Source organism: Physcomitrium patens, chromosome 6 (assembly GCF_059467195.1).
Source record: "Physcomitrium patens ecotype Gransden chromosome 6, ASM5946719v1, whole genome shotgun sequence".
NCBI classification, from domain to species: Eukaryota; Viridiplantae; Streptophyta; class Bryopsida; order Funariales; family Funariaceae; genus Physcomitrium; species Physcomitrium patens.
The window spans coordinates 18,293,251-18,365,339 of record NC_143415.1 but is presented as its reverse complement, the minus strand read 5'-3'; the positions used below and the strand labels follow the sequence as shown (position 1 = coordinate 18,365,339).

General features: G+C 32.6%; 2 protein-coding genes and 2 long non-coding RNA genes across 42 annotated transcripts in view; 3 read left to right on the top strand and 1 right to left on the bottom strand.

Annotated features, from left to right (window-relative positions):
• Nucleotides 1-39,890: 39,890 nt before the first annotated feature.
• LOC149989192 (uncharacterized) lies at nt 39,891-41,185 on the bottom strand. The gene is made up of 2 exons (XR_016503504.1): nt 40,378-41,185; nt 39,891-40,186 (listed from the first exon to the last, which is right to left on the bottom strand). It is a non-coding gene; the product is annotated as an uncharacterized LOC149989192 (long non-coding RNA).
• Nucleotides 41,186-48,563: 7,378 nt separating this feature from the next.
• Nucleotides 48,564-51,996, top strand: LOC112283624 (uncharacterized). 4 transcript variants are annotated; one of them, XR_016503466.1, is made up of 3 exons: nt 48,570-49,468; nt 49,575-49,788; nt 50,350-51,996. It is a non-coding gene; the product is annotated as an uncharacterized LOC112283624 (long non-coding RNA). The 4 variants fall into 4 exon arrangements; XR_012217706.2 differs by having other exon boundaries at nt 48,617-49,468; nt 50,355-51,996; XR_016503465.1 differs by having other exon boundaries at nt 48,564-49,788; nt 50,355-51,996.
• Nucleotides 51,997-56,929: 4,933 nt separating this feature from the next.
• Nucleotides 56,930-64,094, top strand: LOC112283373 (uncharacterized). Of its 32 annotated transcripts, XM_024521973.3 has the most exons (10): nt 56,930-57,404; nt 57,659-57,715; nt 58,489-58,587; nt 58,810-58,984; nt 59,346-59,469; nt 59,713-59,842; nt 60,000-60,184; nt 60,567-60,948; nt 61,261-61,386; nt 61,576-63,272. In XM_024521973.3, the coding sequence occupies exons 3-10, from the start codon at nt 58,513-58,515 to the stop codon at nt 62,266-62,268; spliced, it is 1,890 nt and encodes a 629-aa protein (XP_024377741.1). In that variant the 5' UTR covers nt 56,930-57,404; nt 57,659-57,715; nt 58,489-58,512; the 3' UTR covers nt 62,269-63,272. The 32 variants fall into 32 exon arrangements, 29 of the variants coding, with proteins under 29 accessions (XP_024377741.1, XP_024377740.1, XP_073390652.1 ...); XR_012217643.2 differs by lacking the exon at nt 57,659-57,715 and having other exon boundaries at nt 61,301-61,386; nt 61,586-61,799; XR_012217642.2 differs by lacking the exon at nt 57,659-57,715 and having other exon boundaries at nt 61,301-61,386; nt 61,566-61,799.
• A 6,423-nt stretch (nt 64,095-70,517) lies between these two features.
• The window catches only part of LOC112284110 (vanillin aminotransferase), a 5,403-nt gene continuing 3,831 nt past the window's right edge, over nt 70,518-72,089 (top strand). The window contains exons 1-3 of one of the 5 annotated variants that reach the window (XM_024523681.3): nt 70,518-70,672; nt 71,389-71,587; nt 71,902-71,989. In XM_024523681.3, the coding sequence (XP_024379449.1) occupies nt 70,636-70,672; nt 71,389-71,587; nt 71,902-71,989 (324 nt within the window). In that variant the 5' untranslated portion in view covers nt 70,518-70,635. Of the gene's footprint in view, nt 70,673-70,747; nt 71,082-71,388; nt 71,588-71,901; nt 71,990-72,089 lie in introns of those variants that run through there. The other 4 variants (XM_024523684.3, XM_024523682.3, XM_024523680.3 and 1 more) reach the window with 4 other exon arrangements.

The following is a 72,089-nucleotide window of genomic DNA, read 5'->3' as shown; positions in this document are numbered from 1 at the left end:
AAGAAAAAACTTGCTAGCAATGGTTCCATTGAATATTTTAAAGCATAATAGGTGGCAAAGAATTTTATATAAGTAAAAAATCTTGATTATTAAGAAACTTTTACAACAATTGCTTGTCTTCTAAGAATTTCTATATTTGTTATAATTATTGCTATTCTTAATTAGAATATATTAGAAGATAATCTTTTCAGCTTATTTAAATAGCAAACTTAAAGAAGAGGATATTATATGAAAATTCTAGAAAGTTTGGAAGTTCCATCTAAATATAAAGACAAGGTATTGCGCTTGGAAATGACGTAAGGTATGACATTATATTTGCTTGTCAATACTTTGTTCAATACATGGAACATGCACATGTTTTATATTAGCAAAGAATCAAACAAATATTTTATTACTTGCAAAAAATAAAATATTTGATATTGTAATATGGAAGAAAGAAAGCAAATTTACAACTTATAGGCTATAGTGATACAAATGGAGCAAGTTGTGTGGAGATGCTCCATTCAATAGAAGGTTATGCATTTATATTAGGTGGAATAATTATCACTTAGTCAAGCAAGATGTAATCTTTAGTTTTTGTTTTATCAATGGAAGTAGAGCATACAGCCTTTGCTGCTGCAATAAGGGAGATTTTGTGGCTTTATAAAGTAATTAAGAATTATGACATTCTAAAATAAAAAAAAGATTCTCATTTATGAAGATAAGTAGAATTCCATTGCTATCACTAAGAATCTGATACACCATAGTCATATAAAGCATTGGAATATAGAACATCATTTTATTAGGCAATGTCTTGAAAAACAACAAATTGGTTTGGAATATTGTTCCATGGAACAAATGGCAATAGATATCTTTACAAAACCTCTCTTTAGAAATAAATTTCTAGCTTTTAGAGATATATTAGGTCTTGTTTCACTAGAGAAATAAATCCCACTTTTGGAAGAGGAATGTAGAATATTTCACAGTGTACATGTAGAAAGCTGTGACTTATCCAACTCTTAACTAAGACACCAGAAGTGCCCTTCTCTTTGCTTCCTGTACCTTTTCTTTTGCAACAAACAATGTCCATCCTGCTTTCATCATGTTTGCTTAACACCTTTGCATGAATTGATATTTGGGTTCTCTCTGCCTGATTCCATATAGTTCCAGTTTGGCTTCGACACCGTGAAGAAGTGGTCTATCTTAGGAAGCTTCAGAAAGTATGCATCTACCTGAAGTTCAGTTCAAGTCAACTTTACATATTTTTACTTGTGATGTCAATGCTGCTGATACCACCTTAGCGAAGAAACATTATAAGGGATAACATTGCAAGAGGTAGAGTTACTTGTATGTGGCTACAAGTAACATAGGCCAAGAGTTTGACACCCATCGATAGTTCAGTCTTATTTCACAACAGAACCTTCGTTGCTTAGCAATGAATCCCTACCTTAATAATTGTACTTAACTAATTATAACAAATATACAAATTCTTACAAGATAATTAATTAATTGATTAATTCTACTTAATTATTATCTAAAAGGCATAAAAAACCTCATATCTTTGATTAGCTTTGATATAAGTGAGTGCTTAAGCTTGATATGATTGCTAAATGAATTAAATTATTTTATAACTTTAACTAACTTTAATATAAGTGAATGCTCAAGCTTGACATCATTGCCAAATGAATTAAGCAACTTTACATCTTTGACTACCTTAAATATATGTAAATACTTCAGCTTGATATTATTATCAATTGAATTGGATAATCTCACATCTTTGACTACTTTTTATATAAGTAGGTGTTCTAGCTTGATATCATTGCCAAATGAATTAGATTATTTCACAACTTTTACTAACTTTGATATAAGTATGTGCTTAAGCTCAACATCATTATCAAATGAATTTAGAAACCTTACATCTTTGACTACCTTTTATATAAGTGGATATTTAAGCTTGACATCATTGCTAAATGAATTGGACAACCTCACATCTTTGATTAATTTAGATATAAGTGAATGCTCAAGTTTGACATCATTTCCAAATAAATTAGATAATCTCACATCTTTTACTACCTTATATATAATAAAGTATTCAAGCTTGTCATTTGTGCCAATTGGATTAAGTTCCTATCTCAAAAAAGATATTATAGACTTTAAAGGTTAATATATAGAATTACTAGTGATACTTGATGGTTGGATGATAAATTTGTATTTGAATAGTCTTCATTAGATTATATTATCTCAATAAGATGTACATTAGTTTTTGATAAGATTTTCTTATCTTGTTTAATAATAAGATGGCTTAATACTAGAAAAAAGTTTATAATTAGAATTAATACAATATGATCAAGATTAGATGATGTATCTAGGATTTAAGATAATATGTTTAAGATTTAATTGATATGATTAGAAATTAGATGACAATAAGATCAATAAGATCCATATTTTATGACAAAAAAATTGATCCATAATATTATATGCTTCACAATTCTGACAACTTGCAACTAATATCAAGTAGGATGATGCTACTCTTATTAGCTAATTTTTCTATGGATTATAATATGAGGTAAAGAAATTGATGCTCAAATTATCTAATTCTAAAATATTGAGTCAAGCAATTGATTTTTCTATGAAATGTGATAATCAAATTTTTGAATTTTGATATGAGAGTTAGACAAGTAGGCCTCAATATTACTATAATTTAATAGCAATATCAATGCTTCTTTATCACGTTTATTCAAAAATAGAGGATATATTAATAGGCTATTAATTTATATATATAGCCTATTAATTTATATATATGTAGCTTATTAATTTATATATTTGAAATATAGCCTATTAAGTAAGAAAAACTAAACCTGTTCATAAAGAAGTCATAGATGGTTGTTTGTTGTCTTTTAGAGATGTTACTCATAAAATCCTTCCTATAGAAGTAATAACTAATGGTCATAATAGCTTTGTGGTATTTAATATCATTAGATATCTCTAATTCAATCATTTTAGGCTTATCATGATTAATTAAATTCAACCTTTGAGTAGATTGGATTTCTTATATTCTCAATTTTTTTTAAAATAAAACTAAGAGTATAATTAATCAAGTAAAAAATCACAAGTCTAATAGAATTCAACCTATATTTGTAGGTGCAAGAACTTTCTTGCATGCTGCAAAAGAAGGATCACCTTATGTCATTTATGCCACACCTATTTCTAATGGTGCAAAGACTTCAAGTGGCATTTCAAGCCAATATCAAGAATTTCAAGATGTATTTGAAAAAAAAGAATGTGAATATTCTTCTATAATATTATCCCTATGATTGCTTAATTGACCTTCAAGAAAGAGCACAACTACTATTTGGACCAATCTACAATTTATCACAAATAAATTGGCTAAATTCAAGGAATACATTGAAGAGAATCTAGCCAAGAACTTCATATGCCATTCCAAATCTCTAGCAGAAGCCTCAATTATACTTGTGAAGAAAAAAAGTGGATAATTTCAGATGTGTATTGATTATCAAGGATTCAACAAGATCACCAATAAGAACAGATCATCAAAGTTGAAGCTATTATAATGGAGGCATTAGATATATATACAATGAAAGAACAAGAAGAGGAAAGAAAAGAGATTGGCCAAGTATTTGCTCTTAAATATGATCTTGTGATTAATGATGGCTACAAAAAGAAACAAGAAATTGGCTTACATGAGGTTCAAGAAGTAGAGGTTGAAGAAATAGAAGATTTTTTCAATGGAGAAATAGAAAATGAGGTTTTACAAATGTTTGCTGGAATAAATATGAGTAATAAGGGAGTTGTTATGGATACAACATGTATCCAAAATCAAGGTGAATTTTAATATGGAGGAGCATAAGACTTAATAAAAGAAGCTCAGACCATCCGAATTCAAGAATGGGAGATTGGAAAAATAATAAATGAAAAAGATAGTTCACAAGGATAAAAAGGTACTTATTTATGTTGATAACCACAACTTTGAGTGTGGTAAAGAAAGAAAGGTGGATTATTATCATTTATTTTGGACAAAAGTAAAGCTTGAAGAGCTTAAAGATATGATTTTAGCTTTGATTGTTCATGACTCCAAAAAAAAAATCATATCTAGGAGACTTTTTGATAGGAAGAAATAATCTATTAATATCAACCAAAAATAAATACTGAGAGTTTTAAATAATATGGAAGATATGTGAATAGAGTTTTTTAAGGATACTTCAAACTACTAATATAATAGATAGAAGAATTTTCAAAAAAATAGTTTAAGTCATATATAGTTGCAATATTGCAAGACAATGAAACATATATATTTTGTGAGTTAGATGGAGCTATCATTAGAATTTCAATAGCAGAAAAGAGGGTGAAGACTTTTAAGAGAAGAGATAAGTGATTTTGAATAAAAGACCTTGGAAAATTCTTATTTCAATATTTAGACCAAGAATATAAAGAAGAAGATGCAGACATAGATGATGATGAAGAGAACAAAGATGGTAAGGTTGGCACATGCCGAAGGATGTGTAGGTTTGGAGGGGGTGGATGTCATATTGTAATTGCTTATAGTATGTAAAAATTAATTAAAAAATATAATATATTTGTAAGTCTTGATGTAGATTAGAGTGGTTAGTAAATAAATTTAAAGAGAATTGATATAAGAAATTTATTTGGAGATTTATCTATTTTGATTATAGTGTTTATATTATGTAGGATTTAGATATTTAGTATAAAGCTTAAGAGAAGGTTGGAGCCTAAAGGAGAAAATCTTAACTAATAGGAGGTTTATTGGAAGGGATGAAAGTAAGGCATGGCTGGATGAAGGCAAGGAATGGAAAACTTCATTCCTATTGGTCGAAGGCCATGCCCAATGGGCTTCAAGGAGGCTGCCCGAGGCCTTATTAGGGATTAGGGTTTTTCTTTCGAATTCATTCGAGCTTTGGAGGCTAGGGTCAGCAAGTTCAAGATTTTGGATATAATTTGGATGAAGAGTTTGTAAGATTTCGAGTTTTTGTGAAGGAGATATAGGTGTTCAAAGTTAAGGTGTCAAATTTGTACCTATTGTCACTCTTTGAAGTATAATATATGCATACGGAAAGCAATGAAAGATCGGCGATTGGAGTTAGAGAGAGCACTTTCTTGGCTACACTTTACATATACTATTTGATGAATCCAAGTCTAGATGAAGGGGTTATAGGGAATTGAAGACAACACATGTAATTCAATGGCAGTAAGTGAGTCATTTTGTTGATAGTAATGGTTGGAGCCATATCTTGAGTTTTTGGACGAATTTTTGGCTCAAAATTTTCAGAAGTGTGCGTTATTAAGTTGAAAAGCTATAGATCAAAGTTTCATGGTATTTAAGTACTTATTTTTTGAGATATGAAGAAATTAGCGTGTGGATGTAAGTAAGCTAGGATTTAAAGCTACTGTTAGGATTTTGGTGATATCTCAAGATCCGTAATGAATTTTTAGTTGATTTATTTTGTGAAAGTTTTTGAAAGTATATCAGCACTTCATATAAAATTTAGGATTTTTTGGATGGTCCGATTGTAAGATATGAGTTGTTGAAGTTCAAGAAACATCTCTCAAAAGGATATATAAGGTTTTAAGATCTTTATCATATATTTGGATATTTTCTTGATACTTGGGCTTGTATTTTGATGTAATTATCCAAAAAGAGAAAATATTATATTTATAAACTTGGATTTTTATATCTTAGACTTAATTGAGTATTTAGTGTCAACTAGAAGCCGAGCGCTTTTTTGAGGCAAACTTTCTCAAACCCGACATATTGGTGCTTCTACTGCGAGAGCTTTAGGGCACTAATTATCTCAAGAAGTTACGATAGGGGATCAAAATCCAAGGTTTGGATTATCATGAAGAATGTGTACCCATGGTTTATTTAGGCCATTTTCTCAATTTATGGAAGAAAGGTAACACATGCATGGAGAAGATAGGAATACCACCAATGTCATAGACATATATATTTACGTCAATAGTTACTTATATGATTAAGTAGAAGTAGATAAAATAGAATAATTTCATAATGTCTTCTAGAGAAGCTTCCTAGAAGCTTTATAGACGTGGTTTTGACTACAGATGTGTTCGTAGGTTAGAAACTTGGCCAAAAAGCTAACCATGTATTGGTAGCTTATGGAACAAGTAACCTCTGTGTAGTAGCTTGTGGAACAAGTCAACTACGTGGTGCATACATAGATAACTTGCCTTGCAAGATAAGACATGTGGCTAGCAAAGTCAACACATATTGGAGGTCCTATAGAACATCACCACGTGGCTCTTTGTTAGATAGTATATATGGAGGCAAGAGTGAAGCCTTCTTCACTCTTGTCAATGCCTTTCTAGTCTTAGTCTTATTTCAAGACTTTCTTATGTTTTTGTTTTTGGCAATAGCCATTCTAGTTAATATTACATTACTTTTTGAGCGACTTTCTAGTTCTCTTTAGTGATAGAAGAGTGTATTGAGGATTCCAATTTTTCAAGATTCATGTCCTTGACAGTTTGACAAGAGTGCTAATATATTATTTGTGTCTTGTTCTAGAAGTGAGTGGATTATCTCACTTCTATTATTGTATTTTGAAGGTTACGAACTATCCACCTTTAAACAAAAAATCTTATTTTCTAACACTGATCTTTTTTTTAAATAGAAGAGATTATCTCTCTTTGTGGCATTTATTTTTAGAGGATGTAGATTATCCTCTTCTAATTTAACTTTTGAATTTATTTAAATTTTCAATAGAAGGAAAGATTATGGATGGTACTGTCAAATGAAGTGAAAATAGATTTGCAACTATAGCAGATCTTCATGAGCTTATCAACACTCTAAGAGTAGAAATCTCACATATTTTTAACATGAATCGTAGAAGTACTATGCCTACGCATATAAAAGAAGTTCAGAGTCTGCGACAAGAAGTTTTGCAGTTGAATATAGCAAATAGATCAACGTCACAACCAAATCTAGGGAGTTTTGCTTCTACAAGTATGATAGGGAGAAGAATTAGTATGCCTGAGAAGTTTGATGGAACAAGATCAAAATTTTGAGGATTTTTGCAACAAGTCAAGCTGTATCTAAGGTTGCATCTTTTCGAATATCTTGATGGATTTATCCAAGTTGGATTTTCAGATACACTACAAAGAAGAAGTGCTCTCCCTTGGTTTGTACCTTTAATGGAAAAAGATTCATGACTCTTTTATGATTTGAATTTATTTCTAGAAGTGTTTATGGCCATATTCAGAGAAAGTGATCGAGAATGAGTAGGACAGACCAAGCCTCTATCCTTACTTCAAGGATTACAATCAGCTACTACATATGCTGTCGAATTTTAAAATCTTGCTTGCGACATGGACTGGAACAACAAAGCACTTATCAACCAATTTGGATATAGATTGAAGGATAGTGTCAAAAATTTGTTATTAATAATGTCGTAAGTAGAATCTTTAGAATAATTTATTACTCAAGTCATTGCATGCGACAATGGTTTATTTGGAAAGGCGTCAAAAATAAAGATTTAAATGGAGAGGAGCAAGTCAAGTAATGGCGGCAGCTCCTAAGTTTTCTGAAACGTATTTATCAAAGTCAGTGTCGTATAACATGCTATCTTGCTTGAGAATGCACCGGACGTCTGACTGTAGAAGATAAAATAATGTTTTGCAAATATCCAAGTAAGCTAGTGGATTTCAAACATCTAAATACAAACTATTTCGAATTTCAATGTAAAACCTTAATCCCAATACAAAGTTCTTAAAAACACTATTTTTAATAACTTCAAGATATTATAAGCACAAAGTCTTTTGTTATTTGTTAGTTTTTATTTTTTTATTTATTTTATTTTATTTTATTATTTTATTTTTATTTTATTATTTTATTTTTATTTTATTTTATTTTATTTTTAACCCTAATTTTAGACAACGAGCTTCAATAAGTTGTAATTCTCAATCTAACCATCTGATTGTTGTAAATTTCTACCACTAGTGTCTTTGTAAGCCTTCTAAATGCTCAAGAAGTTTCAATCCAATCTAACTTAAAGGTTGCAAGAAAATGCTGTTAATCCACATTGATGTATCTTGACCGCCACCTAGAAGTCTTCAACTTACCACACCAAAAGTCACCTTATTCGAGTCGGTAGATCTCCACATATTACAGAAACCCTAAACAACCTCAATCTGCTAACTTTCGATACCTCTTTACACTAATGGTCAAATATCCTCTATCTGTTCTGTCAGATTGTAGAATAAGTAGTTATTTTTAGAATGTGAATACCTAGTATATAGTGTAAATATGGATAGATAACTGCTAAAAATGTGGTTCAACAGGTAGAATGGATGAATAGTGAGGAAAAATAGTTATCATCTGTAATATAGGAGTTGGTATCTCGGGGTAGTATAAGGAGGATGGGAGAGAGGAAAAAAATGCCAGACTGCGATAATATTGAGCCAGAGATAAGCTTGGTGCTATCTCTTCTTCTTAATTTTCTTGTTTCTTATGTGTTAGTGTTGATTCTAGTGAAGAGAATCGATTTAATAAATCAATGTTTGATTTACGAAGTTATTTATGGATCACTGTTTATCAATTATTGTAAAAGATTGATGATGTATGGAAGTTTCCAGTCAATGTTTATCATAAGGTTGTAAGTTCAGTGGAGAGAAATTGTAATCGAAAGAATTGTCTCAATCAAAATCTGTGGATTTAAAGTTGTTCATTCCAAGGTTTGGATTATGCTTGTGTATTTGTGAATTACACAAGGTACTGAAATTAATGTCGTGGTTGTTATCATATTGATATGAGAGAGTGGACAATAGGAAGAAAAGTTAAGTATTTATTGGTATGATAAGCATTCAGCAGTAGCGGTTAATTATGTGATCCTAATAATTGAAGCTCATATACATGGTCTTTTCCTGTATTCGAATTCTCTTATATGGGTTTATTCTGGGAGGTTTCTTTTGGAATAAGTAAAACGACAATCACATTTTGGCGCCACTGCCATAGATTGACAACATTATTGAGTGTTAGGAATTAACCGCCAAAGTAGTAAAGGAGATTAGGAAGCAAACTCAATAGAAATAATGAAAGAGTATGGTTATTAAAAATGAGAATTTAACAGCAAAGAGAATAAAGGAATCAAAGGAAAGAACAGAGACATCGCAAGCAAAAAATTTGTTGTCTAACGCCAAATTTGTGGACTTGAAGTTGTTCATTCCAAGGTTTGGATTATGCTTGTGTATTTGTGAATTACACAGGGTACTAAAATTAATGTCGTGGTTGTTATCGTATTGATATGAATAAGTGGACAATAGGAGGAAAAGTTAAGTATTTGTCGATATGATAAGCATTCAGCAGTAGTGGTTAATTGTGTGATCCTAATAATTGAAGCTCATATACATGAAAAATGTGTAACGCCAAATTGAAAAAGAAGCATCGACAAAGTTAGATTATGCCGTGGTTGCATGCCTATCGGCATATTCGATCGTATCCAAAAGACGATCGATCTCTAATATTTTAGAAGTACATGCCGTTAAAGAAATTATCAAGAGCACTCGTAGAGAGCACTGCTAATAGTCCAGCATACCTCTCAAAGCCGTTAACGAAAAGTGAAGAAGGCACAGAGGAATTAGGTACTCCATTGGGTATTTTCTCAATTGGAGATACGTTAGATTCTAACAAGACTAGTTTTGAAGATTGGCATAAATCACTTGCTAATAAAAACCAATTCAAAGTATATCAAAATCCATCGTTTTAACCTCATATTCAAGTAGTAAAATTATTTGGAAATAATAATAGTCAATTGAGAAGGCTTGGAAGTTTGAAAAAGACTTTTACGAGAGACAATTTTTATTTTAATAAGGAATTGAGTGGAACACCGGCATCTTTAATGGCGTCCAGAGGACCAGAAGTTTCAATTGCAGTTCAAATGGGTGCAGTGGATGATCAAACGACTAACATCGTGCCATTACCTACTTTTCGGGGTTTGTCAAATGCAGATCCAGATCGACATTTGTCTCAATTCTTAATGGCGTGTGTAGCCAATAATGGAAGAACAAAAGACATTTGGCTGAGATGGTTACCAACGACATTGAAAGACATAGCATTTGAGTGGTATAACTGCCAACCTGTGGAACAATTTATCAATTGGGAGGCATTGAAAAATACATTTTCAGCCCATTTTTGACCAATCAATTTTGAAGAACGTCTTAGAAAAAAATTAATGAATAGCAAAATAGTACCAGGGGAAGCGGTACAGTCATATTATGGTCGTATAGTAGATATACTTCGAAAATGGCCAAATAACCAAATACCGAAATCGTTTGTGTTGTCCATATTGGTTAATGGACTACACCCACCAGAATTGAAGATGTTTGTAAAGGAGGCCCAATCAGCCACCATTGCATCATCTCTTCAGTGAGCAAAAGTATAGGAGGAATGTCACTATGACCAGAACTTAATAGTTGGAGCCGCGATGATTCCATCTCAAGGATGTTATCAAATGACAAATTCGAATGACGCATCGAAAAGTTATCTGGAAGGAATAATTATGGTACAATTCCATAGAAAATAGTGGATGCTATTCCATTATAAGCTGTACCACCATCAGCATCACACCCGTATGAGCCTTATTTTGCATATCAAAAATCAATACCTACGAAGGAATTGCCAAATGCATTGGTATCAAGGGATCCCAATGAGTCATTGCTATTAACATTGACAAAAAAAATGGATGAATTGGTTGTGAATTTGGCCAAGAATAAAGAAAAGAGGCATAAACCAACCAATATGCGTTCCAATGTCTGGTGCAGCAATTGTAAGGGGTAAGGTCATTTAGTAACTGAATGTCCTTCACTACCCCAAATGATTGTACAATGTACCTTTTGCAGGGGCAAGCATATTACCACCAACTATTGGAATTTACGGAAGCAACAACAATTCAGTAACTAGATAATGATTCAACCAACTTCGTGGGATGTCAATTAAGTACAAATGAATAATAGATTTGGCTGAAATAAAAATCGAGAAAATAAACAAAACAGGAATTATTCTAATTTTTTAAACTCTGAATTTCACTAAGAAGGTGTATCCAATACTCACGGATTGGCGATGAACCAATCAGGATACCATCAATATCCACCTATGACAAAGCCAATGCTAGAGTCTACAGTAACAATGGATCAACCAGGATCCTTTATTCATTGGACATGGAACAGACCTAGCAATTATATACCAATAGAGACACCCAATATTCCTAAAGGAGCTAGCAGGAAACCACTTTGTTGCTATCGTTGCAGACAAATCAGACATTATGCGAGTGAATGTCCTAATCCAAGGGCCACTAATGACTATGCTCCAATATGTGGAAATTATAAGCAGTCTGGTCATACTTATCAGCAGTGCAATGCGCCCTTTAATTATAATAACTGGGACTAGCAAATGCAAATAAGCCAACTGGCGGAGGACAAAGGTCCTGTTCAACGAGACTCACTAATATATCATGTTGAGGTGGTGAACACAGTGCTTACCAAAGACCAACAAAAATACAAGAATCCAATTGAGGACCTAGATGAACCAATCGTAGGAAAGTAAGTAGCACCGTCCATGGGGCTAAATGAATCAGTATCAGTATTGGGACGTATCCCAATATTGAGACCTCAACAGACTGAGGAACCTAATTTGGTTCCACGTGCTAATTTGCCGGGACCATCAAGTTCAATCTCAACTAACCAAGTATCAATACATGTACAACCCAATAAAAGATCTTATGCATTAAAGGAACCTTTAGTGGTAGAAAAATTAGCGAAGTTACCTGCGGCAATCTCAATCGCCAAGAAAGAATTGTTGCCGAACAAAGTAAAATCGAAACCAATGAAATGCAAAAGAGCATTGGAAATTACTCTCAGTATGGAATCCTATGACATTTTGAAGGATTTGGATGTTATTTAGCCTTCAATTACAATGAAGCAACTTTTGGTTGTAGCACCAAAATGTTGATGTACATTGAATTCAGCGTTAATACGATGAAGATCCCACACTAAAGAAATTCATGAAGTTAGCTTAAACCCAGATCCAAGAGCACCAACAATCGATGTATCAATCAATGGCATTTTAATTCCAGGGATATAAGTTGATGGTAGCTCTAGTGTGAATTTAATGAATGCGGATACAATAGAGGACTTGGATCTAAAGCAATTGCTGCCTACGACATTGATCTTGCGAATGGCGGATCATAGACGGGTAAAGCTAGTAAAAATCTTTCATAATATTATCACTGTAATTACAGGATTGACATACAAAATTGATTATATTGTATTTCGATTACAAAGTTCTACGTTATCGTATCCCATTTTATTGGGCACACCTTGGCTTTATCAAGCCAAAGCTAAGAACGATTGGGGTCGAGATACATTGATAATTAGAAATGGCCATGACCAGATTGTTCTACAGATATACCCGGTAGAATATCATGAAAAATCTCAATTGTCAGAATTAGAATTTATATCAAACAATGAGAGTCAATCCATTAAGGAAGATGACGATGCTATAGGTTCACCGCAATTTGGGATAGGACAAAACAATTCAACAGCAAAGGCAGGAGTCTACCAATGTAGAGGTCCCAACGAATATTTACTGCATCAAGAGGATGCAATTAACTTGGATCATATTATTGCCGAATGGATGAACAATCCCGTAGTCAATAGAATCAGCACATTGGAACCAAAATTGGATAGTTTCCATATGTCAGATAATACAAGATATTCAGATCAAGAGAAGACAATTAAATCAGAGGTTATTGAAGACCTTGTGTGTCAATCCATTAACCTAGGCACCAACAAAATGCCATAGCTAATTAAAATATATGTCAATATTATATGTATAAAATTGGATGCTTGGAAATACTTTTTTGTCCGTCACAAATCTACCTTTGCATGGTCGTATGCGGATTTGAAAGGGATTCCAGCCGACGTGTGTGAGCACCAGATTATTTTAGAGGAGGATATTATGCCAATTCGTCAAAGACAACATCGGCTTAATCAAAATATTCTCTTTTAGTGAAAGAAAAATTGGATAAATTTCTTGACGTGGGTTTTATTTATCCTATTCTGAATAGTACATGGATGTCGCCAATTGTGATGGTACCGAAGAAGAATGGAAAAATCAAGATATGTCAGGATTTTTGAAAGTTAAATGCGGCTACTAAGAAGGACTATTTTTCATTACCATTTACAGATAGTGTTTTGGACGCACTGGCCAAACATGAATGATACTCATTTTTGGACGGATTTTTGGGGTATAATCAAATTAAAATTGCCGAAGAAGACCAGTTGAAGACTACGTTTATCACAGATTGGGGTACATTCACCTATAATGTAATGCCATTTGGATTATGTAATGCCTCGGCTACTTTTCAACAAGTAATAATAGAAGTATTTCAAGATTACCTACGTTTATCAATAGAGATATTTTTGGACGATTTCTGTACCTTTAGCACAACGGCTGAACATCTAGCATGTCTGGATAACTGTTTGAATCAATATGACAAGTATGGGATATCTCTAAATTTAGAGAAGTGTCAATTTGGCATACCATCAGGGAAGCTATTGGGACATATTGTCTCTATTAAAGGTATCGCTATAGACCCTGATAAAGTTACTTGTATATTGGATTTACCAAAGTCAGATACGGTATCGGGCGTGCGCAGTTTCATTGGCCATGTCAGCTACTATCAACGTTTTATTGAATCCTTTGCGGTTATCTATCAACCGTTAACCCACTTGTTAAAGAAACCCTCGTCAGATGGATCTAGCCCAATATGGACTGAAGACTGTACTTTCACATTTGACGAATTGAAATGAAAATTGGTATCTGCCTCAATTCTTATAATACCTTCTTAGACAAAACCATTTCATGTCTATGTGGATGTGTCTAATGTTGCTATTGGATCCATTCTCAGTCAAAAGGATGAAAAATGATTAGATCATTCCATATATTATCCGAGCCAACAATTTGTTGCTGCAGAACAAAATTATAATACTATCAAGCGAGAAGCCCTCGGAATGATCTAGTTTGTACAGAAATTCTGCCACTATCTACTTGGATACTCATTTGTGTTCCACGTTGATCATGATGCGCTTAAGTATATGATAAATAAACCTCAATTTAGTGGATGAATTCCTCGATGGATGTTACTTCTCCAAGAATTCAACTTTATGATTAACATCCGATCTGACAAGAAACATGCCAATGCGGTGTCGTGTTGTGACACGAGTATACAGTGAAAACAAAAAGAAAGGGGAATTTTATTAATATTCAGTTACCTCGAATATTGGGAACATCGACCAACTCCAGTACAAATACTGAGTGGTCAGGTTCAGTGACTCCGTTACAGTCAGCCGGGGCATACTGAAATGCCCCATTCGATTCCAATAACGGGAGTCAGCAGGAAGAAAAGGACCAATTCACACGACGGGTTCGAGGAGCCAATTGGATCCAATTTCGATAATCCAATCCGGGTCCTCTTACCCAATATGAGACCTGTATTGGTGGGGCAACCCAATGCAGTCTAGTTACGGGAAATCCAGGTCTTACTACGGGTCTTAGCCAATCTGACGCGAGGACCAATTTGACCCAATTACGGGAACATCCAGGTTACTACGGGCATCTTTACCAATATAGGACCTGAATTGGTCGGGCGACTCAATGTGGTCTCGATTACGGGGTTCGATTCTGTTTCAGGCTGTCCTGTTCTCTGTGCCGTCTCAGGGAACGTTGTTTTCGGTAAATGGATTTCTTAAAGGTAAAAACGGAGGAGAAAGCTTGGCGGCGAGAGCCAATTTCGAATCCAAGTTGAGGTGAGAGCCAATTTCGGATCCAAGCTTGAGGTGGGAGCCAATTCCGGATCTAAGACGGAAGATTGAAGAAATTCAGAGGATAAGGTTAGGGGGGATATAGTTTTGGAGTGGTGTGGGTTTTTTTTTTAAGGGGAAATCGGGGGGGGGGAGCGAGTTTTCAAGCTTCTGCAAGGTTACCAGTTCGGTTTTCATTGGAGGTTTTTTTGAAGATCAAGGGAATTAGAGAGAGGAGCTTCATGCTTCGGATCGGGGAAGGAAAGACAGAGAATTTGGATTTTTCTTCTTCGTGGAGTTTTGGGAAGACTGAGGCACTCGCTGCTGAAGTCAGTATTGTAATGGTGAATCGGGATTTTTAAATGAAGTGGATTTGAATACTCTTGACTGTTTTGTGAAATCGAGTTACGTCTGTGATTGAAGGATTAAAAGGGTGTCTATAGGATTGAGTATGCGGAGTGAATGAAATTTATTGGGTTAATCTAACAAGACAGTCAGTGGATACAAGATCGTAAGTACAAAGCAGTATTGAAGGTTAACAGTTTGGGTTGTACGGGGTTCTCTGTAACGTCTAGAGACCTACCGGCTGGCGCAAAAAGGACTTCGACAAGCAGTCGAAGAGCACCCGTATAGATTTACAATACATTGTTGCAGTCGTTTATATTCCAGCAGTCAAAAACTGATAGACTGCTTGACTATTGGCGAATCTCCATACTACCTTCTACAGCCAGACGCCCGGCGCATTCTCGAGCAGGAAAGCACGTAATACGACATAAGTGGTGAACCCGACGTGGAAGCTTGAGGTAGAAGGTATTGGATTTCGGTTGATTTTATCTTTATTTTTATGGAAAACGAAAATAAAAATTTTGAAGGATTTTTGGGAGAAATTTCTGGTGGGGAGTCTTCTAAAGGACAAGGTATGCACATGGATCCGTCTATTGCTAGTTTGTTTCAAGCCTTCTCATTGTCAATGCAGCAACAACAAAGCAATGATCGAAAGGAATCTTTGGCAACCAAAGCATTGCAAGCAGTGGTCAATAAAATTGATCAATTTGATGGGAGGAATATTTCAAGATATTTAAGATGTTATGTTCGTGAAATGGAATTAAATCGGGTTTGTGAGAGAAAAATGGTTGCACTATTTGGACTTGCCACGATATCGGAGATAAGGGACCACATTACATCGATTACGAATCGTTGTGGGAATTCATGGGAGGATTTTTCACATGCATTGAAAGACGAATATTTCTTGGAAGATGCTGATCGCGTTACTAAGAAGCTGTTTCTGGGATGGATTGAACGGCCCAATAAGAATTTGCAAGCAACAGAGCTACTAAGGGAATTTGAGAGGCAGTACTCTCAATTATCGAAGGTAGAAAAATTGACATTGGAGCCGAACAAAGTTGATCTATTTCTTCAAGCTGCTGATGGAGAATTGCAAGAGAAATTAGAACCCCTTCTTGAAGACAAAGAAGAAGATGAAGGATTGACAACGAAGTGGAAGAACGTTGAAGATGCGGTGGGGTTGCTTACAAAAAAAGAAAGGAGGAAGGATAGGAGCAATATCCCGAAAACAGTACAAGCACCCAAAGCTCCAGTACGTACAACACCACCGACAATGCCTACAGTTCAACCTTCGACATCCTTGTCAAAGAAAGCAGATATGGGGATGGAAGAAATTATACGAGGAATGCGAGATCTTCAAATCAAATTGGCAAGACTTGAAGAGAATACTTCTATAAACAATTCGAAGAATGTTTCAAAACAAGGATATGTACAAAGATGCATTTGGTGTGATGATGCTTCACACACTAGAAAAGATTGCAATGAATTTAATAATATGATACGGCAGGGAATTATTTGCTGGAAAGATGGGAAGATAGCATTGAAAGATAAGGAGGATCTTCTTCAAACCAATTTTGGCAAGGGAGGAATGAGAGCATTGGTTCAAGATTACTTAAAAGAGCATGAAACAGTAGTACGAGAAAGTGCAAGTTATGGTGCTAGAGTAGAGGATGAAATTGGTGGGAGTACGGAAACTAGTGAGTTTTGGGCTTCTGCCGTTTCTACAATGCAAGAAGGGAAATTACCTCGAGAAGCGTTATTGAGAACTGCAGCTACAATACGAGGAAGAACAGGTTGGGAGGATCCTGTTGAGTCTCTTTCAGTTCATGCATATATTGCTAAAAGCCAACATGAAGCTTTGATGGAAGAAAAAAGACGAGGAAATTTTGATGATACTAGAGAAGGAAATTCTTTTAAGAGGTAAACTCGAAGAGACAAGGCTCGGGAGGCAGCTTCACAAGAATTGCCTGTAAAGGATACTTCAGCATCATTGGGAGAAAAAACAAAGGAGACAAAAGATAAGGGCAAATCAATTGCTTATAAGCTACTTTCTGACATTGAAGCGGCAACAAATTTGAAAAGGGTGTTGGAAGAACGTATATTAAACGCTAAGGTGGAATTTACATTGAAAGAAGTCTTGGGAATTGCAAAGAAGGAGTTTCATGATGTTATCATTGATGGCATTAAGCGAAAGAGGCAATTAATGAGCGAAACTGGAATAAGTCATGCTATTGATGCAAGAATATGTAGAGATGAAGAAGAGGTTGATATTGGTTACAAGCAACCAACAAATGAAAAGAATGGGTATAATCAGCGAGTACGTTTCGAAGATTCTAGTGACAAGGAAATGGAAACTTTGAGCCATTATACTCGAAAGCATTGGGCAAGGGCAACTACTGAGGTATTGGTGAAGGTAGGAGTTATAGAAGAACCAATAGTTGCTTTGGTCGACCATGGTTCTGAAATAAATCTCATGTCTAAAGATCTTTATAAGAAGCAAAAATGGCCAATTGATATGGAACATGGATGGGCAATACGAGCAGCTAATAACACACGAGGCGAATTATATGGAGCTTGTCCAGATGTCAAAATTCGGATTGGGGATGTTGCTACGGAGCAACATTTCTTCGTTCAAGATACAACGTCTTATCCGTTGATTTTAGGACAATCTTATATCACGGCAACACGGATGGAAACAAAGATACTTGACGATGGTTCTGCTTATGCAAGGGTACGGAGCGAAGATGGGAGGAAAGCTGTACAATTTCTAACAGTACCTCCTAACCATGAACGGAATCGAGATAGGTTGAGGGAGAAACCATTGCCAAAGATTGTTGAAGGATTTAAGGATTTTGGGGAGGTACCACTGTAAAGCGAGATTATGGAGGTACAAAAGAGGAGGTACTCTCGCGAGATGAAGGTGCCTTTGATGCAAGTTTTATTGGTATATTGGAGAATGGAAATATTATGTATAAGAAAGTTGATGATTTTAAAAGAAAAGAAAGAAAAAGATTATATGATATTGAAGGACAGTTACGCAAGATAGGTACATTGCAAGATGATGAGAGGATTTTGGGTGTTTATGAAGAAAATGGACTGGAAGATTCATTGGAATTGATTACATCTATTGGGTTAGGGGATAATGATAAGATTGTTGAGATTCATTCGAGAGAGGTTTATACCATGCTTGAATCTTTTCAAGCACCAGAAGTCACTGTAGAGACGAGATATAAAATGGTAGATAAGAAGGTAAAGCCTGTTGCCGGACCATTACCAGAGGATTCTAAAGAACAAATGGGAGAAGCATCAAAAGAAGCAAGTTTAAGAGATCCAATGAGTATTGGACATCAGTTTATTGAAGAGACTTTTGAAGAATTGAAGATTGGTTCTGATGGTTCTTTATTGCCGGAGGAAATTACTTGCTTCAAAAAGATGTTGGCTAAACAAGGTAGATCGTTTGCCTTCGAATCTCATGAAATTGGGTGTGTGGATCCAAATATTGTAACACCTATGGTTATCTTCACTGTACCACATGTACCTTGGAATCTAAGACTGATTCCAGTACCGAGGGCACATTTACCTAAATTGGTTGAGCTATTAAAAGAAAAGATAAAGATGAAAATATTGGAACCTTCATTTGCGCCGTATTCTAGTCGATGGTTTACGGTACCTAAGAAGAATGGATCACTACGGTTTATTCAAGATATGCAGCCGGTGAATGCTGTAACTGTTAGGAATGCAGGAATTGGACCTATTGTGGATGAATTTGCTGAGGCGTTTGCTGGAAGGGCGATCTACTCAATGGGTGATTTTTATTCAGGTTATGATCAATTTCAACTTGCCGAAGGAAGTAGAGATATGGCAACGATGAGGACACCGCTTGGATTGGTTAGAATGTGCACTCTTCCTCAATGCGCGACCAACTCAGTTGCGCATATGATGAATGGGATGAATAAGGTATTGAGAGATTTTATTCTGGAAAAGACTATGCCTTTTCTGGATGATGTTCCTATAAAAGGGTGCAAAGAAGGAGACAAGGATGAAACTTTAGATACGAGGGGGTGTCGCAGATATGTTGTTGATCATATACAAGATTGTGAAAAGATTTTAACTCGGCTTGGAGAAGTTCATCTTACATTATCGGGTATGAAGTCCGTATTTGGAGTGCGAGAGGTTGTAATTGTTGGACATTTATGCGGATCTTACGGAAGAAAATCAGATCCGACTAAAGTTGATGCAATTGGAAGGATGAAAGAGGATTGTGATTCTTTAACAAAGGTTTGCAGGTTTTTGGGTGCATGTGTATTTTATCGAATCTGGATCCCTCATTTTGCTCACATAGCGGATCCATTATATGAACTGTTACGCAAGGATTACCGATTTTAATGGGAAGAAAGGCATATTCAGGCAATGCAAAGATTGAAGAAATTATTGATGTCACCTCCAATATTGAGGAAGGTTGATTATAAGTGCAATAGACCAGTGATTCTTACTGTAGACGCTAGTCCAATTGCCATTGGATGGGCGGTGGGTCAAGATGATTCGAATGGGAGTAGATTTGCAGTTCGATTTGGGGCTAAAGTTTTAAGTATTCGTCAGCGTGCATATTCGCAAGTCAAAAGAGAACTTTGGGGAGTCGTTTCGGCTATGAAAGCTGAAAAGGACTATTTGATTGGGGCAGTAGTAGTAATTGAAACAGATTGCTTGCCATTGCTTGGAATGATTATTAACTGTTCAACGCCAGATATTGCAATGTTGAGATGGATTGCTTATATTAAGTCACTAAATCTAGAATTTAAGCATATCACTGGGAAGGACAATTTAGTAGCAGACATGCTATCTCGAGCAAGATACGAGAGGGAGGATGAAATGGTTGAAGACATTGATGATGTCGGATTCAAATTCTATTCAATATCAAATCTCAACAAAGAAGACAAGCTATTTCTTGAAGAATCTTATGAAGGAGAATTATTGGATATTGGTCATTATTTGAATACCTTGACTAAGCAGGGGAATTGGTCTATAGAAAAATTCAAACAAATAAGAAAAAAAGCATATGGATTTTTACTTCGAGATGGATTCTTATGGAAGAGACCGAAGAAAAGAATTGGGATGCCACAACGAGTGATAGGCAAAAGGGAAGAAAAACTAAAATTATTAAAGGAGTTTCATGATAGTTTATGGGCAGGGCATAGAGGAATCTGGGCTACTTTTGCTAAACTCAAGGAATGATATTGGTGGAAAAATATGTATCGAGATGTGCTCTCATTTGTAGAGTCATGTGAAATCTGTCAATCGTATTCTAATATCCGACACCGAGATGGTCTTCATCCTACGTATCCTTTAGCTATTCATTTTAAATAGGTTGTTGATTTGGTTATTATGCCGGTTGGGTTATGGCAGATGAGATATTTGGTTTTAGCTCGTGAAGATTTATCAAATCAAGTAGAAGGAAGAGCATTGAGGACAAAATCTACAGTGGAGATTTGTAGGTTTTTGCTTGAAGATGTCATTTGCCGTTACGGGTGCGTAGGAAAAATCACTGCAGATCATGGAGAATTAAATGCACAAGAAGCTCGTAAGTTCTTTGAAAAATGTGGAGTTAAACTATCACTGACTACTGCTTATAATCCGGAAGGGAATGCGAAAAGCGAACGCGGTCACCCGCCGATTGTGAAAGCATTGATTAAAGCTTGTAATGGGAAGGTTAAAGAGTGGCCACAGCTTTTGTCATTTGCATTATGGGCTGATCGAACAACACATAGTTCGGTGACAGGATATATGCCAGTAGAACTTATGACAGGTCAAAAACCAATTATGCCAATTGAAGAAAAGGTACTTACTTGGAGTATGCTACCATGGAAAGATGGATTGACAAGAGAAGAACTTCTGGCTATTAGGATTCGACAATTGGAGCAAAAAACGGAAGATGTCCAGATAGCATTGGAAAGGTTAAAAAGAGCAAGGTTACAAAACAAGGCGCAATTCGATAAGCAACATCGATTGAGACCAAAAGGAATCGAGGAAGGTGACTGGGTATTTGTTTATGACAATAGTCTGGATAATCAACATAGTACTTTGCAGAAATTTTCAAAACGTTGGTTTGGACCATATGTTGTAACAACTGTTCATGATAATGCGACTTACTCATTACGGGAGTTAGATGGTACAAAATTGAAAATACCAATTGCAGGGAAGAGAGTAAAAATATTTAAACGAAGACACGCAGAGATGAATATGGAAGACCTTAATGAAGGTACAGAGATTCCGCAGCAAGAAGATGAAAGTGATATGGATAATGAAGGTGACGAAGACGAACTGGACTAAGACGTAGGGGATATATTCTGAATCAAACAGCAATTGGGTAAATTGGTGCATACCGGAGGATGCACAGGTTCAGACGAGGTGGATGTCGTGTTGTGACACGAGTATACAGTGAAAATAAAAAGAAAGGGGAATTTTATTAATATTCAGTTACCTCGAATATTGGGAACATCGACCAACTCCAGTACAAATACTGAGTGGTCAGGTTCAGTGACTCCGTTACAGTCAGCCGGGGCATACTGAAATGCCCCATTCCATTCCAATAACAGAAGTCAGCAGGAAGAAAAGGACCAATTCATACGACGGGTTCGAGGAGCCAATTGGATCCAATTTCGATAATCCAATCCGGGTCCTCTTACCCAATATGAGACCTGTATTGGTGGGGCAACCCAATGCAGTCTAGTTACGGGAAATCCAGGTCTTACTACGGGTCTTAGCCAATCTGACGCGAGGACCAATTTGACCCAATTACGGGAACATCCAGGTTACTACGGGCATCTTTACCAATATACGACCTGAATTGGTCGGGCGACTCAATGTGGTCTCGATTACGGGGTTCGATTCTGTTTCAGGCTGTCCTGTTCTCTGTGCCGTCTCAGGGAACGTTGTTTTCGGTAAATGGATTTCTTAAAGGTAAAAACGGAGGAGAAAGCTTGGCGGCGAGAGCCAATTTCGAATCCAAGTTGAGGTGAGAGCCAATTTCGGATCCAAGCTTGAGGTGGGAGCCAATTCCGGATCTAAGACGGAAGATTGAATAAATTCAGAGGATAAGGTTAGGGGGGATATAGTTTTGGAGTGGTGTGGGTTTTTTTTTTAAGGGGAAATCGGGGGGGGGAGCGAGTTTTCAAGCTTCTGCAAGGTTACCAGTTCGGTTTTCATTGGAGGTTTTTTTGAAGATCAAGGGAATTAGAGAGAGGAGCTTCATGCTTCGGATCGGGGAAGGAAAGACAGAGAATTTGGATTTTTCTTCTTCGTGGAGTTTTGGGAAGACTGAGGCACTCGCTGCTGAAGTCAGTATTGTAATGGTGAATCGGGATTTTTAAATGAAGTGGATTTGAATACTCTTGACTGTTTTGTGAAATCGAGTTACGTCTGTGATTGAAGGATTAAAAGGGTGTCTATAGGATTGAGTATGCGGAGTGAATGAAATTTATTGGGTTAATCTAACAAGACAGTCAGTGGATACAAGATCGTAAGTACAAAGCAGTATTGAAGGTTAACAGTTTGGGTTGTACGGGGTTCTCTGTAACGTCTAGAGACCTACCGGCTGGGGCAAAAAGGACTTCGACAAGCAGTCGAAGAGCACCCGTATAGATTTATGGTACATTGTTGCAGTCGTTTATATTCTAGCAGTCAAAAACTGATAGACTGCTTGACTATCGGCGAATCTCCATACTACCTTCTACAGCCAGACGCCCGGCGCGTTCTCGAGCAGGAAAGCACGTAATACGACAGCGGATCACTTATCCCATTTATCTAATATACTGGGTAATGAGCCGATAAACGATGCTCTTTCGGATGCACAACTATTCATTGTGGATGTCATTACATCCAAATATGGTGAATTGATCTAATATCTAACGTTTCAGACTTTTTCAATTTCTTATAATGAAAAATTAAAGAAGCGTCTGATGTTTAAAAGTGTGCCATATACCATGATTGGAGATGCCTTGTACAAACAAGGATGGGATGGAATTTTACACTGTTGCATCTTTCAAAGTGAAGTTTGTACAATTTTGGAAGGCTGTCATTTGGATAGTTGTATAGGACATTTTGCGGGTGATAGCACCGCACGAAAGGCTCTAATGGCTAGATATTGGTGGTCAACAATGTTTTCGGATGCACACCAATATGTTTATCCTTGTGATCTTTGTCAATGAATTGATCGCCCTACTGGAACTTCTGTAATACCATTGGTACTAATTTTGGTACATGCACCATTCGAAGAATGAGATATTGACTTTGTAGGATCCATTACACCTGCCTCTCGAAATGGACATAAATATTATATTCTAGTAGCCACCAATTATGTCACCAAATGGGCAAAGGCCATGGCAACAAAAACTGATAATGCCAATATCGTAGCAACATTTTTATATGAGAACATTATCACTCATTTTGGCTGTCCAAAAGAAATTATTAGTGATCACGGAACATATTTTATTAATGCAATAATTGAAGCATTAACAGCGAAGTATGCGATCAAGCATCGTAAAACTACACCTTATCATCCACAAGCCAATAGACAAACAGAAAAGACCAATGATATCCTATGTAAGATCTTAACAAAGACTATTTCAGGAGTGGGAATCGATTGGGACACTAAATTATTTGCAGCTTTATGGGTGTATCATACTGTGTATAAAGTAATTACCAATTCTACCCCATTTCAATTGGTATACGGTTAGGAGGCAATTTTACCAATTGAATTGGAGGTCCAAAGTTTACGAATTATATTGGATGAACGTATGGGAGATAGAGAATCTCTTCAATATAAATTAGTCCAATTGAAGAAATTGGATGAAGCTAGGGCTACGGCTTTCTTGATCATGGAAGCTATACACCGCCGCGGAAAGAGTTATTACGACAGTAAGTTACGACCAAAATATTTTATGCCTAATGATCTAGTGCTACTTTATAATAGCCGCTTTAATAACTTTCTCGGTAAATTTTAAGTACGATGGCATGGGCCATATCGGGTGGTGGAAGGTTTCTCTAATGGTTCCGTTCAATTGGAAGATTTTCTAGGAACGCACTTCACAATATGCGTTAATGGAAACCAATTACGTCTGTATTATACGTAAATCCGAGATAGGTTTACTCAATGGAGGGAGGAAGTCTGTGCAATAATGGTTACCGACAAGATTAGAATGGTTGTGATAGTTAGGAAACGATTGATGGTTAGTTTTGGATACTGAAACTGACTAGTTAAGAAATTAGAAATTCTTGATTAGATGTGAGATTAAAGTACACTCGATTAGATGTTCTTGATTTGAACCCCGAGTAAGCAGTTAGGAGCGGGGCACTCATAGAAGGTTTTATTGTTGCAAATTTAAGACATTGTGCTTTGAACTGTAAGCTTTAAGATAATAATCAGCAATAGTGTTAGCACGAGGAAGTATTGAGAGTTTGATTTTCATAATGTTGATGGAAAGAGCGAAGAGAGTACCAAAATAATCGGAAAGTCTCCGCAATGTGAGGTCTAAGTATGATCTGGGATCACCGTCTCTTGTAGTTATCACCAACATGGAAATGATGAAATTAGATATCTGTTGGTCATTGAAAAGGCAAAAAGATTTTAAAAATGCATAGTTATTTACGTTTTTATGAGGATCGGATAAACTACCACCAATTGATGTAAAACGAGTAGCAAAATATATAAAAAAATTATGATCTAGAGGATGGTTTGAGTGTGATAAGAGAAGTCCTGATTGGGATAGATGAGAATATCTTAGACAAGATCTTGCATTTACCAACCGGAGAGCTTGAGGTGGAAGGAGACGCATCAAATGACTTCAGGCTAGGAAGCTACTTCAAAAGAGGAATGTCGTTTCTCGAGCAAAATCAAGGATGGAAGGTACAAGAAGCACTTACGTCCAAACTTATAGAATGGATGCGGTTTGTTCAGAAGTGGTTAGCATTGAATCGACATACTACCTATATGGCGAAGCGATTACTATTTTCCGTGATATGAACATTAGAAGACATGGTATTCAATTAGGCAGCTTATGTGGCCACAAGGATACATGCAGAAATGAGAGCTAAGCAGAAGACGGGGAAGTTTGCTTCACTATTATGTTCCAATTATGTAAACTCAATGATTGAGTATACATTGAAACAGGAATCTCAACCAATAGTTCCAAGTTTACAAATGGAAATAGTTAGTCTAGGGATAATGGTATATGAAGTCGAAGAATCCAACAGAAGGGCCAAATCGGAAGCAAGACCAATATCTACACCAAAGCGAGTTCCAATTTGGTCGACAATAGAGTTGATGACACCAATACCAGTTCCAAGGAAAAGCAACCAATTAGGATTTCAACGGAGTATAATGGAAGGGTGGAATCTTAAGGAACTTATATTGGGTCTAATTTCTCAACTACAACTTACGGTGAGTGAGCTCGAAGATGAAGGTAGCTTAAAAAGGCAAATGGAAGCGAGCAAAAAAATAATATTGGAGCAAAATTGTAAAATCAGGGAACAGGAACAAGTCATCAAGGTAGAATCAGAATCTAAGATACGAGTGAAGCTTGAATTGGATGAGAGTAGAAAACTAGTCAAAGAAGAAATAGAGAATTCAGCATATCCTAGAAAATCAAAGACAAGAATTACTACAAACTTGCAAATCATATAAATTAGAACATGAAAAGATGAACGCTCAGTTGAAGATAGAATGAGAGAAAAAAGAGGCATTGGAGCTTAAAAAAAAACAATTGGGTGATCAATATCGAAACAAAACAGATGAGCTACAAGTAAAAATTTTTGTTTTGAAGGAAATAGTAATGAAATTGGATAATGATTTGGTCAGAATTGGCGAGTCACAAACATGTGCCTCAATGGGAGTAAGAATTGGAAAATTGGAGGAGAAATTGCAACAACAGCAGCAACAACTGGAAGCTAAAGATGCCAAAATCCTCTAATTGGAAGCTGAGGTTCGAGAATTGGGAGCGTATAATGAAGATTTAACAGCTCAATTAAGGGCAGAGATTCAGGATGAGTCGGAGGAAGAAGATATAGTGTTAGAACAAGACCAAATGTAGCCAGCGCCAAAAATTGAAGAGATTGAACAATCCAGTTTAAAAAAAAAAAAAAAAAAAAAAAAAAAAAAAAAAAAAAAAAAAATGATTTAAGTTTATCAATACTGTGTTTGCACGGACGCTGCACAGTTAGGAGTAGAGCTATGTAGAATAAGTAGTTATTTTTAAAATATAGATACCTAGTGTATAGTATAAACATGGATAGATAACTGCTAAAAATGTGGTTCAACAGGTAGAATGGATGAATATTTAGGAAAAGTAGTTATCATCTATAATATAGGAGTTGGTATCTCGGGATAGTATAAGGAGGATGGAGAGAGAGGAAAAAAATGCGAGACTGTGATAATACTGAGCCAGAGATAAGCTTGGTGCTATATCTTCTTCTTAGTTTTCTTGTTTCTTTTGTGTTAGTGTTGATTCTAGTAAAGAGAATTGATTTAATGAATCAATATTTGATTGATGAAGTTGTTTATGGATCACTGTTTATCAATTGTTATAAAAGATTGATGATATATGGAAGTTTTCAGTCAATGTTTATGGCAAGGTTGTAAGTTCAGTAGAGAGAAATTGTAATCGATGGAATTGTAATGAATAATAAGTACAAAAAAATTGAAGAGAATTAAACTTATAAAATAAAAGAAATATATCATAATTTTCTCAAGTTTTGATCAGCCTTTGTTTCTAATATTAGTATTGATCTTCTAACAACAATACCTCCTAATTAAATTATTAATTTACTCTAAAGTTTTTTTAAAAAATATTAAAAAAAATTAATATTATCATACTAATTTTTTCTTTAATTCAACAAGCAAATTTTTGCACATCTTAAAAATCCTTGTTAGCTCTTATAATCCAATTTATGAGATTCTAACCTACTTGAACTTTAATAACCTTCAATCCAACCGATTAATGAAGCTTAAATTTATAGCATATACTAAACACAACTATATTTATAAAACTATAAAATTTGATCAATAGAATTACTACAAAACTTACAAAATTATCCAAATTATAAACCATAATTTATTTCAAAAACTCCAAAGTCTTTGAAACAAACCTTGATTTTGAAAAGCTCTTAAATTTTTTATTATGAACTCAAATTAACTTAAACTAATGCTTAAAAAAATTCTATTAAGTCTTTTTTCAAATTTCATTTTTAGATTTATAAAAGAATCCCTAGAATCATTGCAGGAAAAAGGTTTTGTATTTCAAGATTTGATTTCAAGCTTAATTGGCAACTAGTCCTTTTTGGATATCAATTCTTATTTTTTTGAGATATTTTTTGCTAAAATCAACTTCTAACTTCTAATCTATGGAAACAAAAGACTATAGTTGTTTTGGAATCGGTAATGGCCAAAGAAGTCTATAAAATCAATAACAAAGAGTTTTTTTATCTTGAACAAATGTCACATGATTGCATAAAGTATTTGATAACAATCTTCTGTGTTGTATTTGTAAGATTCTTGATAAGATTCTATATACATTCATTAATATCATGTTTGCGTTACTGAACAAGATATTCTAATCTTGAATTTAAGATTTTTTTAATGTCATACTCTTAATTATTCTCCACATCTATAAAAGAGGTGGCATTTGTCATCTCTTTGATATATCTATTATTTTATATGACTCAAAAAGATCCACATGAAATATGAGATAGAACTTTATAGACTTTGATGTCATGTTGTGACACAATTATATGGTGAAATTATGACTAAAAATAATTTTAATTAATATTCTATTATATTAATTCAAGAAAAATTCAAAATATTTAAATAAGGCTTTTATGAAAGCCTCTTAGTCTATTTTCTAGTCTTAATAGTAAGTAAATAAAAATTAGTTAGTATTTTTACATTTTAGGATATAGAAACTTTGTTACTACCTTAGAAAGGCCATATATTATTAAATTTGGAATAGAAGAGGTAAATAATTGGTATAGTAGATACTAGGGTCAAGTTGATGATAGAATTAGGCTAAAACATCCTTAAGATAGATTAGAAAGATACCTAGGTGTCTGTCACAAACATACTCATGTAAGCTAGTAATTATATATATAAATAAATAGAAGTAAGTAAAAGTAGATAAAAGTAAGTTAATTCTATAGTATTTGATATAAAAGCTTCCTAGAAGCTTCATAGATGTTGCTTTGACTTCATAGGTGTCTTTAATTGACTTTTTGGATTAGAAACATGGTCTAAAGGTTGATCATGTGCCACACATGTTGTTAGCTTGAAGACCAAGCTAACTATGTGGCCCACAAGTAGAAAAACTTGCCTTGTAAGTCAAAGCAAGTATCCTATAAAGTCAACACATATTAAAGGTCCTATAGAACGTTGCCATGTAGCCTCTACTTAGATAGTATATATAGAGACAAGAGTGAAGCCTTCTTCACTCTTGTCAACTTCTTTCTTATTTTCAGTCTAGTTTCAAGAGTCGTCATGTTTTCTAGTCTTAAGCAATAGCCATTCTAGTTCAATATATTATCACCTTTGAGTGATTTCTAAGTATTTTTGAATGACACAAGAGTGTATTGAGATTATCTTTCTTTGGAGTACATGTCCTTGATAGTTTGACAAGAATGCTAATACATTGTTTCTGTCTTATTCTAGAAGTGAGTGAATTATCTCACTTCTATTATTGTATTTTGAAGGTTGCGGACTATCCACCTTTAAACAAAAAAATCTTATTTTCTAACATTGATCTTTTCTTTAAACAGAGTGGATTACCCCTCTTTGTAGAATTTGTTTTTAGAGGTTGCGGATTATCCTCTTCTTATTTAACTTTTGAATTCGTTTGAGTTGTCTATGGAAGGAAAAATCATGGATGCTACACTTGGTAGAAGTGAAAATAGATTTGCAACTATTGCAGGTCTTCATGAGCTTGTCAACACTCTTAGGACCGAAATTTCACGCATCACCAACACCAACTATGGAAGCACTATTCCTACTACTATGGAAGAAGTTTAGAGTCTACGCCAAGAAGTTGTGCAGTTGAAGGAAATAAGTCGATTAGCCTCGTAACCAAATTCTGAGAATTTTGCTTCTACAAGCTCCAGAGAGGCAAGAATTAGTATGCCTGAAAAGTTTGACGAAACAAGATCAAGATTTTGAAGGTTTTTGCAACAAGTTAAACTCTATTTAAGGTTGCATCCTTTTCAATATATTGATGGATTTATTCAAGTTGGATTCATAGGTGCACTTTTATTTGGAAGTGCTCTCTCTTGGTTCGTACCTTTGATGGAGAAAGATTCACGACTACTCTATGATTTGAACTCATTCTTGAAAGTATTTACGGCTACATTTGGAAAAAATAATCAAGAAAGGGTAGTAGAGAGTAAGCTTGTATCACTACGACAAGGATCATGTTTAGCCACCACGTATGTTGTTGAATTCCAAAGTCTTGCTTGTGATGTAGACTAGAATGATAAAGCCCTTATCAATCAATTTTGTAATGGATTAAAGGATAATATCAAAGATTTGTTATTGACAATGCCAACAACAAATTCTTTAAAACAATTCATTGTTCAAGCTATTGTATGTGATAATCGTTTATTTGAAAGATGTCAAGAACATAGATATGGCTGGAGAAGAACAAGTCAAGTCATAGCAATACCTTCTAAATTTTTGAAAACCTTTCTATTAAGGCCAGAGCCAATGCAAATTGATACAGTATGTTTTAAACCCCTCACGGAGTTGAAAAAGACTCAATGATGTCAAAAGGGCTTATGTCTATATTATAGAGAAGCTAAACACACTGCTCAACATTGTCCAAGGAAGCAACACAATCACAAAATGAGGAGTACGATTGCAAAAGAAGACAATGTGTCAAAAAATGAGTTCTTTTAGCTACAATAAGGACTGTACGATTGGAACCATGTGTGACACCTAATCAAGGTCTTATTCTCTCCTCAGATCCCTCACCTTGTTTTACAATAGATGTGTGTTTAGGATCCAAAAATCATAAAGTCTTTACATTACTAGATTCAGGAGCCTCAGCTTGTTTCATAGACAAAGACTTTGTCAAAAAATAAGAAATATCGTTAGTCAAGAAAATCAAACCCGTATATGTAGAAGTCATAGATGGTCATTTGTTGTCTTCTAGTGATATTACCCATGAGACTGTTCCTTTAGATGTAGTACTTAAAGATCATAATAGTGTAGTAATATTTAATGTGATACGATCTCTTTTGAATCTAGTCATTTTAGGACTATCCTGGTTAGAAAAGTACAACCCTCAGATAGATTGGATTTCCCATAACCTTAACTTTTCTAGTAGTTTATTTCGAAATTCTATTAATCAAGAGGAAATACATAAGTCTAGTGCATCTAAGCTCTTACTAGTAGGGACAAGAACTTTCATGCATGCAGCCAAAGAAGGGTCATCTTTTGCTATATATGCCATGCTCATTTTAGATAGTAAAAAGACATCAAGTAGTATTCCTAGTCAATATCAAGAATTCCAAGATATTTTTGAGAAGAAGAATCCAGATATTCTTTCGGAACATCGACCTTATGATTGTTCAATTAATCTTCAAGAAGGAGTTCAACTGCCATTTGGACCAATCTATAGGTTATCACAAAACGAGTTGGCTGCACTAAAGGAGTATATTGACAAGAACTTGGCTAAAAACTTCATACGCCATTCAAAATCTCTAGCAAGAGCGTCGATCTTATTTGTGAAGAAAAAAGATGGATCTCTACGGATGTGCATAGACTATTGGGGCCTTAACAAGATCACCATTAAAAACAGGTATTCTTTATCTTTGATTTCAGGACTTCTTGATCAACTCAATCAAGCAAAGATCTATACAAAAATAGATCTATAAGGAGCATACAACTTGATCCGCATCAAAGAAAGAGATGAATGGAAGACTGCTTTTCGAACTAAGTATGGACATTTTGAATATAATATCATGCATTTTGGACTCACAAACGCACGAGCTGCTTTTCAACATCTTATGAATGATGTTTTTCGTGAGTTTTTAGATGATTTTATCATTTTTTATTTAGACGACATTCTAATCTATTCTAAGAACACAAAAGAATATAAATTCCATATTCGTCATGTGTTACAAAAACTAAGAGATGCAAGATTATATGTCAAGTTAGAAAAGTGTGTATTCAACACTACTCAAGTTGACTTTTTAGGATATATCATTTCCAACGAAGGTCTGATGATAGATTGCAAGAAGGTCCAGAGTATCATAGATTGGAAGATTCTAAGAACAGTATGAGATGTGTAATGCTTTTTTGGCTTTATAAATTACTATCGAATCTTCATCAAGAACTTTTCTCAAGTTGTAGCTCCACTTACACGTTTGACTTGTAAAGACAAACTTGAGTGGAGTAAAGAAGCTAAAGTAGCGTTTGATGCTTTAAAGAAGGAATTTACTTTTGTACCAATATTATATCACGTCCACTTCTCCAAGGCATTTTTTATGGAAATAGATGCATCAGACTTTGCCTTGAGTGTCGTTTTGTCACAAATGGGAGTAGATGACAAGCTCCATCTAATAGCTTTCCATTCCAAGAAATTTTCAGCAATTGAGATTAACTATGAAATCCACGAGAAAGAGCTTCTTGTAATTGTGGATTCATTTCAAGAATGGCATCATTATCTAGAAGGCACCTCAAGTCCAATCATCGTATATACGGATCATAAGAACCTCAAGTATTTCATGTCAGCACATGTATTAAATCATCATCAAGTTCGTTGGAGAATGTCTTTATCAAGATTCGAGTTCATCATCACTTATCGACCAGAAAACAAAAAGGTTTGTCTGATGTCTTGTCTAGACGCTCTTATCTTGCACCAAAAGAAGGAGATGCAGCTTTTGATCAACAAAGAATGGTTTTCTTGAAGCCAGAGCAATTTCATCTTCGAGCAATAAAATCAACATTAATTGTTGATTTAACTTTTCTCAAACAAGTCCAGTTAAGTATGTCTTGAGACCCTCTTGTTCACTATATCAAGAATAATTCTTCTAAATTTCATGATCCCTCTAAATTTGAGTTCAAGAAAAACCTACTCTATTTTGAAGGACGCCTATATATTCCAGAAAGAGAAGCATGTTTATGTGTTCTTCAAGCTCGTCACAACTTTTCAATAGCAGGACATTTTAGATACAATAAGACTTTGGAGCTGATATCTAGGGATTTTTGGTGGCCTCAAATGTGAAAGGAATTCAAATATTTTGTACAATCATGTGATATTTGCTCAAGATCAAAAACTCCTCGTCATCGACCTTTTAGACTTCTTCAACCATTATCCATTCCAGAACAACCATGGTCTTCTGTTTCTATGGACTTCATCACAGATCTTCCAAGCTCAGGTTCTTATGACTCTATATTTGTGATAGTAGATCGCTTCACGAACATGGCATATTTTGTGCTATGTACAAAATCCATCACGGGTGAAGAAACAGCTAAGCTTTTTATTGACAATATCTATCGCTATCATGGGTTACCAAAGGATATTATATCGGATAGGAGAACTCAGTTTGTATCAAGATTTTGGAGAAATCTTTTTAAGATTTTATAAGTAGATATAAAACTATCTTCGCCTTTTCATCCTCAAACTGACGGATAAATAGAGTGCGTAAACCAAGTCTAGGAGCAATACTTAAGATGTACCATCAACTATCAACAATATAATTGGACAATTCTTCTACCATTGGCACAGTTTGCTTATAATAATACGGTGCATTTTTCTACACAACAAACACCTTTCTTTGCCAATTATGGTTATCATCCATGACTTAACATGTTTGATTTCTCAAAAGTTTATAATCTTGCGGCAAAAGATATGGCAAATCGGTTGTCAGAGTTACATGCAACAATGAAGGCGCAATTAAAAGAAGCTCAAGAACGACAAAAAATAAATGTGGATGTCTATCGAAAGGAATAACCACCATTTCATATAGGCAATAAGGTATGGTTACTTCGTCGCAATATCAAGACCACTCGTCCTTGTGACAAGTTGGACTATCCAAGACTTAGACCATTTTCTATTTCTACAGAAATCAATCCAATTGCATATCGTTTATATCTACTAAAGTCAATAAAAATCTATCTAGTATTCCACATGTCTCTTCTTGAACCATACAAGACAATGGACATAACAAGAAGAAGATAAGCTCTACCTCCTCCTATAGAAGTAGACAATAATGAAGAATTTGAAGTTGAAAAAGTCTTAGATTCAAGGCGGCATCGAAATAAATTCAAATATCTTATCTATTGGCGAGGATATGATATTAGTGAACGCACATGAAAGCTAGTAAAGAATCTTGTAAATGCAACAAAGGTGATGGAGGCTTTTCATCAACAACATCCATCAAAACCAAGATAACATTCTACTTTCAATCTTTGTTTGTAGCTTCTTTGTAGTTGTGACGCTAAGGAGATGGAGAACCAACAACCAACAGATTTGACTCAAGAGCCTTCATTTGTTGACTTGTCGGATGAGATATTACGATTGTCACAACCTTCAAGACGATGCAATCGAGATGAAGATCTTTAAGAACGACATATTCTTCCTCAAATAGATGGCGAGTTACAACGCGTTTGATATCACGACCTTGGAAGGGACTCCGAATGTTTGGTGATTTTACTAGAGGTAGAAACAACTCCTGATGGTATTCCAAATATTTTATTTGAAGTAAGTTATGAAGGCCTCAACAACAACCAAATAACTGGGTGGTCTTTCCGCCCTAATATAGGACACTACCGATGGTTGAGAGACCCTATCAATCATCTTTGAAGAGAATAAAGATCAGAGTATGTGGCGAATACAATTTGTCGCATCATAGATTTTCTCAACATATGATGACCACTCCTCATGGAACTCATCTCTAGAAGAGAGGACAATGTCATAGATATACTCATGTAAGCTAGTAATTACATATATAAATAAGTAGAAGTAAATAAAAGTAAATAAAAATAAGTTAATTCTATAGTATTTGATATAAAAGCTTCCTAGAAGCTTCATAGATACTGCTTTGACTTCATAGGTATCTTTAATTGACTTTTTGGATTAGAAATGTGGTCAATAAGTTGATCATATGCCACACATGTTGTTAGCATGAAGACCAAGCTAACTATGTGGCCCACATATAGAAAAACTTGCCTTGTAAGTCAATGCAAGTATCCTACAAAGTCAACACATATTGAAGGTTCTATAGAACGTTGCCACATAGCCCCTAGTTAGATAGTATATATAGAGATAAGAGTGAAGCCTTCTTCACTCTTATCAACTCTTTTTTTGCTTTCACTCTAGTTTTAAGAGTCGTCATGTTTTCTAGACTTTGGCAATAGCCATTCTAGTTCAATATATTATCACTTTTGAATGATTTTTAAGTATTTTTGAATGACATAAGAGTGTATTGAGATTATCTTTCTTTGGAGTTCATGTCCTTGATAGTGTCGACTGTTTGTGAGACAGGGTCGAAATCAGACCTCTAGTCACTAAAATGACTGCATAGGATAAATTAGGGATTCATTCAAAGATCAAAGATTAGATTTTGAGAGCTTGATTCAAGCTCTTTTCAAAGTCATAAGGGTGGTTTTTGTAGGATTTTTGAAGGCGAGGCAATTATTATTCAAAGTCAAGGTTTGTATTTGTGATTTGGATTTTATATAATATAATTAGGGCTAGCAATTTTGGCTACTTCATGCAAATGGTGTAACATCTATAGTTCAAAATTTGATATTATTTGGATTATTGGGTGTCCTAAGTTTGTACAAAATTTTGTGATAATCTAACAATGTAGTTTAGAGATATCTGGTTTTTAGTACAAGAGGATTTTGGAAGTTGGCAGTTTGGGGTTGAGTAGGGTTTCTATGATATCTAGAGATCTACTAGTTTAATCAAAGTGAAATTTGACATGGTCTTGAAGGACTTGAAGATCAAGTTGTACACCAATTTTTGAATCAAAGTTAATATTTGAAGAAGGAGAAATCATTGCTGGGATTTTTGCTTCACTTTTCAAATTGGCAGCCGAGTGACATTAGTGCAACTTTTAGAGGTTTTCTCACAATCTATAAGTTAAATTAGGCTAAAAATTGTTGAGCATAAAGAAGACTTACATTGACAATTGTATGCAAAATTTCACATCAAGTGGACAATCAGATTAGAAGTTACAGCTTATTAAAGCTCACTGATTAGGATTGGGGCTTAAAAGAAAAATCTAAATTTCTTAAATATGAAAGTAACAAGGTAATTGAGGTTTATATATGATTGAGGCTATTATGAAGATTTTTTTTTAGAAATTTTGAATTAAAATTTGGATTATATTCATTGCATATGGGTGAAACCTATTAGGATTTTCTGGATTCTTATAAAATACAATCTTATTTTCTATAGCTAGGTGCCCGGTGCATTCCTAAACAAGACAACACATAATATGACACCAATAGGTGCCATTGTTAAGTAATCTGATTGATTCATATACATATATAAAATGGTCAAAATCTATAGTAATATAACTTGTCATGAGAACAAATAGTCTTGATATTATAACAAAGTAACTATACCTTATCACAAATATAGAATTCAAGTTATTTTTTGTGATAAGCATCAATATTGATTTTTTTTATCTTAATCTTCTTTTAATTGTGCCTTTATTATTGCATGTAGCTCTAACAAATAATTTTTTAAATCTTTTAATGTAAAATTATCAATTTTTAAAAAATCAAAAATATCAAATTATAGATGATAATCATAATTAATAAAAAAATATATTTATTGAGTAGAAGAATGTACCATATTATTATAAAGAAATTCTAATAATCAAAAAAGAATTATCTAAATATCTTTGCTAAAATCAAATTCTAATTTTTTTCTAAATAGATAGTAAAATATAACATGTTTAATATCACAACCTCAAAAAAAACTTCTAATGCTTGATGATATTATTGGAGGTAGGAATCACCCTCAATGTTATTTCAAATATTTTATATAAAAGGAGTTATGAAGACCTCAACAATAATCAAATAATAGGATGGTCTTCTTACCTTAGTATAAAATACTATTAATGGTTGAGAGGACCTATCAACTATCTTCAAAAAGAACAAAGATCAAAGTACATGACAAATACAATTTGTTGTATCTTGGACTTTTTTAACATATGATTGCCACTCCTTGTGGAACTTATCTTTAGAAAGGAAAGGAAAGGAATAATATCACAAACATATATATTTATTAAAATAAGAAATAAAAAAAATGAAAATAAATATAGATAGATTTGATATTATCTTATGACAAAGCTTCTTAGAAGTTTCATAGATACGTATTTGACTTTATACATATTTGTTGTTGATTGATAGGTTAGAAACTTGGTCAACAAGTTAGCCATATATTGTACATATTAATAGCTTATGAAACAAGGTAATTATGTGGCACACATATAAGAAACTTGACTTGTAAGTTACACATGTGTCTTGCAAAGTGGACATGTATTAGAAGTCCTATAAAATATCATTATATAACTCATAATTAGATAGTTTATATAGGAACTAGAATAAAGCCTACTTCACTCTTGCTAATGTCTTTCTAGTTCTTAACATTGTTTCAAGACTTTTTAGTCTTCTCGTCTTTAGGAATAATCATTCTAATTTAATATTTTATTATCTTTCAATAATTTTTTAGTCTTTTTGAGTGACACAAGAATATATTGATTTTTTAGTTCTTTAAAATTTATGACCTTGGCATGTTGCCAACCCAATAAAAATTGTTCAATCTTTTCAACATATAATTAAAAGATGAGGTTGAAGAATCATAATAAAGTAGGCAACAATTGGAAGTTTATTTCAAGTGAAAGAATACTCACTTAAAAGCAATCTAGTGAGCAAGATTAAATTTAGACATAAATTGGACTAGAGGCTTCACTGGAAAGGCCAAGTCAAACCAGATACAAGTCATTATGTACTATAAGTAGGCAATTAGTTGAACATACAATATATTGTTTATAAATTTGACTTTATCTAAAGGTAGATTATCACCTTGCATTTGAGAATATCAAGTATCATCTTCAAACAAGATAGTAATTGGATTTCATGTTGTCATATTATTCTTGTTTAGAACATCATCAATGTATTTGTCATGAGAAAGGGTAACTTAATCATGTCAAACTTAAATACCCAATATATACTCAATTCCATTATTATCAATCATTGAAGATCTTTGATTTAAAAGTTGCTTATAAATTGTTAAATATTGAAAGTTTGTAGAAATTAGAACAAAGTCATCAATGTAACAACCCAAGTATGAAAAAATTAGACATTGATTGCTTAAGGGGAGACATATTGACACTTTCAGAAGGCTGAGAAGAAAAGGGTCAAGGAATTCATACCAAATTTTGGGTGCATGTTCAATCCGTGTAAAGATTTGTGCAAGAGACAAAATTTAGATTTGCTTATTGGCTCTGTAAATCCTTTTGGCTGCAAGATATAGATCTCTTCTTTGAGTAAACCATTAAGAAATGAGTAAAGATGTCATCTTAATGGCTCGGAAAAATGTTCCTGAATAATCAAAGCCTTCCTGCTGAGAAAATCGGCAAGCCGCAAAACAGCCCTTGTATCGTGCTAAGGTACCACCCCAGTTATAATTGTGCAAAAATAACTATTCACTCCTCGCAATTGAGCAATTTGGAGGGCAGTCGACCGAAGTCCAAGTTTTATCATCAAGTAAGGATTTGTATTATATCTACAATGCAATACGCCAATGAGAAGAATGAGGGCAAGATAGACCGTCCTGAAGAGAAATAGGCTCAAGTTTTTGAGTCATGAGGGCGTAGGCAAATGCACTTATATCATTTAATTTGATAGATGTCCATTAATCCTTGTTACAACGTTGTGAAGTCCTGAGCGGAGTAGAGTTTGGAGGTTTTATTTGTCAGAATTGGACTCGTGGTGATGCTCTCAGAGTTGGTGGACTTGGTATACGAGAGTCAATATTTGAAGATGGAGTATTGTCAAGAGGTTTTGAATTAGAAGTCTGAGCGGTTTGTCCTGACGTAGTAGTAATAACTTCATAATGTTCAACAGGAGGCTTAAGCAACTCGTTGAAGTTATCCAAAGAGATTGCTCGCTCAGGAAGTAATGTCTTCAGAGAAGATTACATCTCAACTTGTGAATAGACCCTTGGTACCGAGATGGTATAGGCAATTGCCTTCAACGCTGACAAGCTCGCCGTATCCCACAAAAATGCATGGAACAGTTTTGATGTCAAGCCTCTTCTGTTTTTCATGAGGTAGATGAGCGTAAGCGGGACACCCAAAGATATGTAAGTGACTCAGATTGGACTTGGCCCTTGTCCAAAGTTCTTAAGGTGTTACTTGATTGAGTGCGGATGTGTAGGAGCAATTTTGCTGTAAACAAGCCGTATTTAAGGCTTCTGCCCAGTATGAATTGCACAATTTTTTCAATTTTAAGCATGGTACGAATTGCTTCGACGAGAGTCCTATTTTTGCGTTTTGAGATGCCGTTTTGAGCAGGATTATATAGGTTGGTTAAGTGTTGTTGTATGCCGTGATTAGCGAAAAGTTTTGTGAAAGCATTGGAGGTGAACTCTCCACCATTATTTGAACGTAGGATAAGTATTTTCTTCCCAGTTTGTTTCTCAACTAGTGTTTTATATTGGGTAAAAAGAAGTAATGCCGCTGATTTCTCCTAAAAAAAGCAAACATACATGAATCTTGAGTAGTCATCCACAAATAGGAGAAAATGTAAAGCTCTTCCGAATGAAGGAGCGTTCATGGGACCGCACGGGTCTGTATGAACAAGAGCCAAAGGTTCGGCAGTTCTTGTAACGAGACCATCAGGAAATAGTGTTTTGTGTTGTTTCCTGAAGGTACATCCTTCACGAAAAGGAATTGTAGAATTAAGAGGAGGAAGTCTAGTAAAGTGCGTTCTGGATGAGGAAGGATTCCCCTGTAAGAAGACGCAGCAATATTGAACCAAAGCCAGTTGCACTGTGGGAAGTGTTGTCGCCCAGCCGGATGGTTTTGGAGGTCGGAAACTCTTAGAAATCTCAGAAGAGATTCTTGAGACTGTATCGCAGAAGCACCATGACTCAGTTATATGTGCATAGTCCGCTATCGCGAGGAACAAACACAAAGTATCTTTAGAGGTAAAGTTGTTGGTAAAGTTGTTGGTATGAGGTTTATTACTGCAATCACGCTTTTTCTTCCGGCCAGTCGGAAGACTTGTGGCCAGGTCTCCCACAATAGTGGCAAGTAATGAAGGGCTGACTTCTTGAAGGCCGAGTGAATTACTGAATTGTCTTAGAGGTTTGTTAGATCGTGTAGGCTTGTTATATGGAGATTTTGTAAATTTTCCTTTTAACGTGAAAAGCACTTTACTTGTTTCAGCCTAGAAAGGTTGATAGCATATTGTTGTAAGATGTTCGAGATCAACTCCGTAAATGTTAGAGAGATCATGCCTCCTTGGGAGGACATGCCATGCAATGACAGCAGTTGCATTCACTTCTACCATTCACCTGTGGAAAGGAAACAAGTTTTGAAGACAACGACATGTCTGGTAAGAATTTGCCAAGCAAGACAATTTTGATGAAGACAATTTTAGAGAAATTGGCTGCTGCTTTTGGTCGCAGGAAGCCTCATGACCAACAGTAATAGTATGCCTCTTCTTTTCAGTTCAATACCGACGTGCAGGATAACTTCATCGGATAGGATATTCTCAGAGGTGTAAGATAAGATCCAACATTCCAAACTAAAGTTCTCCTCAAATGATAAGCAATAACCAGCATCTAAGCAGCCATCATCGAAAAGAAAGAGGGAAGTGCACCTCACCACCTACGGTATCAAGCAAAGTCACAGAAATGAACACCTCCAGAAACACAACATCTACAGAATTAGAATTAAAAGAGACAAACTATCGGATGCTGAGATCATAAAACATGCAGTCGAAAACATGCCAATCCTGCAACATAGGCAGCCATTGAGTTTAGGATGAGATGCAAGGGCAAACTTGAACTTACACCAGTCCAGGAGTTGCAAAGGCCACACGGCAACACCATCCCTGATCGCAAGCCCACACAAAGCAACAGGCGAAGACGTATCCCGCAGCGGAGTAACAAACAAACAAACAAACCCCTGAAAGGACAACATTACCATGAAAGGAAACTCGCCGAAGCCTCCAAAACGTGCGATGCTTGACTGTGCGCACTAGGCCATCATGGAGGTTAGCATCGTGGCTAGTCTCTGCAATCTCCTGCTGTGTGCACACGGCATTGCAACGCACACCAAAGTGCTCGCAAACTATCACAGCAACCACAGCAACAACTGTAGACACGGTCGGTTCTGGCTCCATAGCTTTCTGGCTCCTCACACTTCTGACCCACATATGGAAGAAAAAGGAGTTTTTCACGGCGGTGACCCATTTCACGAAACGCGGCACTGGCACTGCTGCAGTGCGCACACGAAATTCGCAGCAGAAGTCGGTGAAAGAGGAGCCAGCCAGCAGCAGTGCTCATCTAAGACGACGATGCAAATGGCGGTGGCACACACAGCGGCGCCGAGGTCGAGTCTTCATCCCTTCGGTATATTATTTCATCTTTTAAATGTTTTTCATTGTCTGGAGTGTTCATCCAAACTCATCCAATCGTATTCATCCAATCGTATTTGGTACGTATAGTTTTAATGGGGTCTTCTTATTGTCTGTCCACCACTGCATTGGAAGTGCAGGATGACCGTGCCAGCGCTAATTTTTGCTGTTTTGAAAGGGCAATTAATTTACTGAAAGGAATATAAAAAAAATAAACAGTTAGGAAAAGGGATTTAGGGTTTAGGGTTTTTTGCTATGACAATGGTGCTTTAGAATGTCTAATTGCAACATTGTTCCCTTGATTCAAAGTAGAGGTGTTGTTTCTGTTGGCATTGTCAACTTTCATTTTGCAGAATAAAACTTAAAGGAAAAACTATAACTACAAGAAAAAATAAAAATAAAAATAAAATTTATATATATATATATATATATATATATATATATTATATATATATATTTATATTTATATATATATATATTTATATATATATATATTTATATATATATATATTTATATATATATATATTTATATATATATATATTTATATATATATATATTTATATATATATATATATTTATATATATATTGTAGTAGAAAATTGGTAACAAAAAATACGTAGGATTCACTACTTGATTGTTAAAAATTGCAAAAATAAGAAAATAAATAAGTAGCTAGAATGAGCACCTAAAGTAAGTCAATGGTTGGATGGCATAAATATCTTAGTAAAAGTGAACTAAATTTAATATGTACACTAGAAGTCATATTGTGGTTTATGTTACTTTTATCATTAAATTTTTTTTCTTGCTTAATACATCATAGAACTTTCAACTTTTTACACTTTTGACTAATTTGCATATAGCAATAAATAATGTTCTACTCATGTCTTAAATGTAAAAAGAAATACCATTTAATTTTACAATTTGATGATACTTAGTACTTTCACAACCATAATATTTTTTATTTACCATGATTCTATTAACTCATATAATTTATTTGAAGTAACTTCTGATGTAAACTCAAATTTTAATAGTCTAAGTTTATACAAAATTAAAATATGCTTTTGCTACACTTAAATACTGCTACTTCTATATAATTTCAAAGAATATTATTTTTGTTGATTGACTAATTCTTTTCATCATTTTTGTATCTTTTTAATTAAAAGTATATAGTTTCTTTTATTTACATATATATATATATATATATATATATATATCTCGAGGGGGAACAAATAATACCTGATTGGCAGGTTGTTTTTAATGATAAGCTCTTGCGAAATTTTACATTGATTCATTGAAAAATATATTTTGTTCTATTTGTTAGTTTATTTTAATTTTTAAGTCTTGAAATTACTAAAAATAAAAGTAAAAGAATGGAAAAAAGTGAATTAAATATGAAGAGAATGCCAACTTTTTTACAACAATTTATAAGACGTCTAATTTTATTTTTATATCAATACATGATACTCTTAAATCATCAATTCCAATCTATATTGATCCTAAACTACTAGATGATGGGTAAGGGCTGGACCCAAGAGTTTTAAAAATTGTTCCAAAAGTATTGGCAAATTGAATTTCAACAGTAAAAGCTTGACCATGCCTCAAAAATAAGTGCTTGGGTAAACCTCGTCCTTGGGTCAAAAAATAAATAAAAAAGAAAACAAAAACCACCAATTCCTTCAATAAAAATTTAACCTTTAGGATTTAGACAATAAACTCAATATCATTTTTTTATATATATTTTTAAAAAGTACTTTAGACTAGCCAAAATAAATTGTATGGTTGTTGCTAGATTTTTTGTTTATCAAAATAAGAAGAAAAAATAAAATATAATAACTACTTTTTGGCAAAAAAGAACAATTTGGATTTATATAATTATTGCCTCAATGCTTTTTGTTTTGTAGAATTTCAACATGAATATCTATAGGATTCTAACTAAGTTTTAATTTGTGTTTATTCAATTTATTTTTATTATAATATATTTTCTAACTATTTGAGTTCTTTTAATTTGATTACTTGAATATTTTTAAAAGACTATAATTTTATTTATATTATATGTATTATTATTTTTGTATGATTTCTTAAAAAATAAAAAATAAATATATATATTTTGTAAAATAACTAAATTGAAATTTACTTGTGAAACATAGTGAATATTTAATGGTGTTTATATATATATATATATATATGTGTGTGTGTGTGTGTTATATTTATATTGGAAATAAAAATACAAGTTATGCTATTCAAGGATTGATATTAAGTAGTCACAACATAAAATAATAAAACTTAAAATAAATATATTTGATTAAATTATTTGAAGTATAAATATCATTTTTTTGTTGATATTAGTAATTCACACTAAACTTTGTTCAAATTAAAATTAATTTGATTTCATTTAGCTTTCAAACATTTTGAAATTTGTACAAATAGACTAAAAAAGATTATCTAGTATTTAAATAAACATATATTATATAAATTTAAACTTATTACTTTAAATACTAAATAACACATCGTTATATAAATTAAAAATTATTACTTTACATAATAATATTTTAATTAATTTCAAGTACAAATAACTTAATAATCTTAAACCAAATTCTTTAAAGAATACTTATTTATCTGTATAATTTAATTTTAAAAAAATAAATAAAGATATGAATATTCATTTATTTTAAAAAATTATTTGACATATATTGGATTTATTTTTTTCCTAATTAATTTTGAAAATAAATAGTCTAAGCCTTTGATATTTCAGCTTGTTGCAATATATATTTTTTAAAGCTTATATTTTCTGAATGATTTTTATAAACATATTTTTTGAAAGATTTTTATTAATATATTTATTAATATATTAAAAAAATATTAATAAATATATACTAAAGTATATTAATAAATATATACTAAATTATGTATATTTTAAAATATTAATTTAAGTATATTCTTTGAAATTAGCTTATTCTTTTGCAATATATTGCAAATTATTCTAAATATTAACTAGAAAAATTAGACAATTAGAAAGAAAATAATTTGGTTGAACATTGAAAAATAAATTATTTTTATTATTTTATTGAAAAAATATATATTGCTTTAAAATATTATTACAAATTTTATATTAGTGAGAATTGGATGCTTTGTAAATAAAAAGAATAGATATCTTATTTTACAATTTGTATACATATAGTTGCTTTGAAAATAAGAAAATAATTTTTTTAGACTTAAGATACAATTTATATTTTGATTTTATTCTATTGGAAAAAATTAAAGACTGTGATAATTCTAATCTATTTTTGAAATAATACTCTTTAAATTAAAATAAGTCTAAAATAATATTTTCTAAATCAAAGATATAATAATATCAAAAGATATTATATTATTATATCTATAGATAAACAAATTTATAAGAAAGTTTTATAACTAATATCTTTATATGATAAAAATCAATCATTTATAATTTATACCAGTATTAGTTCAAGTTATTGTTCGAAAGAGGTTTTGTAATATTTAGCAATATCTTTATTAGAAAAGCATACATAGGCTTTAATATTTTACAGGATAAAGGCAAAAAAGTTTATAATTTTTGTATTATAAACAATATATATATATATATATATATATATATATATATTATAAAAAAAAATTAAATTATATCATGAGCCCGTTATTATTATTCTTTTAATAAGATTCTAACCACATGATTCTTATAGTAGCTAGATTAAAAACAATTTCTTAACAAATTATCTTCTCTAACGAGTTTTCATTTTAATTTTTGATTTTATTACTTCTTTAGGCTATATATATATATATATATATATATATATATATTGCAAAAAACTTTAAAAAATATAATATGAATTAAAAATATAAACCTATATTAGATTGTACATTTAATATAGTGATAATTTTTTAAAAACATTATTAAATTATTAAGGTAGAATCTAACAAAAAAAAATTAATGAAATTTAAAATATCAAATATTATCATCACGCTTAAATATTAAAATAAAATAAATTATAATTTTAAAAATTTTAAGGTATTTATAAAAAAATCATTGTAATTTTAAAAATTTTAAGGTATTTATAAAAAAATCATTATAATTTTAAAAATTTCAAGGTATTTATAAAAAAATCATTATAATTTTAAAATTTTCTTTTCTAAACTTCTTCGTTTATAAATTTATCCAAAGTAAAGAAGATATTATTTTTAAAATTCAGAAAAAATATATGTTTTTTAATAAAAATAATTATTTATTACTCTTTTAGAAAATTAATATTTAGTAGTTTATAAAAAAATTAAGAATCAAAAAAAATTCAAAGTATATATAAAATTTAAGAATTAAATTACTTATTTATTTCGGGATCTAAGAAGATATAATAGTCTTATTGATCATATTTAATGATTTTCTTCTATTTTACTATATTGGAGTGTTTTCTATTTTAAAAACTGAATTGTAAAAATTTATATCATAAATTGAAGTTTTTTTGTATTATAGAATTAATTTGATGATTTAATTAAATTAATAACAATAATAATCATTACTAGGAAAACTTAGTGGATCTATTAAATAGTGAAATAATTGTATATTTTGTTGAATATTTCTTGTACTGAATTTAATATTAGTAGTTAAATTAGAAAATTTCTAAAGTCCACTCTTACACATACATTCTTTCATTTTGAGTTCTTATATTTTTATTTCTAAATATTGTCTTTAAATTAATAATGTATGAATGTATGTATGTATGTATATATATATGAAGAATTAATTTTTTTGATAAATGTATTGTCAAATTTTAAATACTTTTTAGATATTTAATTTAATTTTTTATATGCTTTGTTTATATTATAATAATTTAATACTTTTAGATACCTAAATTTACAATAAAATTTATTTATTTAGATAAATAGGAAGAAAGCACAAAGTAACTCCTAAATTTTAAAAAATTTATTCAAGTTAAAATAACTTAATATTTCTATTCTGATAGACATAGTTATCTTTGTTTTAATAAAGTATTAATTGAGTATTAGTTCAAAAATAATTTCTCCCCTAAACTTGCATATTCTAATTTTTTGTCTATTTGATATCAATATTATTTCTTGTAGTAATATTAAAAAACTGAGTTATTAATTTTCTTGAGTTTCTCGATTGTTATTCTTCAAAAAAAAAAAAATAATGTCAATGTAATATTTACATAAAGAACATGTTTAATGTGCTAAAATATAAAATAAATCTAAAAATATAAAAACTAAGCATGGATAACCTAATTTTATTTGATATCACAGAGCATGGAATTCATTATTACACACAATATACTTTAGATTAAATGGTTATATTTTTTAAAATACCAAGTAAATTTAAAAATAATATATTTTTCATATGAAAATCAATTAATACAAATATCACCATGAAAAGATGTAAATACTCTAGTATTTATCAATCACAAAATTTTGGTTGCCATCTTCTCAATTCAGATGTGGTAATGATGGTCATATGTTTGCCCTTTGTTGTCATAGTGTTCATTATTTAGATATACATACTAATATTATTAGTAGTGTTTAGTATTGTTAAGAATTATTGTTGGATATATAAACCATTTAATCTCATTAAAATAGTTTGAAGATTTAGAGTTGAAATTAATAATCAATTCATTATGTGTATATATATATATATATATATATATATATATAATTTTAACTAGTACAGATTACAAACATGTAAACAAGTTCTAAGAGCGTACATGCCTAAATTCGAGAAAAGTAAAGTCTTGTTCCACAGGCTTAATGTAAAATTCCATAATTTGTTATATTTGTTTTGCAAATTTTTATCTTCTTTAATTATAAATGTTTTACGTTTTTTTTATTAAATTTCTATTCGAATGGTAGGATGTGTTTGTTATAACCAATTTTATGTGATGAAATGATATTGATTATTTAATTGATACAACCAAAGCTTTTATTGTAAAGATTTTGTATCTACAATAAATTGTTCAAACGATTGCATAACCTTGGTTTTTATTTATATTATTTCAAATCCTCCAAAATACTGAAAAGTAGAAGATCTTAGATGTTGAAACATATACACAATTATTTAGTTTGCTAAAAAAAACTTTGTATGATATTAGTCAATTTCGATTTTACTTTATTGCCTTTTTTGTATAAATGTCAAAAACACAAGTGTTTGAGTAGAGATATAAAGGGATTTGCAATAACAGAAATGTTAGTTATATAGATTTTTGTAGAAATTTATTCATGTATGGCTTGGTTGGTTGCATCCAATTTTATTCCAAAAATATTTTTAATATCTTTTTAAGATTAAAGTCTTTGTGAGGTTTAGACATGAAACATGTGGAATTCTTTGTTTCACAGACTGATCAAGGTAAGTCAATTGTAGTTAAATGACAAATCAACCTCAAAATTTCTGGAAAAAATATATATATAGTATTTGGTAGCAATGGAATATATATATATATATATATATATATATAGCAAATTATCATAAATGATTTATTATTCTAAAAATAACAAACAAGAATAGCACATTGGTAATGTAAAAATACAATGAATGTAATTTGCAATCTAAGGTCATCCAAGTATTGTAATTAGTATGATTTTCTAGATAATTAGATGTTTATTGTTATTTATTTTTAAAATAATACTATTTTAGTGTCGCCTATTTGTTTATAAATGTATGTGTATATCTAATAGACAACTTGAAAATGTTTTACATAACTTTTTCATTTTGTAATTTTTCATTTTTGTCCAACAAATTGTACACGTGGTTGCTTTTTGGACATGCACTTATTCTTTCACATTGATTTTGTGCTAGTTACATTATTTCCATTATTATTTCATGTACATTTGTTTCAATTTTAGACATTTGCAGAGGACTTTTTGGAAAACAAACCCAGTATTTCCAAACAATATGTTATCAATTCATGTTCAGTGAGGCAATTTGAAACAATCCACAACTGCTCAAACATACCTATTCATAGTCTTCAACAGCCATGAATATCACTGATGTGTGCATGAGAAGAGTTATTTATTTATTTATTTTAATATAAAATATGCATATCACGTGTGATCTAGTGCAAAGCAAAACTAGAAGTATGTACCCAACAACTCATTACACAACAAATTGTCTTGCCAATGATATGCTAACCATAATATTACATATTCAGGTTTCAAATCCCAATCCAATTAACATGGCTCAACAAATGTCATTAATGAGAAAGAGGCAAACAAACAACAAAACAAAGAACAAAAAAAAAAAAACTCTCCATCCCAAAATGCACAAGAAAGTGGGCTAAAGCAAGTTGAAGCCCATGACTACATTAAGCAAAAAGAAATGTTTCACAAGCCAAATATAACCAAGAGAATGGGGGCTAAAGGGGCAGGGGAGCCTTGAATAACAATAATAGTAATAATAATAGATCAGCTTTGGTTGGGTGTAGCTAAAACCCACACACATAAAAAAATAAAAATAAAAATAAAATCCACCAGATCTCACCACTTTGTCACGAATGTACGCCAACAAATACAATACACACGGACATCGAAGTACGAAATACGATACATGTACCATACATATACGATATGGGATCGCGTTCCCACGGCGGTTAAGGGGAAGCGAAGCAAGGGCGAGAAATTAATTGGTGGGGCAGGGCAAAGCCCTGCCCCACCCTGCCCTGCCCGGATCTTTTCGTGGCCAGGAAGCCAAGCTTGCGCTAAGCTTAGCAAGTGAATGAGTGAGTGAGTGCGATGCCGCAATAACAACGAAGTGTGCTGCCATCGCCCTTTCGCTAGCAAGCAAGCCCTCGTCTTCGTCTTCGTCTTCTTTCAGTTCGCGGTGGCGTTTCTTCAGATCCATTGCTTGCTGCTGCCGCTGGTGTTGTTGTTGTTGTTGTTGTTGTTGCTGGTGTTGTAGACATCCTTGGCTATGGCGCCCTACCTACCGAGAGCGTCTGACGTAATGTGATGTGGTGGATGGGGGAATTGAGGCGGTGATACGGTTTCGTGGTGGTGGTGGTGGTGGTGGTGTGTGTGTGTGGAGGGAGCTCTGAAAGCTTGTTGTGGCGGATGATTGGGCGCCTTGAACGACTGGCTTGGAACGACGAACCGTTTGACAGGAGACAAGTCACCCCCGGGGGTCTGCGTACAAGTTTGTTCGTTCTCGGGGTGAGGCCCTTGGTTGGGAAGAGTGTTGTGGAGGCGAGTTGCGTGGTGTTGGTCTCTCTGCCTTCGGTGTGAGCTGGTGAAATTGTGCGACAGGGGACGGGGAGGCGTCGTGCATGAAGAGCGTGTGTGCGATGCTGTGATTTGATTGTCAAGGGGCGATTGGAAGATTGGAATTGGTGTGGAGTTGGGCCTTGGTGCCTTACGAAGTGCGTCGTGAAACCCTACGTGCTTGATTCCTGTTTTTGGCCACTTCTTTGTGTTCGCCAGAGTTGGCGATCCCTTTTGTTGGAGGAGTTTGTGGCTTGCTGCTGTGAAGGTGACGGCTAAGGCGAAGCATCGCTGGCAGATGCAGAAGTTTAGGCAGATTGCCTGAGGTTGACAACTATACGTCCAAGTGCTAGTTAAGCACCTCCTTGAAGTGTGGAGGCGGTTGGTTGTGTTTCGTAATTTGCTCTGCCCGGAGATTGTTCTATAAGGCGGGCGCGAAAGGGTCTGTTTCAGGAACCCTACACATATATCATTTGGGAGGGTTCCTGCTCTTGTATTCCTTGTGTATGGTGTGGTTTAGTCGCTGTTGAACAGCCTTTGTTTGGCAGAGTGACAGACCTAAGGATCTTAGCTTGTGCGAAACGGTAAGACAGGAAGGAGTTTTGGAGATTTTGATGGGCTTGGAGATTTAATTGGTTGAAGGTGTGGTCTGACCGGCTTATCTGGAGCTCTCTACCACTTTCACTTTTCATTCTCGCCCGTCGCTCGTGCGCAAAGTGTTTGTGAACATTTTCGGCTTACTTGGGACAAGGGATCTATCAGGTGATGCATCACGCATGCTTCTGAACAAGAGTTCATATATTCATTTTTGTGGAGTTACATGAGGGTTACTGAAGAGATAGATGTCTTGCTATGGCCCCCTTTGTATGTTAAACCTGATCTGCCTTTTAATAAGGGAACCAGTCTCACGCAAGATTCTCCAATTGAATCTAGACTGTCTTCTTTTGTAAGTCTCTTGGTCAAGTATGATATGATAAGAGGCCCTACGCTGGTCTCTGCTTGTTGTCGAAGGGAAGTTAGTGAGGTTTTTTTTTTTTTTTTTTCTTGACTTTCATGGTATGCTGGAGTGCTGTGATCGAATCCTTTGCAATGTTTTTTTGACATTGTTGATACCCCTTGGAGGGCATTGTAGCTTGTCATGTTATTGAAGGTTGAGGATAGTTTTGACCGTGCTTCCGAATGGGAAGATGCGGACTTCTGTGTGAACAAGTGGACCTAATGCACATGTGTTGTGAATGTCTGTGGGGTCGGGTGGTTGGTTTATGATCCGGATATCTAACGAAGGAAGATGCTGACTTTTGTGTTCCGTGGAACTGTAAATAGTGTAGGATGCCGAAGGAGTCTCGTAACCTGTCGCGTTTGTCGTCCGGTTCACAGAGTTTGCGGTATAAGCCGTACTCGAGATATGGGCAGAGCGGGGCACAAGAAAGCTCTTCTACGGAAGGTGAAGATTCTGTAGAGAGAAAAGAGTGGGAAGAAGCAACATGTCCCGTATGCATGGAACATCCACACAATGCTGTTCTGTTGATTTGCAGTTCTTATGCTAAGGGTTGTCGCCCTTACATGTGTGATACGAGTTACCGGCACTCAAATTGCCTGGATCAGTATAGGAAGGCTCACGAACTCCGTGATACACTACCTTTGGCTAGCGTTGGGGAAGCAGATGTTTCAGTAACCGAACAAGCAGTTGTGAATAGGGTGGATGATTTCGAGGGCGAAAGAGGCTTGGGGCCTGCCCTAGGGCGTGTTGTGAGAAGTCTAGGAGAGAGTGGCGGTGTGGACTACAGACGGGAGGCATCCGTGGAAGTGGGTGATGTGAGAGATGGTACTTCGGGCCAGTCGTCTGCGGGGGCAAGCAACGAGACGGACAACACTAACACCGTCGTGCCAGCAGAAGACCCGGATGCAGGTGAGCTTTTATGTCCCCTCTGTAGAGGAAAAGTGAAGGGATGGAAAGTGGTGGAGGCTGCCCGCTCACACCTGAATCAGAAGCTGAGGTCATGTGCTCAAGAGTCATGCAACTTCAGCGGGCCGTACGAAGAACTTCGGAAACACGCTCGATGCACACACCCATTAGCCAGGCCGTCGGAGATTGACCGCACTCGACAAGATCGTTGGATTCAGCTGGAGCGGCAGCGCGATCTAGGGGATGTACTGAGTACGATACAGTCAACCATGCCTGGCGCGACTGTGCTGGGAGATTATGTGATTGATGGCGATGGTGAAGGGGACGATGAGGAGGGGGACGAGAATGATTTTCCGGGGGATGATGGGAATTGGTGGACGGTGTTCCTGCTGTTCCAAGTGTTTGGTCCAGCAGCATCGATGGCCGGGGGAAGAGGCCCGCCATCTTTGGTGCGGGGTCGGTACCATACACCTCGAAGTAGTGCGGCGCGCAGCACTTTATGGGGAGAGCCGGCTCAAGGTAACAGTGCGAACAGATTGACTGGCAACTCATCTGGGAACAACGAGAATCTGGGAGGGAGCATAGTGTCTCGGAGTCACAGGCGCAGAAGTCGGGAGCGTGGAAGGGGCCATGGTTTATAGTTGGAATAGGCAATTGATGATTCATGAATTGTGGCTGTGCGACTCCGTGAAGAGTCTTTCATGGAGGGTGGCCATCATGGAAGCACCCGCAACTGGCGTAGGGTGTCAGACAAATGATTAAGCCAGTGACTGCAGGTAGTTAGATCAAGGACTGCAGCTGGATAGGTTCAGTGTCGCTGGAGAATTGTTGTTGTGTATCCATTCAAGTACATGGTGGAAAATTGCACGACGGTCTGGGTGTGTGACGAGTACGATTTGGGTCGAGGTTTACGTGCTCAGTGATATTTCGCTGCAAGTGGGACACAGAATATGTGGCTACTTTACATAGAAGGTTATCAGGTCATTCGTGTGAAAATTCGGTGCTATCTCTTCATCACAATGCTGTGTTATCAATAGTGCACCTCTTTTTATTTTCTTGTTTCACTGCAGGAACCCAAGAAGTCTCCTGTTTTGGTGATAAATTGCACGATGCGCAGCGGTAGTAGACGCTACCAGTGACCTGAATAAGTGCCACATTCACGTCCTAGGGTTTCTTGTGGGTCCGTGTCAGACCTCGGCTCCCAAGCAATAGCTGTATTCAGAAAATGCTCCAGTTACGAACTCAGATGAATTGGACGATCTCGCTATGATTGAACAACTTTGTTGATTGAATTATTTTCTATGTGCCTTCATTACTTGAAGGTGACCTGGGCTGTCTCGGCCACGAGGTCTGCCGTACTAATGGAGACGCATATTCGAAGGATTAATTCTTGAGTTACTCAGCAGTTTCTTGTTATCTCTTCATTTCTTAGTTTACATGGATGGATTGCTGCATTGGCCTTCCTATTGTGCAACAGCAAGTAGGTTATGTTGGAGGTACTGCTTTCGCATCGGTAGTATCGTTTGCCTAAGGCTGGTGTTGAAATTATACGTAGTTTTTTGTTGTGCACTTCTTGACTATGCTGATGACGCAACCAGGATTACAGATCGAGGTCTCGCTGAATGATTTCCTTCGTGGGAACAATATTCTAAACTTATTCAGATGCTGGTCCATCCCGTCAGTGCATGTGCAGCCATCACGTCAGCCACTCCTTTCGTCCAAGTCCTCACAGACCTGTCGCATGGCCTCCTATTGTTTGCACATCAGTGAGAAGTCGGCTTCTACAAAACATTGTTCTACGTCCAAATCGACACAACGCACACGTTTGAGGTCCACACTATCATGGATCATGCAGATAGTTTATTATTACCTGCTGGATGGGTTCACATCTGGGAACCACGATTGTTGGCAGCCGACTTGCGTGAGCATCGCAACTCCGAGACGTTGGCCAAACAATAGAGTTCACGTCCAAACTACATCGCAGACAGTAGATAAACAATGTGACGAATTTATGCACTTTTTTCATTGACAACATACCACAATCCCAAGGCAAGAAAACTCACGGTGACACTACCGAGTGTGTTTTGCCTTACAATTTATAGTTTGTCTAGACAGGATACAAGAATCTCATCACAAGAACCAAGACTGTCGATCACGTTGAAAAGGGCTTCGATGAAAAGAGATGGCTGGGTTGAACGTTCTGTGTTTAGAATGGTGGGTTGTTGCAGCAAAATGTGAACAAGACGTGGGGGAGGAAGAGACACATACTGCAAGGATATGGGCATGGCTCCCAGCTATTGTGCAGGTTCATGCAAAGGAGGGGATCAACAACAGCCCACGTAGTAAGGACAATGGAGCCAGCAGAGAAATGCGTGTGAGGATTGCGTTTGAGACAGGGCAAGCAGGGCTCTAGTGCTCATTTTAGCTTCTCTTCCTTGTCAAAGAAAAGACTTGAGAAACTATTCCTGATCATCTAGATTCTAGCAATTTTTTGCGGTGGTGCAGAAGAACAGCTTGAAGGGACCATGTAAATGTGAGAGGGCCCTTGTCATTTTAAATTCTGCTGTCAATTAGGAGATAGTTTGCAAAATATTAGAACCTGCCTGAGCATTAATGATGGAAACAACAGCAGTTGCAAGTCATGCTTTTAATGCAATTGTTATATGAAAACTATGGTTTAGTGGTTTTAAATGTGATAGTTGAATATTGGAATAAGGAGTAGATGTTGATGAGAGTTGGTGATAAGTGGGTATTGATTGGTATTGTATTTGATCATAATAATAGGTTGGTAATGGTCAGCAGTGGCTTGTAGAGTATGGTTGAAAGATGTACTAAGTTTGAATAATGAACTGAGTGTGGATTGATTGTTGAGAATAACTTATTGATGGGTCGAACAAAAGAAAAGGAAAAGAAATCAATTCTGTAAACAGAATTAAAACACTCACATGTACGATACTTTTTTACTTTTACTTTTTATTTTTTTAGATGTTGAAACTTGTGAATTTATATTTTAAGAGAAGATTACTAAATAAAAGATAGTTTGTATAAATCAATTATGTATTTTTTGTATTCTAATCAAAAGTTGGTGTCTATAAAAATATTTTCGAAGTTCTCTGTTAATAGAATTTAAAATTCCTTTTACTGATATTTATATTTTGGCATAACTTGGTCTAAATGAAAATAACTCCGTCATTTTTTTAAATCTTTGAAGAAACTTTCTAGAATCTTTTAATAATAAACTTGGAAGTAAAGACTTACTAGAAAGATTTGTTAGAAAGATTTGTTTTAATAGCTTGATTGAAAAAATTTCTTCAAACTTATTTTTAGTAGTATTTAAAAGATACTATTTTTAATTCTTCAAACTAGACTATAAAGAATTCTTAAAAAATTATTTTTAGTAGTATTTAAAAAGATATTTTAAGAGAAATTTTGAATAGTTTTGGTGGTAAGAAATTAGAAGCTTATACTACAAGTATTTCACTTTATAAATAGTATATATAAGGAAAATATTGAGGCTATCATTAGTCTATTTAATTCCTCTATGAAATCTTGTTTTTATCTACATTATAAGCCTTCTTGTATCTCAGCCATAATTATGTGGTTATAATATTTGAATGTAATTGTTTGCTGTCCACACCCATTACTTGTTCTTGTGAGAAAATAGTTGATGTAATTGAGTTATTAAATTCTATCTCTTATAACATAGAAAATTTACTATCTATTATGTTGTATATAAGGTTGTGAAGTTGATATGTAGATTACTTAACTAAATTTGGATTTTAAAAATCAACCTACTTTAGATATATTATTTGGTTTTGTAATTATTTAATGAGTAAGCCAAAATACTTTTTCTAGGCAATTTTTTTTTTGTAATATATTATATCCTATTTCTTTAAACATTACCATATTCAAAGTTGTTGCAACATTTATATAAGAAGATCAATTTTTTCTAACTATGCATAGTTATAAATTATTTAATAATATAAATTTAATTAATATTTTTTATTAAATATAATTAGCATAAGAATGTTTTTATATTTTCATAAGATATTACTTGGATTATACTATATTATTCTACTAAAAATATTATATATACCTAGATAATTATAAATTATATACTAAAATTAATATTCAAAATATCGGTACAAAAAATAAAAAAACTCATTGGTAGAATATTTCTATGATTTAAATATATAAAAAATAATTATACAAATTAACTAAATAATCTAAATTTAGCACAAATGTAACATAAAATAAATTCAAATCACACACTTTATTGGCAATTGCTACAATTTTAGTTTATTTTTATTTTTATATAATGAGTATATGTTTAAAATTTTAATATATATTATATATATTTAATATATATTTTTAATAAAAATTTAATATATATATATGTATTGGTTTAAAAATTTTAAATTTTAAACAACATATAATTATTATTATTATAATTTTATTTTTATTTTTATAAAAACTAATACATCATTGTATTAGTAAATATATTAAAGTATTTAATTATTGTTATTTTTTTACATTGAGCTACTACAAAAGTAAATAGGATCAAAACTAAAATGATTTTGATTTTTTATAAATAATTAAAGAATAAAATTTATCTAATAATAGAATATAGAATCTTTATTAGTATTAAAATTAAATGTATCTGAACTATTAAAATTAAATGTATCTTGGTTATAATTAAAAAATAAAATAAAATATCATTGAATCGAAATTATTAGCTATAATTTATTTCTATATTTTTAATTTTTTAATTTTGATCCATTCTTCTCGAATTAAATTATAAAAAAATTATAGAATATATTTGAATATTATTTATTAACATGATTTCTAAATCTTAGAAGACAAATGACATCAAGTTATAAATCTTACACCATATCATGCCTCCTAGCAAAATTCAGAAAAATTGTCGATTTTGAGGAATAAAAAGGTCTATTAATCTTAAATATTTTTGCTCATTATTTTCAAATAATAAAAATTTCTATAAGGAGAAAATAAAATTGAAGTTATAAATCTTGTATAATTTAATATATATTTTTAAATGAATATTTTATATAAATTTGAATAGTTAAGATCAAAATTATTACAACTTAAAGATATAAAAATATACTAATAATTTAATAATAGTCATTGTAAATACTTTTTTAAACTTAAATATTAATTTTTTTTCTAATTATTGTTAATTTTAATTATAAAAATTATCATATCAAGGGTGTTACTTATGGTACCACAATTTTGCTAGGCCACCATCATTTGCCATCTATTACATGTCACCATAAGTTTTTCTACAACCACTACAACTTGTCACTCTTTGAACATATTTCATTAATTTTTTTATTCTAAAATAATATCTATTAATATTTTTACTATATATAAGTATATATTAAAATAGATATTGAATTTAAATTTAACATAAAATAATAAATAAATTAATAAATAAATAAAAGTTTATGGTGGTAGTAGCAAAATTATAATGGCATGTAGTGGATAGTAGTGGCAATAGAAAAAACTTCAATGAAATTAACCACATCCTAAATCTATACTTTGATAAAAGTGTGTACTAACTTCTAATATTACTTTTAGTTGAATCATTATTATTCTTTAATTTAATGTATTTTTTTTTTATTTTTACATGATTTTTTTGTTAATTATTTCTTTCTTAAATTAAGTGATCTATTTTTATAATTGTATAAAAAGATTATATATATATTTCTAGATAAGTAATTTATATTTCATTTAAGTTAAATATAATATTAATCCAGCAAATTAAATTATATATTTAGTATAATTTAGACCTAATAGTAAATTTAAGTATAGAGTGTAGTATACATTTAATTTAGTTTAGACCTAATATTATGTTTTAATAATTTTAGTAATTTAAAATTAAAGAATTATATATATATATATATATATATATATATATTCACATATTTTTAAATGCAATCTAAAAAAATGGTTATATATATATATATATATATATATATATATATATGTATATAAAATCAACAAAAATTATTATGTAATTAGTAGAAAATTTATGTCCAAATTTTTTAGTTGAGGATTGCAAGAAGAAGTAACAAATTCAAAAATCCCAATTTCTATGTTTGATATGAATTTTCAGTTGAAATTAAATCTTATAATTTTTTTTTTCCAAATATTTTTTTTAGATTATTTAAGACATTTTATAATTTATATTTTTAGGCACAATGCACGAAATGAGAGTAAAATAATAATCTAGATTCAGTAATGTTTTTAGATGAAATGAATATTTAAATTTATATTTAAATTTTTAGTTTTCTTGATGTTCACATTGTATATTGAATGATCTTAATAATGAATTTATTATGTAAATTATAATTTTTGTATCCAAAAATTGATATTGCTAATAATACAAATGAGGATAATATCAAAAAGAAGGAAAGACAATTAAATGAATACAAAACAAGGTGATTTGGAGGTGGGTGTGTTCATAATCAGATTTAAATAATTTTATACTTGGCATAATTTCTTTTCATAAATATGTATTAAACATTCTTCTAAAAACATTAATGACTATATATTACACCAATAAGCAAATTTTGTTATTGTTGTGTAGTAAATTTTTGAACTTCAGCTTGAAATGAAAGTAGTATAATTCATGATTCAGGGTTGCATAATTTCATTTCCATTCTAACTTCTAAATTTCAATTTATTTATAAAAATAACGTACAGATATTAAAAACAACTTATTGTGGCATCTAAACCAAAAAAAATGTTTAAAACAAAAAGGTGTTACATATTGAAATCCAATAAAATTAGAATAAATTTGAAAATTTTGAGGGAATAAGAGTTTGATATCAGATTTTAATGAACTAAGAACAGTTAAAAAATTATACTTGTATCTTTTTGGATAAAAATGTGTCTCCATTACAGATTTAGTCAAACAGCTCAAAATAATTTTTTGTAAGGATTTACAAGTATTTTTCAGTAATTTGTAAATTTAATACTTCACTAATAATTATTGATCAGATTTATTATAATCACAGTAATAAAAAAATTATCAAATGTTATTACTTATTGATATTTTTACAAAAGAATTGCAGTGTTTAAATATTTTAAAAAATAAAGCACACAAAACCCTAAAATTATTTTAATATTAAAAATTGCTGTAGTAAATTCGTGTAGGAATATAATTTTTTTCTTTTGTTTTTATAAAGAATAATTTCTAATGTATAGTGCATAATATAAAAATACAAACAGAGAGAAATAAATTCCCAAGGTTTAAGGAGTATTTTGAAGTATCAAGTGCTTATATGTTACACAAAATTTTACTCACAGAATTTAAAACCAATGTGTTTAGATTCTGAATGAATGTGCTGTTTATTGTGTGCATTCCTTAAAGAAAAAATGGAATGATTTATTTTCTAACACATTAAATACATATTAAACATATTTTTAATAAATTCAAAGATTAAGTCACCAATCTATCATTGCATGTAAAATATGATGTTGAAATAATTCACAACATTAACTTGAATATCAGATGATGCATTTCATTACAGAGCATTTCAAGAATATTGCAAAAAATGCAACAGACCAACAAAAGAAATGCACCAAAATATGGAGATTTGTTCTCTTTGGGAGTGTCCATTTTTACAGGGGTGAGCTCTTTGTTATATATATATATATATATATATATATTCATATAAATCTTTGCATAATGAATAACTCATAGGGTCATTAAACCCTCTGATGAAACCGGTTCTGATAAAAATTGCTTCAAACTCAATAACGGATTCAAAATTATTTTTAGATTAACAAAGTTAGATTTTTGATAGTTTTGTTTAAAGAATACCTTCTTGTTGAATTTAAAAAACAATTAGAAAAATGGAATAAAGAAAACAAGTAGTAAGAGCGGAAGAAGAAAGAGCAAGAAGAATGATGTTCCACTTGTTGATCTTTCCAATTGTAAATATGAAGTCCTTCGTATTGTTCTTGAGAAGAATGGTTGGGAAGAAGGTCAAGAAGATGACAAAAGATGCCATCTCATTTGGACTGGTAACCTGCAACTCCTTTAAACCATTCTTTATTTTACGTGATTTGGTTATCACTTTCTAATAATTCTGAACCAATTTAGTTTTATATTTTTTTTTATCATTTTTTTCATTTTAAGGATTAATATCTCAAGCAGTAAAACCCTCAAAAAGTTATTTATTTTCAGAAATAATTTTATTTTTCTTACAATTAAGCTTGATATTTTAATATTCAAGTGCATATGTATTTATGGTAGGATTGTTTTTTAAAGGATTATTGAAAGTTTTCTTATATAATAAATAATTGCTTCAGAACATGTGATGTTCTTACTGGCATATCCATACACACACATGTATACATATATACACACATATGAACTTTTCAGATTTATCAGTGGGTCCTGACAAGCTTATGAAATTGAATAAGGGACAAAAAATCAATCATTTTCATGGAATGCTTGCAATATGCAGAAAAAAATCATTGTTTTGCAGCCTTTCAACAATGCGCAAGTATAAACCTACTTCTTCTTCTTTCACACTTAGCCCACTCAATACTGTTCATTTCACACACACTTCACACAATATTTCATGATTATAAAAACTATATCTATCTATATATATAAAACTTTGATATGGAAATCCTCCACTGATTTACTTATAAAAAATTAAACATTATTACATAAAAGAAGTGTTGGGTTGTTCCATCCCAATCTTTGATGCATTGTTTTTTTTTGTAATACTGGATATGAGAAGGCTCTTCCCGGCTGACTACATGTTCTTTCCGCAAGCATTCATCCTACCCAATCAATTATCCAATCTATTAAATTGCTTTAGCCGGTCCAAAGTGAAGACCTTCATTCTTAAACCTGACAATGGTAGCCAAGTGAGCAACTTCACATCACCGCTATCCTCTTTGCTTCTCTATCATTGAACCAATCTCATTTAAATTTATTCAATTTCATATCTATCTATCTATCTATCTATCTATCTATTGAAATGCATATGTCTATCTATGTATTAAAATATTACTATATATATAGGGCAGAGGAGTGGTGTTAGCACAAAGTGTGAGAGATGTGCGGCAAGCCATGGATGGATTCCCCGGCTCTAACCTCGTGGCGCAGAAATACATAACCAAGCCCATGCTCATCAATGGTTTCAAGTTTGACCTCCGCATCTACGTGCTCATCCTTTCATGTGATCCTCTTCGCCTTTACCTCTACAGGTCCTTTTTTCCTTTTTTAAACAACACAATAATTTTTTTCATCTTTGTTTGTTTGACCTTACTTTTTTTCCATCACATTTTTTGTTAGTTCTTTAGTTTCTTTTTCGTTTTTTTTACTTATCTTGTTGTATATATAAATCTTTGTGTTTTGTTTGTTTTTTTTAATATCAGTGATGTTGAGATTAGATGGATGGATGGATGGATGGATGGATGGATGTAATATTTAGTAATAACAACATTTCTATATATATATATATATATATGTATAGATTTTTTTTTTTTTTTTTTTTTTTTTTTTGGAGTAATGAAGTGAAAAACACACTATTGTATTAAATGAGAAAAACGGTTTTCATGAGCACATAAAAACTTTTTGTTAATATAGGGAAGGAATTGCACGTTTTTGTACGGAAAGGTATCAAAAACCTGGGCCAGAAAATTTATCAAAAAATTGCATGCATTTGACCAATTATGCGGTGAACAAATACAATCCCAACTTTTGTTTCAATACAAATGAAAATGAGACAAGCAAGGGTCATAAGTGGACATTAACATCTTTGTTCAAGACATTGTCAATTCAAGGTTTTGACACAACAATACTTCACCAAAAAATATGCCACATTGTGGTGATGACCATTCTTGCCATTGTGCCACTCCTTCAACATAATTATAAGACTTATGTGGGAGATGATAATGGACAATCGTGTTTTGAACTCCTCGGGATGGATGTTCTCATTGACCATAGATGTATTCCATGGTTATTAGAGGTATTGTTTTCTAAACAATTATTTCATGTAACTATTCTAAAACCATAACAAAATCCAATATTTGTGAAGCATTGATACAAATTTGATACCTGTGCATGCAAATGTATTTATTTTATTGAATGTTGAATAGTTTGAGTTAATGACGTCTGAATTTCAATCTCTTCCTCTTAGTAAGTGATTGTGTATGTGCCTATATAGAAATCTAAGAGGAAATTAAAGAGGTATGTGTGTGAAGCTGTGTTTGGGTTTTATTTATTAATTAAAACATATAATATGTAAAGTATTAATGAATCAACAAGGGTTTGGAAACAGGTCAATCATTCACCATCTTTTTCTATTGACACTCCTTTAGATCTCAAAGTAAAGGAAAGCCTAATCACTGACACTTTAAAGTTGGTTCAAATGGATCCTCAGGGAATTTCTAAATTAAGACAACAGGTTTTATCTTTTATCTTTTCATTTATGCATCACTAATCAGTACGTAAAATTCAGGGTTTCTTTTCATTCTATTTTAACAACCAGTTAAATCAGATCAGTTTACTTGAATAAATAAACAATAAAGCTTTATCAAGTCTATTGTTTATATGTAATAAACTCAAGCTATTTTTAATATGAAGTAATGTATAGGATAAAAAAGGTGCCCAAATGCGCTTATATGGAAAATCACCTCCCCTCCCAATTGCAATGGACAAGCCCAAACACACCTCAAAACTCAACCAAGTGGTTTTCCATTTAAACCATGACTTTGAAGACCACGAAGCAAAGAATATGGGTAAATACGAGTGCATATATCCATCACATGATAAAAAGAAGCAAGATTTATATAATAAATTTTTGGATGGAGCACAATCTATTTTTAGTCATTCATTTGATATGAAGGTAAAAGAAACCATTGCCAAAGTCCAAAAAGAACATAACCAAGAGAAAAAATCAAAAAATGAAGAAACTACGAAAGTTGATAAATGCAAAAAGGCCCAACGGGATGCACGTATGGCTGCTTTGGCGGCCATTGCCATCTCTAAAAACCCATCTAGAAATATAATGCTTTTGATAGGACAGAAGTCACTTAATCAATGCAAAAATATTAGTAAAGACATTGTTGGGTCATTACCACGTTTGAAGAAAACTCAACAATTTGATCAATGGCTATCTACCACGCACACAAAACCAACAATAATCAATAAAAAGGAACAATTGGAACTAAGGGCATCTAGCCCATTGGAAAGTGTTTTGGATTGTGAAAATAGAAGGGATTTTGTTGAAAACGTGATGGTATCACAAGAAAAAATTAATCAATGGCAATTAAAAAATCCTCTTTAATTTCTTGGAAGCAATACTACTTCTGAAGCATTTGTTCATTTTGATGAAAATGATAAAAGCGTTCAAGCAAGTTTAGTAGATTATAAAGATGACTAGATATATCATTAAATAAAAAAGAAAAAGAAAAACAAAAATGATAATAATCTACATAGAGTAGTACAAAATAAAGAAGAATTCTTGGAAGATCATGCTCAAGTTGTTTTTACAAAGAATTGTCAATAAAGAAAATGATGTCATTAATAATGTTAAGTACGAACAAAATCAATTATTATTAATAATAATCATAATAATAATAATAAAACCAATATTTCAATATAGTCAAAGTAAAATATAGAAGAAAATTGATCAATCTTATGGTGGTATTGATTGAAATATACTTACAAAAGAAAACTAATAAATCATACAAAAAATTGCCATACATTTAATTTTAGAACAATGTATTTTTAAATTTTTATTAAAGAAATGTAAACACTTAACTGATTCTAAGTAAGTCTTCTTCCAAGTTACATTCAATGTTATACATTGTGAGTTAAAAAGTTGATCTACTAAGCACCAATATCAGTGATAAGTTTTCCAATTATAAGTTGACCACACATGCAAAAGGCTATGTGACTTTAAACTGTCATTTTATTCTTCGGTTTTGAATTCCATCCTCCATACACAAGATAGCATTACATTCCGACGAGGAAAAGCCATTTGATCCTGTCTACAATGCACAAAAAAGCAAAAACTTTTTGAACTTCAAACAAGTTCTAGATGCCTAAACATTAAAATCTGAACGTCAATCAATAAATGATATAACTCACGAAGCTAGAGAAGCTTATGTATAGTTCATGATATTAGTTCGATACTTTTGAAACCTGATCTACAGTTCTCATCAAGCTTTGAAGTGCTACGGACATTATTTCTTGCTGCCTCGAGGCCTAAAAAATCCCATTCAATCCTCGTGTTGTACGCTGTTCTCAAACACTGATATCAAAACCATTGTTGGCTCGTATTCAGACACAACTTTGAACGAATGTAACCATTCTCACTTGCAAGCGCACAATCACATTTCCTTGCGATTTGATCCTACCCTTGGAGTGTCTTTCACGCCCTTAGTCCTCGAATTGGATAGTGTTCCATTACACTAATACCATGCATTCATACAATCACAAAATAAATTTTCGCCGAGTAAGATCTGAGGATTCTATGACATCCAGCAAGACCATCCCATAAGCACAACAATTAAATACTAATCCGTGTCTACACCTCACAAAATCAAAGAATTGTTTTTGCTAGCTCTTCATTCCTTGGGAAGTGACGAAATATCAAGATGGAAACCTGATCTGAGGTTCTCACCTTTACTCATGAGACTGTAAATCAACAAGGCGGAAATGGATTAGGGGCACTAGTAAATGAAGACAAATAAGTCAGTGACCACAACACGTCGAACGCATTTATAATGGAGTTATCTAGATTGTCTTTGAAGGAAAGAACCCGAAGGCACCGATGAGATCATTTCTGCGATCTAATGAGAAATCACTTCCAAAATCCTCCCCACAGTCCAACCTAGACTTATAGACCAGCATTGCAAGAATTGAGACTTATAGACCAGCATTGTAAGAATTAGTGAATAGTTTTTAAAATCAATGTCTACACTAATTTTTTTATTTATATGTATTATTTATAAAAAGAAAAACCTATAAATTTTAGTTAGTAGGTAGAAAAAAGATGAAAAAGAACCTCATTTCTTTTTAGTTATGTAAAAAATATAATTTTTAGTTGATTTATATTAATTTTGTTACTACAAAAATTTACCAAAATAAGTAAAGTAATTTTAAATTGATATTAGTATTATTTTATTATTATATTATAATAATATATTATATAAAATTTATTAATAATTTATTTAGATATTTTTAGAAATTTTTGAAGAAATCTTTTAAGATTTTAATAAAAATTATTTTACCACCTTAGGAGGCTATTATGAAGAAATTAAAAAATATTTAAAACCCATGTAAGATTTCTATGCTAATTGGATTTTTTTAGCACAATGATAAATTTTTAATTTTAAAATAAATAATTTTACTAGTAGAAAATAGGAGGACTAGCAACTAATGTAGTAATTGTAAAGAAAAATGTGAACATGTTCTATACGGATTGTAGCACCTTGAATGTAGGTAGAAAGATAAGACTAAGGCCACATGGCTTGTTTAAAACACTTATATACACTACTTATGAGACTTAAATCTCTAATCTCTTAAGCAATTTTTTAAAGGTTAAATATATTCACTCAATTTTTTTACCATTTTCATTCTATTTTAAAATTATCATAAATTATTCTAATATAAATTAATTTACGTAGTAAACTATCATAAATTTATGATAATTTAGATTGAAGGATAAATTTTATTGCCAAAGAATTGATATAATATTAATAATTAACAAAGTTATAGTAAAGCACATTCTTTTTGAAGCAAACTTTGATGCCAAAGTTTACTACTTGAATTACATTATAAAAGGTAAAGGAATTATCTTCAAGTATGATAAGTAACTATAATCAATGTATTAAATTAAAATTAAACTTCCTACTATTGATTTTATTGATAAAATCTTATAGTAGTATGTAAAAAAAATAGTCTAACGTAGAATTGTGCTTGTACTATAATTAATTCAATATTCTTAGTAAATATTTAATTTTTTCTTACATATTCTCAGAATTTCAAGAACATAATTTAAATTTAGAATGTAAACCAACAACATTTTTGATAATTTATGGTGAAAGTAATATTATTGATTGTCAAGATTTAGAGGCTATGCAACAATTAATTGGATATATTTGTTGTCCATGATATAAAAAAATCTTTATTGCTTTTGATTGTTGACAAGTCTAAAAAATATTCTAGGTTAACAAATATAAAAAATCCTAACTTCCCTTAGTAGAATTAGATACAAAGTATTTATTTCATATTATAATACAAGATTGTAGGGGATTGAAAAAAAGACCACAAGCTACAAATGGATATCTAGTAAGTTCATTGATTTACTTTTGATGCAACATTTCTAATGTATTCTATCTACATGTGTTATTTATTAAAAATATATAAATGTTTGTTAGTAGGTAGAAAAAACATAAAAAATAATCTCATATCTTTTTAATTATTAATATAAAAATATACGATTTTTTGTTGATTTAAATTGATTCTATTTTTATAAAAAAATCATCAACATAAAAAATAGTAAGCTTAAATTAAAATTATTAGTATAAAAATATAATATATTTTTTTTGGTTTTTACAAAGTTTTAGGGCATATTTTTAAGATTTTGGTAAAAATAAGTTTACCACCTTAAAAAGCCATTATGAAGAATTTGAGTAAGATTTTGTAGGGCTTGAAAGATTATAAGATTAATTTTTGAATTTTGAATTTACTATTTTTTGCAGCAAAATTACATATTAATAAAATCAAAAAATTATAAGGTGCAAGAATGATTTTGAATTTGCAAGTTATTTTAAATTTGAATTTATTAATTTATTAGTTTTAGATGGTAAAATTTAAATGATAAAAATAATCATTAAAATTGAAGAATATTAATCGATAAATGTTGACTTAAGATATATTACTTGTGAATTTTGATTTTGAATTTGAATTTATATATTTAGTAATGCATCAATTATAAAATTTATTCTAAAATAGAGTATTAATTTTTATACTTAGTTCTTTGGATATATATATATTTTTAAAAGTAAATATCATCCAATTTAAAACAACCATATAAATACCAAAATTAGTCATATAAAATATATTTGACACATGTTAGATGTAATAATTTATATTTAATAAAAAGAGCATTGCATTGTTAGTAAATGTGATTATAAACTATAAATTGGTATGTCATAATATATCAATATTATTTTATTATAATATTAAGAAGATTTGCAAATAGATATTGTAACATCTAAAATAATGATTTATTAGGGAATATTGAATAAATGAGTATATTTTTTGTATAAAATGTCTTAGAATAAATAAAGTTCGATATAATCTTTATATGTGGATTGTTGCAAGTATGTGTATGTAGATTTTTTTTAAAAATTTATCATATTTTTAATAAAGTTTTTGTTATGTAATATAATTTTTTGAATGGTTCTTATAAGTAAAAAAAATATATATTTTAAAAGACTATCTATTATTTAATAATATTTTAGAGAATTATATTTAAAATTGAAGTATTATGATATAGCCAAAAATATAATTTTGCGGCAAAATTTTAATAAGTATAGAGGTATTATATCTATTTCTATAAATGTTGCAATCTTTAATGAAGTAGAGAATGATGATAAAAGTCTCTATAAGAGATTAAATGATGCAAATTAAGATATTCATTGCAACTACTTAAAATTAATTAATCATCAATTTCAAAGAATAAAAAATATTTTCCACAAGGAAGGTAGAAAGCTAAATGTTACAAAACTTTCTATTTATATAAAAAGTTACAAATAAATTCAATTATAAATAATAGAGATTTTAGAAAAGTTTATAAATCAAAGTATTAGGGATTGTATATTGCAACTAAAACAATGGATATTAGTTACAATGATCTTTTTATCAAAGAAGACAATATCTTAGTTAGTCTAACCTATCCCAACTTTATTAATTTTTTACTCAATGAAAAATAATGCAAATAAGTTTGGAGAGGTATGTAATAAATAAATAAACAAATAAATAATGAAAAAATTTAATTATAAAAAATAAAAATAAAATAAAAAACAAATTTTTTTTACAATTTGATGAAGTAATAAAGATTATTTAAGAATATTGGAACTTAAATCCTATATTGTCCAAGTTTTGATATTGTTGCCTATTAGTCTATGTAAATGTTTAAGTTTGCTATCATTGCCAATTAATCTATGTAAATATTTGATTTTGATATCATTGCCAATTAAATTAAAAAAAAAATTATATATTTGGTTAAACTTAATTTTAATGGATGCTTAAGTTTAACATCATTTCTAAGAGAATTGGAAAATCTTATACATTTGATTGAATTTAATTTATATAAGTGCTTAAGTTTTATAACTTATTAGAGTTATTTACAATAAAATCAACAACCATTTTGAATATTTACAATTAAAAAAGAACAAAGTGTATTCTTCAAAAACTACTATATATTTAGGAATAATTTTTATATAAAAGCATAAAAAGAATATCTTATAATTTTCAAGGTGTTAAAATCTAGGTGTTCAAATTTCATCTTCATTTATAATTTCTAAAATGAAAAGATAACATGTTTAATTACTACATAACTCTACTAATAAAAGATATCATCTAGCAACTTCTGGCAATACTTTTACATACTTCTGTTACAAAATTCTCTATAATATCAACATAATTATCCATTTTATAATAAATCAGTAATACCACTATCCAAACAATGCTTCACCAATGTAACCATCCTCTCCTACAACAATGCATTCAATCAATCAATCAATCAATATATTATTCATGCAGTATAACTTTCTCTAAATAGCATGGTTCCCTTCATCTTGTGATGATTCAGTATGTAATTTTCAAATTCACTAGTCTCACCAACAGAGTAGCGGAGGTATGAAATTTACCGATGCCGTATAACCATTCATGTCATCAAATAATGCCAACCCCAAGCTCTTCACAACCATCACACAAAAATCAAACCAAAAAAACCTCAAAATCCACCATCCTATGCGACCTTAACTAAGCAGCAACCAAAAACGGATTACGCAATGAGACACAGAACGCAATCTTGAACTGCTTTACAACCAGAAACAGAAAAATCAGAGTAACAAGAACTATAAATCCAACGACAGGTACGACGCTTATGAAGCCAAGCACAGCAACTGTACAAACACTCACCACACCATGCTCATCCAAAAACGAAGTTCACACGGCACATGCACTTGGCCACAACTCTTGTAGATCCCATTCATCTAGGCACGACTATTATCAGCTTTCACAACACACTATCTCGGTCTGCAAGACGTCCTCCTGCACTCAAACTCGTGCTTTAACCCTCTTTCCATCCACCACATCCGCACCAAATGTCTCTCTCCGACCCGAGCCACTCAGACAACGGGATCTTCTAAAATGGCGTGCAGCAGAGCTATACTACGGCGTGTAAGCATGTACAGATTTGAGCAATTTGAAGCACGAAAGCACAGAGCTCCTGGGGCTTTGAAGCGAGAGAGCAATCATAAGCAACGGGGAAGGGGGACCTGGCTTCGTGAATCTAAACGCGGGGTATATTATTTGAGCAAACTCATTTTAGCTCCATCCCTCAATTATACTCTCCTGTGACTCTAAACATCAAGGGTTGAAATTCACGTATGACAAGTTAGTTTTATTACTTGGTCTTAAATAAAAGAAACCAACTTTGCATTACTAACACTTTTATAATTTGTTTTTTTTTTAGTGAGCATTATACTCCAATGTTACAATTCAAATGTGGAGCAAAATTTATATTGGTCTAAACTTAAAGCATAAAATAAATAAATGCTTTTTAATGATTTGATTCAAATTCTGAGATATCAAAGTTTCTTCAATTGTTTCTACATTTTTGTAGTATTTGATGTGTGATAATGATGAATTTAAAATTACTAAAATTGTAGAAAGAGGAGAATTTTGATTTGATACAAAATCATGGTCAAATGAAAAAATGAAAACAATAATATTAAAACTCATGTGATTTAGTCAATTTTAATAAAGTTTTTATTTTATATATTATACTAGAAGACTATGTAGATAAATATTTTATTTAAGAAGAGAAGAAAAACAATAAATACTATGGAGAGTATGATTTACTTTATTATGTTTTTATATATAGCATTAATATTTGTAATACATATATACACACATTTTAGAATAAAAATAGTAGAGATGAATTGATTTTGTGTTTAAACTATCATTGATATGCATATACATACATACATATATACATACAAATGATAATAACTTGAAATATGTATCTTTGATAAATATTTTTTAAAGTATATTATATTTATTTTCATATATATATATAATGACTATTAAAATTTCAACATATTATAATACATTAAAAGTCTCTAAAACTATGATGGTTCACAATAGACTAGAGGAGATAGTTGAATGCAAAAATTTATATATAGGTATATATAGATATATATATATATATATATATATACACACATACATACAAACATATAGTTAGTTAGGGAGTTATTATAAAACTACAGAATTATTTTGATGTGTATATATACATCATAAAATAAAGATAAATAAAAATTATTAAGAAAATATCAAAAAACCTAAAATCTATAAATAGAGAAAATATATGTTAAGATAAAAGAACTTTCATGAATTTTAAAAACAAGGAGAGCCAATCATTCATGCATATTTCAAAGAATAAGCTTAGCTATTGAAGTTAGCATTTTGAAAGAATCATTTTGACTTAATAATCTAATGTAGTTATAGTCCAAGTTGTACCAGAAAGCATATCGGCAGTGTGGCCAAATACATGGACCACGTTATTTTTCTAATATTAGTATCATGACTAAGTTTCACCAAGTTCATAGAAGCTTCTCATACTATCCTTCGAGCACAATTCTCTAAATCTTCAAAATTACAAATAAAAATAATAATAAAAAAAAACAGCAACAATAGAAGGAACTACTAACATGTAGTAGGACTACACAGATTCTCCAGATTTCATTTTCTACACTCATTATCTTCCGTGGATGCCTTGTACCACGAAAATAATAAACAAAAAACAAAAACCACCCAAATTATATTCCATAAGAAGAACAAGTAAAAAAAGAAGGCAACAAAGGTTAGACTTGAACAAAGTGGACAAAGACCACAGACTTTCTCATGAAGCAAAAAATAAAATAAAATAACACCCATGGCCCACACAGAACCTCCAAAGCTCATTCTCAAAATCCCCTTTTCTCCCATCCCCCCCCCCTCTTCCACTTAAAAAAACCCCATTAAAAAAACACTAAAAATACAACTAAAAAGTAGTCCAAAAAGGAATCAGAAAAGGACACAAGAGCAGCAGGAGCATCCCACGATGGTCCAGCGTGGCAGTCCAGCGTGGCAGGAAGGAAAGGAGGGGCTTTTGTAATTTTTGTTTTGTTTTTCCCACGGCGCCTCGTAATTGACGCCGTCTCGCAAAGCATCACGACCAGGTCAGAAAGAGAGGTGGTGTGCGATTGGATTGAATGATTCCCCTCCCTGCTCGTGCCGAATTGGGAATCGCGGTAGGATTCAGGCCCCCTTGCCCATTGTTGAGCTTCACTCACCCACCGTAGGATGCAAGAAGCAATGCTGCCATCACCCAGCACAGTGCAGCAGCGTCGCATTGCCAGAGATTGCCATGCCTGCGCTGCGGTGTTGTAGGGTTTCATTCGCAGGTGCAGGATTATCATCCCCCACCTCTTTCGGTTCATAACCCCACCCGTCGTTGCTAAGCCTCGTGAATTTCTGGATTGCGACCTCCGCTGCCTTGCGTTCGTTCGTTTGTCGGTGGTGTAGTTTTGCCTGGGCAGATTCCAGAGTGGACGTTCATGAATAGCGGTTGAGACTGTTGAGTTTTTTTTATTCTTTTTGATGCATTCTGTGAGGCTCTCCCCTGAAACCGACCTGCATGTTTCTTTCTTTCTGGTTGGTGGGTGGGGATGACGAGAATCGGCGTGTGTTGTCTCTGACTGGCTCTCGTTTCTGGAATGCTTGGTTTTTCTTCGTGAACCGAGTTGTGTTGCAGAGTAACTTTGCGTCTCTGGTTCCTTTCCGTGGGTGCAGAAGCTAGGAGTTGCTTTTCTTGTATATTTTTTTTACCTCGTGGATGAAGTTGTACATGAGTTTCCACTTCTCCAGAATGCTGTTGTTTAGGAATCTCATGACTTGCAGACATAGGTCGATGTGTCGTTTCCTAGTAATTCGTGGAACCGGAGTGCAGGTGTGCAGTCTTGTGTAAGACAGTACTTTGGGTCGGGATGTCGTACTCTGGGCCAAGGTGGAACTAGCGAAGTTTAGTTGTCAACGATGATCAGCAGCTTGAATACATTCGTTTGCCCTTTGCCAGAGTGGTTGTTGGTGGCTTCAAAGGTTAAATTTTGTTGATCTGCAGAATCAACATCTTGGTGTGACGAGGAATTCGTAATGGCTTGCGCGCCTCTCAGTAGCACATGCTCAATCAACAGTACACACATGGGTACAGCACATCCATGCAACTCTACCCGCGAGGAGGTCCAGAAATCATGTGAATCACGAGAATTCGAATACGTGCTTCAAATGAAACCTGTTCAGGACACGCTTGACAATGAGGGGTAAGAGTCCTCTGAGTTCGCCCCAACCACGCAGTCACAGCACTTACTGTACTTTTGTAATTTCTCTTCTTACATTTGCAGTTTAATGCAGATTCTAGAGCCAAATAATGTTACCTTACTAGTCTCACAAAGACGTGTTACTTTGAACGTTTGATGGTCTAGGGTTTAATTCTAAAGATCAAAAGACTACAAAATGTGTGTGTGTGTGTTACTATATACATAACAAACTACAAGACTGGTGCGCTATTTTAATGCCCCACTCTATGTATCTGAATATCTTGAGAGGCCTCTGATTGTACTCCTTGGGGGATCAGGATGTATCACGGACATTCAATGCTCGCGCCTTTTACATCTGGGAGTCAACAGATGGAAACTGAGCCTCTGATCATCGCTAAGGGCGAGGTACTGATTAGCTCGACGTTCTGCTATATTAAGTTTTCAGTCATGTTTTGTGCTTCAATAATGAGGGACTTCCGTAGTGTGACGGCTTTCGGAGAAAAAT

What these genes read in the sequence shown, in the direction of transcription:
- LOC112283373 (XM_024521972.3), top strand. Translation starts at nt 57,378, where the DNA reads ATGAATACAAAACAAGGTGATTTGGAG. An exon ending in AACCTGACAATGGTAGCCAA is followed by an intron (nt 59,843 to 59,999) that starts GTGAGCAACTTC and finishes CTATATATATAG; the next exon opens with GGCAGAGGAGTGGTGTTAGC. An exon ending in TTTCTAAATTAAGACAACAG is followed by an intron (nt 61,387 to 61,575) that starts GTTTTATCTTTT and finishes AGTAATGTATAG; the next exon opens with GATAAAAAAGGTGCCCAAAT.